Consider the following 70,080-nt stretch of genomic DNA (forward strand, 5'->3'; position numbering starts at 1 on the left):
CAAGCATGGTTGCCTGTTAGCCGTTTGGAAGGCGCTAAATACGTGCTCTCATGTGGTAACATGGGTGGTCTCTTTTCTTAAAAGTGATTTAGTATTTAAGTAAAATATCCTTAAATGAGATCGTTCGGTATTACTAAAAGTATTAAATTTGGTAAACTCTAAGAAAAAGTGGCAGTGCAAGCGAAAGTGATACAGACTTAATATTATAAAATTCAGTAAGCGATTGTCAATTTCTACAATCGTTAAATTATTAAATTATTGAATTTAGCTTGCTCGTCGTGTTCTTAAAGTTTTAACAATAGAACTCTTTCCTTTAGCATTCAATAGTCAGCCGGAGACATCGGGTTAGCCGTAATGTCATATGTCAGCAGGTAGGCGTGGCGCCTCCATTTTGTATATCTAAATTAAGCAATTAGGGACGCGTGTGAAACTCGAGAATCCGATATCTCGGCTGTTTATTGTTCGCGCTCTTGGCTTTTGGCGCCTTCTTGGCTGGCCCTTTGTTCAAAGGAAAAATATTATCTAATAATCTATGATTATTTGCGCGGAACGCATTGCATTTATCAATTAATAGAACAGGGTTTTGAAAAGCGCGAGAGTATACGGCGATGTAAGAGAATGAGTCGCGCTAGCGGCTCATGAATTGTTAACACACACACATATATATATATGGAGAAATTATATTTTAATATAATCAAGTTCTTTTAAATTGACATTATGCGTAAATATGTTTAGAATGTCGCTGTATGTTCTGTTTTATCATTAACATATTGGTTATTATTCTTAAAGTCTACCATAGATTATTTCTTACAGAGAGGGACCGTCTATCCAAAAGACCAGGTTGAGAATCCTCACTCTCATGTTATTGGTCGAATCGATTTCACTAGGATCTAGGAACTTTATTTAGTGGAAATTTTAATTTCTGACGTCACAGATGAAAGCTAAAACAAAAATTGGCATGGGTATGTCGACTACGACTAGAAAAAACAGGTTGAGGACTGTGAGAAACAGAACAATTACGAAGAGGAGAAGGAGAAGTACGATTCGCAAAAAACGCATGCTTCCAACAGCGAAGCGCGGTGGCATGCTGCCGATCATTCCGATTCTCGACGCAGTCGGATTGCTTGTCGGTGGAGCCGCGAGTATAGCAAGAGCCGTAAACGAAAGAAAAGCTGCGCGCGCGGTAGCCGGTGGATCCGGCGTACATCTGGCCCCGTACAACGGCGGACGGGGTCTCTCTCTCAAGCCGTACAGGTACGGCAGAGGTGCTACTGTTGCGAAGAGAGGAAGAAGAAAAAAAACGTCGAGCAGACGTTAAAAATGCCTTTGTGTGCGACTACAAACGTGTAGTTGAATCATCTGGCCAGACGTATGCGCGTTCCTTATTTCAGAGGCGTCTTTATGCGCGACACCCTACCTACGAGTGGCGCGCGTACAAACGAGAGCGGTATCGTGAACTTGGACAACGTGACGGGTCCATGGACTCACTGGGTAGCGTACGCCAAAAGGGGAGATCGCGTCGCGTACTTTGACGGCTTCGGTAATCTCCGACCGCCCATAAAATTGGTGAGATATCTCGGAGTCGACGTCTCGTCGATAGAGTACAATCGACGATCCTATCAAACGTACGATCAGAGTATCTGTGGACAGCTGTGTCTGCGATTTTTAAGTACAATCGACGCGATTACGTTTAAAAACTGACGTCGCGACATACTTCGCCTCAGTATCGCTTCAAACATGTCGTTCACGCTCACGTTGACCGGTAGGAGCAGCGTTCTCCATTCGAGCTACTCACCGGCGTTGGATTTCAGCGACGGTGATTACGAGCTTGGTCTCACGGACTTTGCGACTTACAACACCATACCGAACGTCGATTCTACAAACAATAAATTCTACCACGGCACGGACGGCAAGGAAATTACGATTCCCGAGGGATCGTACGAGATACAGGCAATAGACAAATTTTTAAAACATGCGATGCCGCGACAACGCGACACCGTCGATGGTAATCGTAATGAGAAGAGCGAGAAGAACGATGATTTCTCGATAGCGATTCGTGCCAACTTCAACACTATGAGGAGCGAGATTAAATCAGCGTACACGGTGAACTTTTCAAAACCAAACTCGTTGGGACCGCTTTTCGGATTCTCGCCACACCGCGTACTGCAGCCGCGAAAATGGCACGAGTCCGACTTACCGATCAATATAATCAACCTGAATATTACCCGCATTGAATGTAACGTAACCGCGGGAGCGTACTGCAACGGCGAACGTGTGCACACGATTCACGAGTTTTCGCCGAAAGTGCCACCGGGATATAAGATCACGGAAACGCTCACGCAAGTCATTTACCTGTCGATCATCGTGCGATACGTTACGGATCTCACGATACGCGTCACCAACCAGAACGGTCGACCGCTCGACTTTCGCGGAGAGATCACCATCAAATTGCACGTGCGACTACAACAACGACGGTCATAACGATAACGTAGTATGTTAATACCGAACAAAGCGAGTCGCGTTACAACGATCAGTTTCGGTGCTGGTACGATCCAACAACAACAGCAACAGCAACAGCAACAGAGTTGGTTTAAAGAAAACTTCAAAATCGAAATGAGATAGGTAATCCGCGTAGTTGGCCATTCGGTTGATGCACAGGAAAGGTAAGGATTGATTTGGTTGTAGAATTTGTGAAAGAGGCTTGTAATCGGTGTACAGAGTGAAGTGTCGGGCATATAGGTAATAGAAGAATTTCTGAACAGCCCACACGATCGCCAGGGCTTCCTTATCTATTTGAGTGTATTTTTGTTCTGTAGGTGTTAAGGTTCGACTTGCAAAAGCGATGGGTCTTTCTTTATCATTAGGTAATTTATGGGAGAGCACCGCTCCTAAGCCGGTTTTACTGCCGTCGGTGGAAAGGATTAGAGGTCGTTGGGGGTCATAAGGCATGAGTACCTGGGGTGAAATTAGAATTTCTTTGATTTCCTCGTACGCCCTGTTGGTGGCTGCAGTCCATTCGAATGGTTTTTTAAGCAGCATGTCTCGCAGTGGACGGTCCCGCGTTGACAGGTCCGGAATGAAAGCGTTGTAGTATGAGGCTTTTCCGGTAAACAACTGAAGCTCTTCTGGGGTTGTAGGCTTGGGCGCGTCCTTAATAGCTTAAATATGCTTGTCTGATTTGTGTCTGCCGTTGCCATCAATTTTGTGACCTAAAAATTCCATTAATGAAGAGGCAAAAGTACATTTACTCTTATTTATTCGGAGGCCATGTTCCTTAAGTTGCTCTAAGGTGTTATCAAAGACCTGTAGGAGTTTTTTAAAGTTGTTAGCCATTAGAAGGATATCGTCGTAAAAATTTTTAACATTTGAAGGGTCCTTAAGAATTATTTCCATCCGGCGTTACCATATTGCGGGAATACTGGGGGTACCATAAACTGCTCATGTCGGACAAATCAGTCTGTGTGTAGGAGTATTTAGAGTGAGTACGTGTGCGGCTTTTTCGTCAAGGGTAAGGTGTGAATAAGCATCTGTGATATCGAGGTGACAGAAAATTCGGGCATCTTTGAGTTTACTGAATATAAATTCTATTTTCGGAATGGGGTGTTCGTCGACAATAATTTGTGGGTTTGTAATTTCCCGTTATGCGCAGTTGACCGTTTTTCTTCGCGACGATGTGGGTTGTTGAGGCCCATTCTGAGAAGTCTACACGTTTGTAGAAACCAGAAGCAATTTTTTTGTCTATTTCCTTCGCATATTTATCTTTTAGAGCTAAGGATACGTCTCTCGCTTTGGCAAAGACGGGTGTGGCATTTGGTTTAAAATGAAGGGACATTAAAGGTCCGCTCATGGTGCCTGAAATGTTGCTGAAAATTGATTCGTGTTTGGATAATAATTGGCGCAGTTGTTCCTCTTGTTTATGTGTGAGGCTGGGTGCTGATGGGCTTACCGGTATTTATGGTGTCTGGAGAAGAGAACAAACGTTTAAAATCTAGGACATGAGCAAAACTTGTGATCCATTTGCGTCCGAAGAGTAAATCAAATTGTCCTTTAATAATAAAAAGATTTAAAGTTTGAGACGTATTGTTAATAGTAACGAGAACTTCAAGCCGTCCGATACAGAGAACGCGATGTCCGGTGTAACTGATAAACTGTCTATTTGTCTTTTTTATTGAGAAGTTTGGTTTGATAGAGCACAGCATGTCCAGGCTAATGATGCCGCACGAAGCCCCGGTGTCAATTTCCATTGAAATTTGTTGACCATAAATCGAAACGGTAATTAGATGTTTACGCGAAGAACGAAGGGAGTTAATTGTATCAAGACAGATAGTATCTTCGTTTGCGGATTCGGTTTCTAATACGGGGGCCACTAAACGCGCGTCTGGTAGAGTTTCCTTAGATCTATAAACCCTAGCTAAGTGTCCTTTTTTACCGCATAAATTACAGATAACGTCACGAAAACAACATCGGCTTCTGAGGTGTTGACCACCGCATCCGTTGCATGTTCCAGCTGAGGGAAAATCCTTGGCTCTTTGTTTTGATGGTGCCCCGTCATCTCGGTTATTGGATCCTCTTGATTGGAATGGATGACGTGAGTTGGTGTCGTACTTCGTCCTCGGTGTTCCGTATCCGAGCTTGTGCGTTGTTTCCACAGCTGGCTAATCTAATATTTTCACCACGTTAGTAGTGAGGTGGGTGGCCTCGAGCGTATTGGCAATCTCAAAAGCTTCCGTGAATGTTGTAGGCTTTTTTGCTACGATTTCATCACACATTTCTTGCGATTTCAGGCCATGCAGAAGCTGTTCGATCAGCATTCGATCAAGAAAATCCCCGCATTCACAATGCGCCGCTCTTTGACGGAGGCGAAGAGCAAAAGCTGCAGTAGTCTCCTCGTCTCGTTGAGATAAAAGACGGAATTTGATACTCTCCGCATATTTATTTTTGGCTTGATCGAAATGTGCAATCAATACTGTGCACAATTCCTCGAAAGAAATGTCTTCCGGCAATCGAGAACTTACGAGAAATTTGAGTGCGTTGTTGAGTTCCATTCCCATGTGAACTCGAGCGTAGTTGGCGAATTGGTCCTCCGGAACTTTACTTAATTCTAGGCTCCAGAAGAAACGTTTAAAGTAATCTTCGGCCGATGTGCCTTCCGCTGATCGGAATTCCGTCATGGAAAAAGGTGGTAGACGGCGCACTGTTGGTGTTTCTCCGTTGGCACCTTCAGCATCATTGCTCATATTCGCGATTGAAGCCTGCAAGGCATTTGTCATCATTGAAGACATTGCCTGTAAGAGTTCGGAAGGAACAGTTGTCGGTTGTTGTTGAGCCATCTCGGTGTCTTTTCCGATCCCACTTCTGACACTATTATGTATTCTCTTTATTTCTATTTATACAGTTACAGTTCTTAGCTCGGAGGCTGACGATAGACTGGCTGTTCATCTCGAATCGTAACTGAGCCCGTCCGTCCGTATCGCTCGGGGGACAGGGGGGATGGGTTTTATCTTATATAGAGGGGCGCTGTACGAACTACATATATCAATAAAGTCTAAAAAACGCTATATTTAACAAGACTTGTTGTAGGACTGTTACGCAAAATGTGAGAGAGAGATTAAAAAAAATATTAAAGGAAAGCTAAACCTTCCTGTTTTACCACGCAATGAATCCCGAAAAGTCAGTTTGATATAAAATATGCGAAAAAATTATTTTTATGTGCTCACCTACAAAACATTTATTTACTGCATAGGTTATATCGCTTAGACGCACAAACTTAGACCTTTCCAAGATTCCTGAAACATCAAGGAAAAGAATGGCGTACTTGAAATTACGATTCGAAAGCTAACAAAAAAGAATAGTCTTATTTACGATTTAGCAAAATGTGCACGGATCAGCATGTGCCATTTTGATAAAAATGTTACGAAAAACGAGCAAGATTAGTTCCGGCGTCACAGGATAGATAGCAGTGTTGTACATACATTGTGGGATTTAACGAGTGTTGGTTTACACCTCACAGTCCCAATGTCCGTATTGAATAATTAACTCGGTGTCTCTTTCAAATATAACATATCTTTAATACTGCTTCTTACACACTGATTCTTTCTCTCTTGAGGGCTCTCCGACAAAAGACGTTTTAAACTCAATCGCCTTGACGAACATAGCACATAGAGTTGCCGCAGTTCCCGCTAGTACGCTCGGGAACAAACGCGACATCTACATTCCCTACATCACTCCCCTCCGAGTGTCAACGTCATACTAAATCAAGAGACACGGTAGTGTCTCGCGTCAAGTGTACGAATTCGAACTGTTAGGGATTGCACTTAAATTAATAATTGACAAGAATGTAGTGTAAACGGACCACCAGAGATAGCGTTCGGCGGTACGCTAGTCTCTCCGATCTGAGGCGACGGCGGTATACGTGCGCTAGCGCGTCACGCTTCACACAATGAAGCATGCACGTGTGCTGCGGAGCGCCGAGGAGATCGAGAGGACGAGGGAAAATGTAGTGGGGCGCGATTTGATGCTCCATCCTTTAGAGAAACGCGTGATGGAGAGAGAACGCTATAGGTTAGGCACGGGATCAAAGCGGTATACAATATCGCTCTCGCTCGCACGCGTTTGTTTAGATGGGAGCGTTAAGGACAGACATATATGCTGCTCGAACGCTGGCGTTTCGTCTGTTCTTTCCGCATACACCACGTGCTGTCTGTTCTTTCCGTATACACCGCAAACAATAATATTGTTACGCCCGGTATACGGAGCAGCGTGAAGCTGCCGGCTCGCTCCGGGTTTCGATTCCCGTTGCCAGGGGAACGAAGATGTTTGATTTTGGTTAAATGACAGTTCTGCCCGCGTCTCGTATCGGTGCAGATGTTGTAACGTTTGTTTACTCTTTTATTAAATCGTTCTCGTTAATTTCTATAAAGACGTCTTTCTTTCTTTCGCGGAGTTCAGGCGCCGCGAGTGTGAGTGAGTGAGTGAAAGAGACGCGAACGCGGAGACGTTCGTCGACCCGTTCCTGGCGTAACAATATATTCACGTGCACCGCGCGCCGACATAGCGTTTAAATGTAATGAAGTAAAAGTCATTTAGTAATGACATATTTTGAAAGAAAATATGTTTTCTATTTACTTAAACTAAAATTAAAATTAAAATAATTTTAAAATGTTTAACATAAAATTTATTTTATTACATTTTATTTTTGTATTTAATGTATTAAGATTTAAGATGATTTATCATCAATTTAAAGTAAAATTAATAATTTATATATTAAAATGGCCATGTAATAATACTGACGGTACTGTCTTGAGAAAAACTAAAAAGCAGTACTCACACAAATTCGTTCAACTGTTTCTTGGATTTGTGTGTGTGCTGCTTCGCGATTTTCAATTGTTAAACATGCTACGATTGTTTGTCACTTTTCGTGGTTTTGCGAAGCGAAGCGGATGCGAAGTGATTATTGTAGTGAATTATAGTAGTAACGAAATGGCTCCAATCTTGTGCTCAGAAATTCGAGGACGAATTGTCGGACAGTAGCAGGCGGGAAGATCGGTAGCAGAAATTGCTGCTGATATTCCTTGCTCTGAACCTACTGTACGACGATGGATACGACGATTTACTGAAGACGGGGATCATGCTTTGCATGATCATCGTACAGAAAATCGTCGTCCTCGGATTACTACAGCAGAAGAGGACGAGACCATCGTCGCTCGCGTTGTGGATCGTCTTTTTGGCACCGTCCAAGAGGCGATCAACGCAGCGGAAGTTCCAGTGTCCGCGAGTACCGCCCGGCGACGTTTAAACGAAGCCGGGCTATACTGCTATCGTCCCGCCCACAAAATTCCGTTGACTCCTGGTCATCAAGAGCAACGGATCGCGTTCGCGTTAGAGAATTTAGCGACGAGCCTTGCGGAGTGGGAATCCACGATATGGACCGATGAAAAGGTCTTCGTATCGTGTGATGACCACAGGTCACACGTATGGCGTCCAAAAGAGCAACGGTTGAACCCGAATCACGTTGTGCCTCTCCACAGAAGTGGAAGGAAATCGTGTGCGATGTGGGGATGGGTATCCGGTACTGCAATCGGAGAATTGGTACACATTCCTGAGAGAATGAACTCGACAGTGTATATTCGCATACTGGAAGAAGTTCTTCTTCCTTCAGTACGCGCAATATACCCTGAAGAGGATATGCCAATTATCCGATTAGTGCAGGATAATTCCGCTGTCCATACGTCACGTGAAACACAAGCGTGGTTCCGGGATCATCCCGAGATTCTTTTGATCGACTGGCCAGCTCGTTCGCCCGATTTGAATTTAATAGAGAACGTTTGGGCGCAAATGGTTCAGCGATGGGAACCACGAAGAGATAGGACGATAGCAGCATTGGTCGACCATGCGAAGGAAGTTTGGGAAGGACTTCGGTTCCAACCAGACTTTCTCGCAAACTTGATTGATTCGATTCCTAATCGTCTCAATCAAGTAATCGACCGGTCCGGATACTGGACAGGTTATTGAGATCTTCCTCCGCAGCTTCGCCCACGAACGGCCCTTTTCAGGGCCGACAAATATTTACGATTGATCGGCCTACTCAGGATATCAAATTGTCTTTCTCAAGACATAAAAAATTCAAACTGTCTTTTTCAAGACAACATTAAAAGTTTTACTTGTCTTTTTCAAGACAGCGACCGAAATTATAAATTGTCTTTTTCAAGACAAGATTGAATTTAAAATATTAATTTTATTAATAAAACATATTTTTCAGGGATAAGATTCTAAAAATTTGTTATTTCGGCGCTTCGCGGCTTTGCGGTACATGTGCGCGCACGCCGCCGTCGGCGCAGACCGGAACAACTAGTGTACCGCCGAACGCTATCTCTGGTGGCCCGTGTACGTAGTCGATATACAAAATACAAATACCTTAACTTAACGAGTATGTGAAACGCAATACAATGGTTGTCCTAAACTGAGAACTTAAAGCAAATTTAACGAAATTTTAAGTCCCGGTCTACAACCTTGCCTTAAGAAGACTTAAGCTTTAAGTCGTAAGCGTTAAGTGACGTCATATCCGTTTTTAAGGCATTTCCGCGAAATATTTAAGCTTTAGGAGTTAGATTTAAGCGAATTGCGCAAAACTTAATTGATACGGCCTAAAGCATAAAGCTTAAAGCCGATATACATTTTTAAGCCAATCAACAAAGAGGATAATTGTTGTATGACAATAAAAAAATACATCGTTGTGATCGTTAATCGTGCCCGTTCATGTGTAGATTTGAAAGTGATATATTGCTGATATGAAAGTGATTAGTCGTAGCGATGGAAGACGTAGATACACTAGAAACAATTAATAATGAAGTTCTTATTGCTTTGGTGAAGGAGAATCCAGTGTTATATGATAAAAAACACAGGGATTATAAAAACCAAGAAGTTAAGAAAGATGCGTGAAATATGATACTAGAGGCTTATGGAATCCCATAAAGCACATAAAGCACATAAAGTTGAAATAACGTTACTGAAACGTTGCAATATTGCATGTTGAAATATGAATATTTCCACAACATTGAATCTATATCAATTTTTTTTACATTGATATGTTGATGTTGCTACAACGTTAAAACAACGTATAAATAAATTTGTTATTTTTATTTTATTTTAATTTTTTAATTATTATTATACTTTAATTTTTTTTACTTTGTTATTTAGAATAATTTTATATAAATCTCGTATAGCACATTTTTAGACGTTCTATCCTATGTCGTCCTGAATTTGTATTTTATTGGCGCAGACGCGTTGCGCAGGCTCGTTATTAGCCCTTTTGACGCCAAACCGCCGGCCCGGCCAATGCGTGGCACATGGCAAGCACATTTGAGATGATATTATCCTGTCCACTACTACGGCCACTACGAGAAAAATTAATCACAGGTATTTACATTATACGTTTAAATATTTTACGTTATTGATTTTTGATAATCTTTTTTGTAAAATAGAATATTAAAATAATAACAACTTGTGCATGGTTTATAGTCATCGGTTTTAAGGTTAAGCTTATTATGATATGTGCTTTATACACGTGCTTGTATTAGAGATGTTAGATCAGAAATAATGCGATTATCGATTTCCTTAAATGTCATTTATAATATAGTTTTTATTGGACTTACACAATTTTTTATTTTTACTTGTTTCTTAAATTATATGTTTTTTCCAATAAGCAATAAAAAAGCTACATTTATTGTGGTATTTATATTTTTTTACTTTTCTCATAATAGAGAAAAAATACAATATCTAGTCTGTTGAGAAAAAAGTTCAAAAAATATTCGAATCGACATATAAGACGTTTAATTGTTAAGGAAACGCAGTCAGATTGCATGTTATTATCATATATACCAGAATGCTCTCAGTGTCCTAATGCACAAAATGATGTAACTGTACAGTATGTATGCTATAATAAACTAAGATACAAATACAGGGTGTTTCACCCCATGTGTCGAATATTACGCGAGTAGGTAGGTCTTGGGAAGAGAAATCGAAAAGTCCTATACGGTTTTGCTTAATTTTTATTCGTGAGCGAAATAAAAATTTATGAAAATTTTCGCGAGTGGGAGCGTACCTTTAAGAAAGAGTTAACGTTGCGAGTATAAGCCCGACCCAGGCTGTTTGAAAGACAAGGAGAAACGCGCGAGCAACACGAGACGACGACGCGTAAGGCGGTGATGAGAACGACGCGCGAGCGATACGAGGCGACAATACGCGCGTGAGGCGAGCCGACGATGTGCGACGAAGCGAGGCGAACGACGATGCGCGAGCAAAACGAGGCGACAACGCGTAAGGCGGCGGCAAGAACGACGCGCGAACAAGACGAGGCGACAATGCGCGCGTGAGACGAGCCGACGATGTGTGACGAAGCGAAGCGAACGACGACACGCAAGCGAGAAAAGATACCAATTTTAACGATATTTATAACGTTACGAATTTAAAATTAAATAATTACACGGAGTAAATATAACTATCTTTTCCTCACCATCTATCGAGGTAGATAGTACGGCGCGTTTTTTTTTAGAGTGGTTTCTCCGGTAGGCCTAATCCACTGCAACAACTCAATGCAACAATTGTTCAAAGTGCCTCCCTTGTACCTGTAGGCAAAGTTCGGCTCTCCGAACAATTTGTTGCGTTGCACGTTGTGCCATATCGGGCGTCACTGTATCGAAGGCCGCTATAATTGCAGCACGAACCTTCTCCACAGTACCTTCACGCACGGGTTCGACTTGAGCTTTTATATGGCCCCAAACAAAATAATCCAGCACGTTCAGATCCGGCGAACGTGCTGTTCAGGCAATAAAACCACCGCGACCCATCCAACGCCCCGCGAAATGATTATTTAGTACCTGCTGTGCGTTACGCGAAAAATGCGGCGGAGCACCCCGTCCTGCTGGTATATTAATTGTAACCGGACGTTAAGTGGTAAGTTCTCCAGAAGCGGCAGTAGGAATATAAACACCGGTTCTGGATCACTACGTGTTAGTGTATCCGTGTGACCTATGGCGAGGGGTAATGACGTCACGCGGGGAGGGGGGTGTTAATCGTTCCCTCTCGCTCGCACTCGTTCGCGCCGCCCATCATCTCCTTTCGCTCGCACCCGTTGAACGCATGGAGCGGTTCTGGATCACTACGTGTTAGAGTATCCATGTGACCTAGGGCGAGGGGTGATGATGTCACACGGGGAGAGGGGGGTGTTAACGGTTCTGGGTCCGTGAGACCTAGGGCAAGGGGTAATGACGTCATGCGGGGAGGGGGTGGGTATTTATAAATCACCCCTGTGTCGGCGATTCTAGGAACGAATTGTTTAGAAAATAATAACATCATCGAAACTCTGAAATGCAATATTATTTTTAAAAATGATAAGCGTGTCGTCGCGCAGCGGCATGTTTACGCGGCATCGCGACTTTCAAAGGAGTCGCGATTTTTTCAAAGGAGTCGCGATTTTTTAAAAGGGTCGTGTGGCGTCGCGGCGGCAACGGGCGGCGACGGCGGCGGCAAGCGGCGGATCGCAAGGTATCGCGCCCAGCGTCCCCTCTCGCTCGCACTCGTTCGCGCCCATCGTCTCCTCTCGCTCGCACCCGTTGAACGCACAAGTGTCGCGCGCCCAGCGTTTTCTCTCGCTCGCACTCGTTGAACGCAAAGTATGGCGCGCTCATCGTTCCCTCTCGCTCGCACTCGTTAAGCGCCGCCTATCGTTTATCAACGATTCTTTTATGCGCTTATACGATTCGAATGCGGGTGACGCTGTACACACCCCCCGGGTAATCGCTCCTCCTTATCTTATTTCTTTCTCTCTCAGATACATACGTTACATACGAACAAGGCGGATTCACGAGGTGGACTTACGCCTCACAATTATAAGAAGATGAAGGATGGAATAGAAATAATTAAAAATGTTACATAAAGACTACAAAGTATATATTTTTCTAAATATGCGATACAATATATTTCATTATACTGTTTTCTTACACATTTATTATAATCGCAAGCATTTCACAATCTATAATTTGTTGTTCGTCGAAGGAATCGCTGCTGCGTACAGCGCTCACCGCTTCGGTACGACTTCTTGATGCGGAAGCGATTTTACAAAATTGCTCGTATTTGTCGTCGATCTTCGGTAGGGCTTTGGTGAGTACGTTGAATTTCAAAGCGACGCAATCATCAAAATCCAACATTCGCGTGAACGTAGCCTCGGTCATAGCCATACGTGTGTCGAGAGATTCAAGTCGCACAAGTTTCATTTCATTCATATAGCATATTCGCACTGTGAGCGAACCTATGTTCAAACAGTCGTATGGTTGCTTCGGTCGATCGCGAAGCATATTCTGAATTGTCCATCGATGCTCGCAGAGTTCCTTCCAGGTGTCAAGCAACATCGACAATTCATCTCCTCGATTATCGCCTACGATGATCTCCACAAAACTACGCGGACCAACGTTCACGCCGATCTCGAGATATTTGTATCCCGTGCGGGTCAGCGGGTATCGCCTGCATAGTAAGCGCGTCACGTATCGTTTCGGTGGATCGCTGGAAATTAAATAAGAACAATCGTGAATATTAATATATTAATTTTAAAGTAAATAATTTTTATAATAAAAAATACTTACTCGTGAGATGAGGAGGGTTCATTACCGCAATCAATTCGACGCACTTTGTAGCAATTTCTCTCGGTGTAATACATTGTCGTATTCGTAATCGTAGACGTTGTCGTAATCGTTGCTGCTGTTGCGGCCAAAGCGAAAAATGTACTGATCGCACGATCAGAGGGTACCTCGAGTCGAGGACGGTTGTAAAAATCCCCTCTTTCATTATTTAAAATTTTGCATAGAGTGGGGTAATATAAAACGCAGTTAGACAAATTATCGGAGAGGGTAATTAAGAGAAAGTGATTGGTAGAAGGTAATTGAGAGAGGGTAATTAGGAGAGGGGTAAAATAATCCAAAGGCGCAGAAGTATAAGTATGAAAAAAAAGTTTATTCAAAATTATACATTATCATCATTTTGACGGTTACGCCACCAATTGTACAATTTAAATACATTTTGCACGGCGCAATTTTTGGAATGTCTCCTACAGCGGAAAGTATTCGAATCGTTTAAATCGCTAAGTGATTCAACATGTTCGAAATCATCTTCAATATTTCTGACGATCAGATTGTCCGTGTAGAATTTGTGACCATCGTCATAGTCGCCGTAGTAATCCTCTTCAAGCATATCTCGCAGCCAATCGCGTTTCTCGAGTCCTTTGACGTATACGATGGCGTGATCGTAGCAATCTTCCTCGTTTTGTAGGGCCCTGATGATCTGGCGTTTAGCCTGATTGTACGGAACGTCCCCGTCTTCCCACGCTATACCGTGATGATTTCGTACCAACCAGGTAACGAGGCGTCTGTCGTCTCGCGATACAACACCCCATGGCATAGGCTTTGCAAAGACGTAATGCGCAAGAACGGTACCACCTCGCAGCACCGCCGCTTCCTTCACGATGAAACGTCGTCCGATGGGATATCCTTGGAGATCGACGAACGTTGGCGTGGACATGATGATGATGATGATGATAACGATGCGACTCGATCGGAGGAAATTTCGTTACTGAACACGCGCGAGCGTATTCATCAATCTTTTAATTTAATCCCCCTCTTTTCCAAGTTGTATTACTTTTTTAAATGCTTCGAGACAAAATCCGTCACGCGTTCCTGAAGTCGTTCGCTTCGCGACTTCTTATCCGTTTGCGTGGCTACGTCAACCACTGTGTTTCCCGTGGATGTCACTCGATACGTCATTCCTCTGTTCAATAAGTGATCCGTCGGTCTAGGATCCGTTTGCGTAGCTTTATCTTCCTTCATGCGACTCGCGTTGTCGCACCAACAAGACGGTTGATACTTTGATGGTTTCATGACGACGATAACAATCTCTCTCTCTATCGACGTTACGCATACGACGGAATGGAAGTGAATACGCAACGTTCGTCGATTCACCGCTTTATATACACACGTCGAAGATCATTTCTACGTGATCTTACGTACAACGTTGGTTAACGGATTGTATTGAACCAAACGATCGTGTATGATGAGACAGTAAGCCGTGGTATTTGGCGCTACATTGTCCTTGCATTCAAACTCTAATCTCACGTCCACGGTAGCGGTTTTAACCGACTCGTTTTGACGCGAGCAGTCGATGATGACGAACGGACCGTTGAGCAGAAACGACGTGACGGTGAGATTCGGTTCGAGATACTCATAGCCGTAATATTCTTTGCAAAAACGCGCGTACGCGTCGTAGAGAATCGCGTATCTACGTTTGCCAAAGTCGAGGTTCATATCGTCGTACGGGTAGCACTCTGAATTGAGATAAAGCTTCACGTTGGTCAGTTTGCAATTGTCGAAACGACTGTTGTCTTCAGACATAACGTTTTTTCGACCCGTCTGCAGAGCAAAGATAATGTATCGAGGTTTCTCGAGTTGCGTGGCGGTCTTGATGGCCCATGAGTGTTTGGTCGTGAGTTGCAGTAGCGGAAACTCGTACAGATCCCATGAGCGAAAACCCATACTGACGAATCGGCCGCTCTCCAAGGTGCGCAACATCGCCAATTTCTTTACTTCGTTCAAAAGTACATGAGGCATACGCCATTGTATCTTCAGCAAGTCAACTTTAGGCTCGAGCGCGGAACTGCCCACTAGACAGTTGTTGTCGTTGCGCGCTCGTATAAGAATCAATTCGTGACGAGCATTGATCACGACGCGCCTATAGTCTTCGCAAAATCCTAGCAGCATGTTGAGCGGTACGCAGAAATTGAAGTAACCGTTCGCATTGATCGTGGGACCGAGCCATCCCGCGTTCCGCAGAATCACGCTCCTGTCGGATGAAACGGTCGCGTAATTTTTCAGCGTGCTGGTTACGCCAACGTTTCTGTTACGATCGATCTCCACACCGTCGAGCTCGTATCGTATCTCATCGAACATGAAGGCGATACAGTTGTCCCCAAGGATCACGTCGGCTCCCGCAACCACCTTGCCCTTCGTTAATTTTCCCTCGATGTAGAGAAAACTCTCGTGCGGCAGCGTGTACAGATCTTGTTGCTGTATCGGTATTCTTATCTCATCGCTGTATCCGAACGTCGTATTGGCAAACGGATTGTATGCGTGAGTCTCAATCTTGACGATTCGATCGTCGAAGACCGGTTCGTCTTGGATATTCAGAATGTCGGCCATCGTTTAGATAAAATTATTTCGCACAGCGAATCCGAGCGATCTCAGAAATTCAACGTTTGTTTCGGTTAGTCTTCTTCTTCTTATCCTTCCAACGCTATTTACAGCGATATGTTGTCGCGGTTCAGGCTGTTGAATCGTACCAGTACCGAAACTGATCGTCGTAACGCGTCTCGTTTCGTTCGGTATTAACATGCCACGTTATCGTTGTCGTTGTCGTTGTAGTCGCACGTGCAATCTGATGGTGATCTCCTCTCCGCGAAAGTCGAGCGGTCGTCCGTTTTGGTTGGTGACGCGTATCGTGAGATCCGTAACGTATCGCACGATGATCGGTAGGTAAATGACCTGTGTGGGCGTTTCCGTGATCTTATATCCCGGTGGCACTTTCGGTGAAAATTCATGAATCGTGTGCACGCGTTCACCGTTGCAGTATGCGCCCGCGGTTACGTTACATTCGATGCGAATAATATTCAGATTGATTATATTGATCGGTAAGTCGGACTCGTGCCACTTTCGCGGTTGCAGTACGCGATGCGGTGAGAATCCGAGAAGCGGTCCCAACGAGTTTGGTTTTGAAAAGTTCACTACGTACGCGGATTTGATCTCGCTTTTCATAGTGTTGAAGTTGGCGCGAATCGCTATCGAGAAATCATCATTCTTCTCATTCTTCTCATTCTTCTCGCTCTTCTCATTACGATTTCCATCGACGGTGTCGCGTTGTCGCGGCATCGCGTGTTTCAAAAATTTGTCTATGGCCTGTATCTCGTACGATCCCTCGGGAATCGTAATTTCTTTACCGTCCGTGCCATAGTAAAATTTGTTGTTCGTAGAATCGACGTTCGGTATGGTGTTGTAAGTCGCAAAGTCCGTGAGCCCGAGCTCGTAATCACCGTCACTGAGATCCAACGCCGGTGAGTAGCTCGAATGGAGAACACTGCTCCTACCGGTTAACGTGAGCGTGATCGACATGTTTGAAGTGATACTGAGGCAAAGTGCGTCGCGACGTCAGTTTTTAAACGTAATCGCGTCGATTGTACTTAAAAAACGTAGACACAGCTGTCCGCAGATACTCTGATCGTACGTTTGATAAGATCGTCGATTGTACTCTATCGATGAGACGTTGACTCCGAGATATCGCACCAATTCCACAGGCGGTCGGAGATTACCGAAGCCGTCAAAGTACGCGACGCGATCTCCCCTTTTGGCGTACGCTACCCAGTGAGTCCCCGGACCCGTCACGTTATCCAGGTTCACGATACCGCTCTCGTTTGTACGTGCGCCACTCGTAGGTAGGGCGTCGCGCATAAATACACCTCTGAAATAAGGAACGCGCATACGTCTGGCCAGATGATTTAATTGCACGTTCGTAGTAGCACCCGTGGGCATTTTTAACGTCTTCTCGACGTTTTTTTTTCTTCCTCTCTTCGCAACAGTCGTACCTCTGCCGTACCTGTACGGCTTGAGAGAGAGACCCCGTCCACCGTTGTACGGGGCCAGATGTACGCCGGATCCACCGGCTGCTGCGCGCGCAGCTCTTCTCTCATTTACAGCTCTCGCTATACTCGCAGCTCCACCGACAAGCGATCCGACTGCGCCGAGAATCGGAATAATCGGCAGCATGCCGCCGCGCTTTGCTGTTGGAAGCATGCGTTTTTTGCGAATCGTACTTCTCCGCCTCTTCGTAATCGTTCTGTTTCTCACAGTCCTCAACCTCTTCCTAGTCGTAGTAGACATACCCATGCCAATTTTCGTTTTAGCTTTCATCGCAGCCCACACGGCTGCTGCGGCGGCTCTCTCACGTAAGCCTGAATCTCTCGCTATAACGCGTTTTCCCGCTCTCTTGGCGAGTTCTCTGTCCGCTGCGTGTCTGTCCGTGAGATCGTTGCTTCGCGCGTACGCCAAGTCGTGCTCGCGACACGCTTCGTCCAACGGATTGATGCCTCGATCACCTCTCGCTATGCGTTCCTTCAATCGAGTTCCCGGGCCACAAAATTGATAACCGGGGATGTGCAGTTCGAAGGGAAGGGCGTTTATCGCGCGATTCAACAGACCCTTGCCGCAGCACTTTACTTCCGACGAATCGGTAGACGACGTTGACACTCGCCGCACTCTCGGATTAACGGAGCAGGTCCGTCGATGTGCGTTTCTTGCCAGGGTTGATTGTAATGCTCGAGGCACCTGCGGTAGGTTCGAACCTCCGGATCTTCCGTCAAGTGCGCGGGAAGTTTGTCCCACACGTGATGAATGTAATCACCGCAAACGTGCAGTAACACGTCCTTTGGTATGGTGCTCAACTGTTCCGCGGTTAAGTTCAACACGTCAAGAGGATGTTTCAGCGCGAGATACATATCGATTAATGAGCTATTCGCAGGTTCGCGCGACTATAAATAGGCGCGCGAGCGGTTGTCTCCGTACAGCGGGGACAAGATGCGATTCGTGCGACAACCGCAGACGATACGCGTCGCGAATTGTGACGATAGATTACGATTAATGGATAGTCTCGAGGGAGAGAAAATACGCAGGCACGGTGAGATGCTGCCAAACACCGTGCGCGCGATCGTGTGCGGTCCATCAAACTGCGGTAAAACGAACGTTCTGATCAGTCTGTTGGAAAGTCCGCACGGTTTGCGTTTCGAGAACGTGTACGTGTACTCGAAATCGCTGCAACAGCCCAAGTATCAGTACTTGGAACATCTGCTGACACCGATCGACGAGATAGGCTATTTCACGTTTTCCAACAACAGCGACGTCGTTCCACCGAGTGAGGCACTTCCGCATTCGATTTTCATCTTCGACGATATCGCGTGCGACAAGCAAGACGCCGTGAGGGAGTACTTCGCGATGGGTCGTCACTCGAACGTAGACTGCTTTTATCTGTGTCAGTCGTACGCGAGGATACCCAAGCATCTAATACGCGATAACGCAAATCTGCTGATCCTGTTCAAACAGGATGGAACAAATCTGAAACACGTGTACAACGATCACGTCAACACCGACATGTCGTACGACGAGTTCAGCGTGTTGTGTCGCGAATGCTGGCAACGCGATCACGGTTTCGCGGTGATCGACAAGGACAGTCCGCTCGACAACGGGCGATACAGGCGAGGATTCGACGTGTTCGCGGTACCGTCGAGTTGATTTAACAGGTTGTCGAAATCGCGCGACATCCAGTCATCGAAGACGCTTTGTCGAGAACAGATCGGAGGGAATACAATCGATTGATCGATATGACGGGGAAAGATGACAACCACGACGTGCGCGAGCGTGAAAAGATTACGCGGGAGATCGAGAAGACGAGCGAGGCGATTCGCAGAAAACATCGAGCCATAAAAACCGACACGATCGACGCCGACATTGCGTCGGAGAAGCGTCTCAAGCCCATCGTCGAACCTCTAAAACGGATGGTTGAGACCGTCGAGGAATCCGGTATCGCGGTACCGAAGATGGAGTTAAAATCGGAGCGTTTGACGCCGAAACTGGAGCGACGATTGTGGTCGACATCAAAACCTGAACGGCGTTTAAACGTCACGTTTGACGATTCGTTGTCATCGGCAACGTTGGGTGATACGATTGTAGCTAATCCGTCATTTGGTGATACGACCGTCGATTCATACGTTACGACCGAAAACGCCGAACCTCCGTCGACGCCACGGCCCCGGACATCAACGCCGCGGTCCGGCATATCGACGCCGCGACCTGGCGTATCGACACCGCGACCCAGCGTATCGCTGGCAACGATGTACCTTGAAGCGGCGAGCGGTGACAGAAGAATAAATATCGACGACGTTTTCGGTATATACTTTGACACAAACAAAGTAATGCTCGGAAACAAACACGTTGAATTCGACCATAAGAACGACGATATAATCATCGCTGGTAAGAGATATCCTGGAACGGAAGGTCTGTATGAGTTGATTTTCAAGAAGGTACCCGACGTAACTGCTTACACCGAGGCGGATAAACGTCACTACAAAAGCATACTCGAATCGACGAACGCGCATAAAAAAATTTCAGCGACGACGGTCGCGTCATGGGTAACAGAGGCTCAAAGTATTTGAAGGTGATCGCACCGCTGATGTCGGGCGATTCGGCCAAGAAATCGAGAAGAAAAAGTTCCGGTAAAGGATTACCTCACCTCATGACGTTGAATGATCACGCGATCGACTACGTGCACTGGGACGATCCCAACGAGCTCGTGGATCGTCTTAGATTGCTGGATGCTTCGCGTCGAGCCGGTCACAACGCTCACGACAATGAAATTCTGTCAATTATCGAGGAACTGCGTGAGGCTGGTTTGATTATAAATTAATCGACTGAAGGAATCAAGCGACAGAATCGGCGTGCTGCGGGACGTGATTGATCATGTCTAAATCACGCAAGTCTAACGACACGGGTCCTGAGAGGAGGCGACTTGTCGACGAGTTACACGCCCCGGCGAGAAGAAACTTTCCGCGAAGACGCGTCGTGGTCAAGGGATACGACGATTTGTGGCAGGCTGATATCGTCGAGATGCAACCGTACGCGCGTTTCAACCGAGGTTACCGTTACATTCTCACCGTCATCGACGTACTCGGCAAGTATGCGTGGGCAATACCGCTGAAGAATAAAGGCGGCAGCGAAACGGCTGACGCTTTAGCGGAGTTGATGCGAAAGAGCGGGCGATGTCCGAAAAATTTACAAACCGATATGGGAAAAGAGTTTTACAACACCGACGTACAACGGCTCTTCACGAAACGCGGTGTCAATCATTACTCAACGTACTCGGTGTTAAAGGCGTCAGTAGTTGAGCGATTCAATCGCACACTCAAAAACATTATGTGGAAGATGTTTACGCTCAACGGCAATTACGAGTGGTGCGACGCGCTACCGCGTCTCGTAGACGAGTATAATAGGCGCAAGCATCGAACGATCGGCATGCGGCCCATCGACGTGACACCTGAGATCGCCAAGAAACTTCTTGACACCGTGTACAGCGCGATAAAGATAGCCGCTCCGGCCAAATTCAGGGTCGGTGATAAAGTACGCGTGAGCAAGTTTAAAATGATTTTCGAAAAGGGATACACTCCAAATTGGACCACCGAGGTTTTCACGATCGTCAAGGTGCAGCAAACCAATCCAGCAACCTATCTGCTCGAGGATTATCGCGGTGAGGCGATAGCCGGAGCGTTCTACGAGCATGAGTTGCACCGCGCGACACATCCGGACGTATATCTGGTGGAGAAGGTTCTGCGTAAGAAGGGTGACAAGGTCTACGTGAAATGGTTGGGATTTGATGGATCACACAATTCATGGATCGACAAAAACAGCATCGTTTAATAAAGTTTTTTTATTTTTTACACATGTATATGCGATTCAATGTATTTAAAAATAAAAACTATATACTGCATAGATGTATATCCTTATTATTTTACACATTTATATGCGATTCGATGTATTTAAAATAATAAAATATAAAACTGCATACTACATACTGCATACTACATACTACATACTGCATACTACATACTGCATACTGCGTACATGTGTACTGCGTACATGTGTACTGCATACTGCGTACATGTGTACTGCATACTGCGTACATGTGTACTGTATACTACATACATGTGTACTGTATACATTAACGCAATCTATAATACATTAACGCAATCTATAATACATTTGATACATCTGTAATACATATATAATTATAGAGGTATGCGATAATGACCCCATGGTAAGGTGTTGGTCGAGTCTGGCACGAGATATCGCTTGTCATCATACGGACTCAAAGCGATCTTTGTCTCGGATACGGTGTACACTTGATGCAATTTCGATCTTACGCACGATTGGTCGCGAGTCATAGCAATCTCATTCTCGAGACACTTGACATAATCGTCAAACGTTATAGTTCGCGCCACGACTCCACTCTTTACACCTTTTGCTTTTTTAGTGTCACTTTTACCGTCCACCTTGATCGCGTACATTTTCGCTCTGAGTCCTACAAATTCTGTAACAATCGCACCGTTGCACTCATCCTTCATTAAACCTGGTATTTTTTGTTCGCGAGAGGCATACCGTACGCGTTATCAGGTGGATAGTCGCTCGTGTCGAACCGAGCGATATCACGCTTCATCATCTCGTATACATCGTCACACTGGACGCTGTACACGAGACTATCCGTGTCGGTATACATGACGCTACATTTGTCTCCAAAAGTTGGTAACATGTACTCGTGATGAAACTCGTACAAACACACCTTAGATATGTCGAGTATGGACATACCAACGTATATCGGCTTAGCGAATTTTACCTCGAGTTTACGCAATTCCACAGCCACCAAATTTTCCGCGAATACACTTCTACTGTGAAAATTAGGTTTGGCGATCATCGCTTCCACACCGTACCGACCGTCCCACTGCGAGAGCAATCGAACGTCGACGCGATTTCGTACGTTCTCCATCGTTTTACCAAACACCGCATTGTTCATAAGTTTAAACAAATTTTTCTCGAAATCATTGGTCGCGCGAGTTCGATGTCGCGTGTTGAGCTCGATGTAATCGCGCAACCATGCTGACTGAGTGAATCGCAGCGCGCGGTAAACCTTGATGACGCGAAGACCATGACGCGTGCACAGCTGCAGATTGCGATAGTGTATGATGTATCGCTTCTTATCGTACAGCGTAGCCAAAAGTTTTTATCATGTTTTACCCCGGTGGTTTCTCTCGTGTGGGACAGAACGGCAGATCGGAGTGCATGTCGTGCACGCTTGCAGGATACTCGAGATCCACCTCAAGGATATAACCCGTGGGCGAGTCCACGGCGATCGCGTCTACGTCGAGGTTCGCGAGTTCTTGGTCGTTGGCCCATTCAAAATCCGCGTACGGTAACGGCTGACACATAGCCCAACCGTACAAGTTGTTTACATCGTAATACACGATGTACGACGAAGGTTTCAACGAGTCGTACCCCGACCGCATGTATCTGTTATTAGCTCGCGCGTATCTGTTGGAGCATTGACTGAGACCGCCGCGTATACCGCGTTCGACGAACATCACCATATCGATGTCAGTTAATAGTTCAAAATTAATACGCGTATGCTTGAGCATCGCGTCCCACGTGAAACCGGGCAAGGTGTAATAGTGCGCGGGATCGAGTCCGTAACTTTCGACGCATCTATCGCGAAAATTTTCAAATACGTCAGCCAATAACAATACATCGGTTTTGAGGTACAGATCGCTGTACTCGCCTAAAGTTCGAATAGAGAATTGCTGCCATACGGTCTCGGCGTGCGCGTAATCTGTCTCACTCACCGTGTCACCGGTCAGCGAGCTGAAGAACGATTCGCGCGACGGTAGGCTCGACTCATTTAATCTTTCAACGCTGTCGACGTACTCGTACGGAAATATACCTTTTCGTGTCAAGAGATTGAAATTTTCCTCTGAAAGTTTTGCAAATTCACCGCGCAAGATTCGCATTTTATCTTTAATGAGTAAAGACGATAATTTGTCAAGGCTAGCGTTCAAAAATTTGTACGAATCTATAAAGCGCAATTTTATCGCAGTTCGCAAGTCCTGTCCCTTAGCTGTATCGTTTACATGTTTTGTAAAAGAAATGTATTTTTCCTTCGTTATCGGCAACAAATCGACTTTACCCTCATACGCCGTGGTGATTTCCTTTATGACAAAGTGTGCGTCGTAGCCTGACAAATTATGAAACACGACGGGGATGTAACGCGTGTCGCGGTATTGCAAGTTACATTTTGAGTGCGCGGGACCTCTATACCGACCGGTCATATGGCAATGATCGCGCACACGCTTCTCGTCCACCGCAAACGGACTTTCACACACGTGGCATACTGTCGCGTTCTCATGCTCCTCGCGCTGCATATTCGACAAAGTCTCCATCGGGATGGTTTTCAATATTATAATTTTTACGCGATGAGCCAGTTTCACTAACTGCTCAACGAACCACTCGATGCAATCGAGTCCGCGATGATATTCATATCTTGACAGCGACTCGTCGAACGAGCATCGCACGTAGTATCCCACGCTGAATACTTCATGACGTTGGTAGTTAAACGTCGTTTGCTCCGGCGACGATGGTGGATCGATCTTTCGCAACACGCACTCCAGATCGGCGTATACGATGAATGGTACGCGTTCCTTGTTGTAATGATTGGAAAAGCTGAGCCATTTGTCATCCTCGCTAGGTAGTCGTATAGCGCAGTTGTTTAAAGTTCCACAATCCACGATATGAATCTTAAATTTCTCGCTCGAATTAAAGTAATGAAGACACCTAAAATAAAATATTTTTTAATATATTAAAAAAAAAATCAAATGAAATATTCAAAATTATACGTACCGATCACAAATATATTTACGATGCTCGCGTCCGCTTAGTTGTGAGCTGATGAGACGTGACAGATCACTGATACATGCAAAGTGTCCTACTTCCTGTTTATCGTTGTCGTCGTCGCGTTGTACGTACAATAAATTTACATGTTTCTCTTTCTTCTCGTTAGTGAGGTGTACAGGTAGAACGTTAATTTCTTTTCCACATCTCTCAGTGGCGTACACATTGATCGAGATATCGTTTAATCGTTCGAGTCTCGCAACGTCTTTAAGAGTCGCGGGAAACTGTACACCCTCGACGTTCAACACCGTTGTGTAATGCGGGTACGACGATTCCCGATTCACGTTCTGCTTCGCGGGATACAGAGCCGCCACTACCGACCACGCGAGACACTTATCGTCCATCGACTTTACACATATCACTGCTTTTTTAGCGGCTAACTTCCGTGGCAATGTAACGTAGCATCCCACGCGCATCGGATTGTACTTATTTACGTTGATTATCAAATTCAAAATTCGCGACAACGCCCATCCGCTGTCACGCTCCTGAAACTCCTCGAGAGAAGCCAGCGTGGGTTCGACAACGTGTAGCCGGTACCACTCGCGCACATCCGTTTCTTGAAAAATCTCACAGTTTTTCGTGGTTATACTTTTGTTGGCGCGTTTATCCCCAGCCGTAAACTCACCGTTGAACGCAGTATTCACTTTTACACAATTGTTTTTAAGCACGATGTCTCGTATGCGCTCGTATACCACGTTACCGGCATCCTCCAGGAATCGCAGCGGCTCGATATAGTTTGTGTTTATCACCACACCCGTTGCGATACGACTTTTGAACGCGGTCTCGATCTCACGCCAATCGAGTTCATTAGTCGTTTTGTCACCATCACCGTCGGCAGCACTAGTGCTCGCGTACTCACCACCCTGGTGCACGTAACGTTCGTATAAATGTTTCTTGGCACCCAGGAGTCGCGCGATACTCGCCACCGTGGATTGCGCGCACCCGACGGATACGCGCGCTCGCTTAGCGCGGCTACGTTCCTCGAGCTGATTTACTAGCTCGTCACATCTTTCAGCCCAAGTGAAAAATTCTACCAAGGTAGTCACGGTGTTAGCCTGCAGCAGGAGTTGACGCTCTTCTTCTTCGAGGAAACTTCGATCCATTTTTATGTTTATCATACGTCTCGCGCACTCAAAAGTTGAAAGACAACAACAGTAGCAATAAGTACGACAAAGACAACGATATTAACGATAAATACGGCATTAACAATAAATACAACAAAACAACAACATTAGCGATAAATACAACAAAAACAACGACATAAGCAAGACAACATTAGCAATAAATACAAAAAAACCTACATTAGCAATTAACGCGAATGTAGAATCGAAGTACATTGCTCGTTCACGCAGTTGTGCACACCGGGCACATATCACACGAGATTATAACAAACGTTGCAGCTTTGCAATTCGAGCACCACGTACCGTAGAGACTGTCATAAGATCCTACAACGTGTTTGCGAATCTTGAAGATGGGGTCATATAAATCGTATTGCATCGATATCAAACAAGAAGCGCACACGTTGTATCCTCGCTCGTCACCGTAATAAAAATATATAGCGCAAAATTTCGTACGCGGAGTAATCGCGCTTAAATTCTGCAAATTGATCGTTTTCCGCGTAGTATTTTCAACCATTTCATCATCGTCGGTGTTGCAAGCACTATCCTCCGACAAGGGATGAATCTCGATTTCTTCATCAACTTCGATTTCATCATCAACTTCTATTTCTTCATCAACTTCGATTTCTTCGTTGTTCATTTCATACATAGTCGTCGATCGCTCAATCACTAATGAGATTCACGCATTGTGACAAAAGAGGTATAACGAATGCATTATATCCTACCCCTACTACCAATTAATCATGTGATTTCATTTCTTACCCTCTCTCAAATTATATTGAGTCATTTGCTAATATTAAAAACCGTTAGTAAAAACCGTTAGCTTATCTCTTTCAGATAAAAATTCGGTTACCCTCGTCTAAAATTATTTTAAAAAACTTTTACTTCTCGGAATTTAAAACGTTGACTTATTTCTTTCCGACAAAAGAAATGTACACCCATCGAATAGCAACTACCCTCTGTTTTGCAGAGTCTTTGCGTTTAGCCGCACAGCCTTTGATCTCTGCATAGTCTATTTTATAAATGAGGGTTGAAGCGAGTGCACATATGTTTACGAGGGCAAAGTGAGTGAGAACGAGAATGATAATTTTTATCTCTATAAACATGAAAACAATTTGGCTCAAGATGAATCCTTCAACCGTCGAGCAGTCAGTTCCTTGCAACCACTCATCAGTAATTGATCGTCATCGTTTGTCACCAAAAATTGTAAGTATATATTCTTATATATTCTTAAATATTTTTTAAAACCATTTTAATACATAAAAATTTATAATTTTATACTTTTTTAAATTTTTTAATTTATTTTTTCAGATGATTTCCAACATCGACGTAAGACAGCTGTCCACTTGGCCGATTGAGGTACGCGTGGTACGCGTACAATCACCTACAATGTTTTGGGTGAAATTAATCAACGATGAAGCAGCTCATAAGGAAATGCTGGAACGAATGGCCTTACGCATGAGATTTGCAGCATCTCAACTGATACTGTCACCGAATGAAATAATAATAGGAACTCTCGTTGCCATCCGCGAAGGTTCAAAATGGCAAAGAGGGATCATCGAGTACGTCGGTGCTACTTCGATTACTGTAAATCTTCGCGACTGGGCTCGCACAACTGAAAGAATGCCGCATGAATGTTTACGACTAGAGAGCCAATTCCATGAAATGAGGTGGCAAGCAATACCATGTGTTTTAAATGGAATCTTGCCTCTGCGAGCTCAGGTATGGACGGAGCAGGAGGTTGTGCACGCAAAAATCATCATGGAAAAAACGCAGGGATGGATCATTATCAATGATGTTCTCAGTGACAATGCTGCACTTGTTTCATATCTCAGAGGCGGGCAAACGGAAAACGTGCCTATGATAGATGTATCTACATTATTTATACAAATAGGTATTGCAAAAAAATTTAAATGGGATAAAACGCCGACTGAATCAGTTGCATCGCAAACACAGTGAAAAACAATATCGTTATGTGCGGTGTGTAAAAAGGGTGTTAAAAGGACCTTAGGTTCGTTCATATGTATATCCGCTTCTAATCATGAGCGCATTTACGAACACACTTATGGAAACGGGGTGGGGAATAGAAACGCAGCACATATTTTTTCTCACTGTTCACTTGTCAGTCGGAGAGTGTAGACTGCAGTTTTTTTGCTTTTTATTGTTTTGCTTTTTATTGTTTTGCTTTTTATTGTTTTGTGCTCTTGTTGTTTTTTTTTTTGTGCTCCTATTTTTCCAAAGCTCCTGTTATTTTTTTCTAATTTACCATCATGAGTTGTCGAGATTACTTAATCCGTGTATGTTCGAGAGCTGAGTGTAAAATGCATCACGAAATCCGGCGGTGCACAAAGGCATCGTGCTTAGCCGGTCGGTCATGCAAATTCGTCCACCTCACGCAAGATGAGGTGGACGATATTAACAACCTTGTGCGACCAATGACGATGAGGATATACCACGAATTAAAACGCATCGCATTTTTATTACGAGAAACGTACCCGAAGGAAGCACAACCGCATACATGTACAAAATTATTAATCGGAGAATGCATATGGGACTGCATCTCATGCAAAAATAACAAATTTCAAAGTAAGTTTTTTCTATTTTTAAAAATATTTTTTTTTTTAAAAACTATTTTTATAAATTTTTTTTTATAATTTTTTAATTTTATAATTTTTATTTACAGAAGATCAAATGCCTAGATGCAATTTTTGCATGGTGCCGCATATTACGGCAATACAAGGTCTTGTGTGTGAGCACACATATTGCACACTGTGCATCAATGAACTGCCGTTCTATTTATTCGGCCCTATACCGGCATATCGTTGCATAGTGTGCAAAGAGTTTAAACTAAGAAGAAATTTATGTAAGTACATATTTTTATTGTTTTTTATTTTTTACACATCTTTTTAATAAAACATTTTTTGTTTCAGATCACAATTAAAAAAAAAAAATGTCAATTAGTTGTAAGTTTTAGTTGTAAGTTTTAGTTGTAAGTTTTAGTTGTAAGTTTTCATTGTACGTTTTTTTAGTTTTTAGTTTTTTTTTAATTTTATAAACATTTTTTTAGTTTTAACTTCTTTTTGTTTTTAATTATATATGTAATTTTGATATTTTATATGCAAAAATTTTTTAGTTTGTAAGTTTTAGTTATTTTTATATGTTTTTAATTTGATATGTTAAGAAAAAATAATTTTAGTTTTATGAAAAAATAAATTTTATATTTTTAAAATTATAAGTTTAGTTTTTTAATTATATGTACCTAAAAGAAAAAAATAATTTTATTTTTCAAAAATAAATTTTAATTTTTTATTAATTAAAAAAATGCATTTATTCTTTTAAAAACATCAAAATCTAATTATCGCAAAAATATTAAACTTATATACTAAAACGTGGTGGATACATTAACTTATATACTAAAAACGCAAATGTTATCTTATACTATGTCATATTATAATTATCTTAAATTATAAAACGCAATATACTACAATAGCGTAAAATCAAAAAAGCAGTGAAAAACATAAAAACGTGAAAAACATCAAAAACGTGAAAAACAACAAAAACGTGAAAAACATCAAAAAGCAATAAACATAACTGTCAAAAAAACATTAGCCTTAATCTTAGAGTAACTGTTCATATTCGTCTACGCACCGACATACCGGACACACCACTATTAAAACGTCATCGTTTTGGAAAGGTCCCTTACATTTTAATGCACAGGTGCTGCAAAATATGTGCCCACAATTTGCTGCACCAAATGTGTCCCTCACTATTGTCTCGCAGCACACCACACAATCTAACACGTCTTGGTGCCCGATATGCCGGCGCTGACAATTTTCACGCGAACATTGACCATTCTTATAGTCTCCACAAATGTTCGTATTTTGTAGAGTACGCCCAATCTCATATCTTAACTGATCCGTCATCACGCCAGTGGTTTCGTAACGAGCTTGTGCTACGCTCGTTACATGGAGATATCTGCACTTCGCGATTGTACACTTGGTATTTTGGTATTTAAAACAATACCTATAATTATGTACAAACTTGCAGATTGGATTATTACAACATCCTTTTTTGAAATTGACACACATCTGCTGCTTTGCTAAAAATAAAAAATTAAAAGAATAATATACAATACATTTATAAATACTATTAAAGTACTTACGTTGTTGTCCAAAATAAGACATTTTTTTCTTTTTAATTTCTGCTTTTTTCCTTACAAAATTCTACTTTCTTTCTCACAAATTTCTACTTCCTTCCTCAAAAAACTTCTTCCTAACTGAAATACTCGTACGAGACTGAAGCATGGTCATGCAATATAAAGGATCCAGTGACGAAAAAAGACGCAAAAGATTTTCATCACATAGGCATGTGTATCTAGCGATAACATCTTGAAACGATTTCTAACGGGTGTGAGTGAGAGCGTGAAAGAGTGAGAGCGTGAACGACACTTAAACGCAATACCGAATGGCAAGAATGAATACGAGAAAAAAAGATTTTTTAACGCACAGGCATGTAGAACATTATGCATCTTGAAACGAATCTTGAAACGAATCTTGAAAGAACATGAGATTTTTTTTTTTTACCACAGGTATAAAAAGAATCGCATCTAGCGAAACCCATGCATGCTACACATCTTGAAGTGATTGCTAACAAGGGATGTGAGTGAGAGCGCGATAGAGTGTGAGTGAGAGCGATAATTGAACAAGAGACTAAGTGAAAAGAAATGCAAACAATACAAGGTGTTTTCAAAAAATTTTACTAAAAAGTTTTCCATTTTTATCATTTTTTTATTAATTATATTTTTAAATTATACATTTTCATGTTATTGCATTTATCGCAGCTTTTTTTAACATTTTACTACTTATTTTTAAATTATATTATTCTATACCAGTTATTCTTTATACAATAGTTACATTTTATCTACAAAAATCCTAGCGATGTACAAATATTAAAAGTCAAGGAATGGTAAGAGCTAAATCCTAGCAGTGTACAATCTGAAAACTCAAGGAACAGCACGAGCTCTCATTAATTTTCTTCCCATACATTGCGAATGTTGGTGGATAAAATAAATCTTACAGAAACACTAAAGACTATTATCAGAATTAAAGACACAAAAGCACCCGGATTTTATATTTTTAATTCTCATACTAATCTTTAGTGTTTCTGTAAGATTTATTTTATCCACTAACATTAACATTTAAACTGTATGGAAAAATAATGAGAGCTCGTGCTCCTAGAGCTCAGATTTTTACATATTTTTAGTCTCTAATACATGATTTGTATAAAATCTTATATACTACGCTAGAATACATACGCATGACAATATACATTAGCGATTTTACATAAATGAATGAATGAATGATTAATATAACGATGGTGATACAGATGATCATGACAGTGATGGCAATGATGACAATGATGATTATGATGATTATAGTGATGATGATTATAGTGATGATGATTATGGTGATGATTATGATGAAGGCGCCGGTGACGTTGGCTTCACGCTTTTTGTAATTTGATGAAAGTGACGGCTTCACACCAAAAATAATTCTTCTGTAATAGAAAAAATTTTTTTAATAATATTATACATAAATAACAAATTTTTTTTTATTTTGTTTTTAATACTTACCAATTATAGATTCCATAATTCGTGGAGCTCCTTTATCTTTGTCCAAGGAATTATTTTCCGCATGAGCAGCAATTGATAAAAACGACATGAGCATAAAAAAAAACATGAGCATAAAAAAACAACATGAGCTATGATGACAAACGACGACGATGATGACAGTGACGATGACGACAAAAGCAGTGGTGACGACAAAGGCAGTGGTGATGACAAAGGTACTGGTGACATTTATGGATTGCATGACTGACACATATCTGAGTTTATAATAATTGCCAATGAATTATTACACTTATCGCAGTTGAAGACTTGTTCAATCAGAAGAACTTCATATGTTTCGGTGCGGTGACATCTCACCATTTTAAAGTCTTCATGCGCTAATAACTGTTCATCCATAAAGCATGGTATACAGTAAAATAGATAATCGTTAGTATAATAAAAAAAGATGCGGCAGTGCATTGTCTGATTGGTGATTTCGGTGGTGACTTCAGTTATTGCAACATCATCACCGATTTCACTAAACATCTGATCGAACATTTGTTGCATCTCCGTCATAAAATCTCCTTCAGACGCTGATTCTTCTTCATTTTCTTCCTCAGGATTTTCTCTATTTTCCTCTTCCACCTCACCCATATGATTTTGCACGAGCCCCTCCAAAACTTCATTAGCGTTATTGTCATCATTAGCGTTATTGTCATCATTAGCGTTATTGTCATCGTTGTCATCATTCAAAAAGTTAAAGAAGCGTAAAGGTCTGAAGTCGTCCTCACTAATATCTTCATCCAGTCCTTCCGAAATTCTTTCTTTCCCCATTTTTCAAAAATATTCTTTTTTTCACTGTCAATTGAAACTAAACTGTCCGAACGTTTAAATCGTACTGGCCTCTCGGCACAAAACTTCCTTGCAACGTCGCAACGTCGCAACATCTTCAAAAATTTTCTTATCGTTAAAATAAGAAGAGGAATAAACACTTGAGCCCTGAGCCTACACAGTTATGTATCTTCATAGTTTACAGTTTTGTTTAATATTATATTTCAAAGCGAGATACTCCGCAAAAGGATCACGCGAGTCGTAGTCAATGGTGACAAACGCGTGAATAAGAGCGAGCGAACAAATACTTATTTGAGGGTGAAAGAATGAGAGAGTTACACTTAAGGAATTTAAAGATAACGGAGGAGCAATAGAATGAGTGAGGTTGCATGCTTTCTAGATCACAGCGTGATCCGTTGCAACGGATCAACATGAATATTATTTAAAAAATCTATTTAAAAAATCTATTTAAAAATCTATTTAAAAATCTTTAGTTGGAGGATGATACTTGCACGCTTAACGAGTGCGAGCGAGAGGAACGATGGGGCGCATGATACTTTGCTTTCAACGGGTGCGAGCGAAAGGGAACGCTGGGCGCGCGACACTTGTGCGTTCAACGGGTGCGAGCGAGAGGGAACGATGAGCGCGCCATACTTTGCGTTCAACGAGTGCGAGCGAGAGAAAACGCTGGGCGCGCGACACTTGTGCGTTCAACGGTGCGAGCGAGAGGGAACGATGAGCGCGCCATACTTTGCGTTCAACGAGTGCGAGCGAGAGAAAACGCTGGGCGCGCGACACTTGTGCGTTCAACGGGTGCGAGTGAGAGGAGATTTTGTCTCGAAGCATTTAAAAAAGTAATACAATTTGGAAAAGAGGGGGGATTAAATTAAATACAATTTGGAAAAGAGGGGATTAAATTAAAGATTGATGAACACGCTCGCGCGTGTTCAGTAACGAAATTTCCTCCGATCGAGTCGCATCGTTATCGAGGGGACGCTGTGCGCGATACCTTGCGATCCACCGCTTGCCGCCGCCGCGCTTATCATTTTTTAAAAATAATATCGCATTTCAGTGTTTCGATGTTGTGCATTTCAGTGTTTCGATGTTATTATTTTCTAAACAATTCGTTCCTAGAATCGCCGACACAGGGGCGATTTATAAAATACCCACCCCCTCCCCGTATGACGTCATTGCCCCTTGCCCTAGGTCTCACGGACCCAGAACCGTTAACACCCCCTCTCCCCGCGTGACATCATCACCCCTCGCCCTAGGTCACATGGATACTCTAACACGTAGTGATCCAGAACCGCTCCATGCGTTCAACGAGTGCGAGCGAGAGGAGATGATGGGCGGCGCGAACGAGTGCGAGCGAGAGGGAACGATTAACACCCCCCTCCCCGCGTGACGTCATTACCCCTCGCCATAGGTCACACGTATAAACTAACACGAGGTGATCCAGAACCGGTGTTTATATTCCTACTAGCGGCGGAAGATCATTTTCTAAGAAATGTGCGTAGCGCTCTCCGTTTAGACGAGGAGGTAAAAAATACGGCCCGATCTAAAAGTAACAAATAACAATATTATAAGTTTTGGTTGCATATAAATGACGAGTAAAAAGAACTGTGTGAACAAAATATAAAGAGTGGATACAATTAATGTGTAATAAAGAACATAAGTCCTGCCACGCCATACTAAAATAATGAACTATAAGTGAATGTATGGCGAGAAATATGATTACTCAACAGCGGCTGTGCGCTTACATACGTAGGCTGCTGTGCGCTTACTAACGTAGGCGGCTCTGTGCGCTTACAATTGTAGGCGGCTTGTGCGCTTACATACGTAGACTGCTGTGCGATTACAATCGTAAACGGCTGTGCGCTTACATACTTAGGCTGCTGTGCGCCAAAAAATATAGGCTGCATTTTTGTCAAAGAGTATAGGCCGCATTTGCGCTAAAGAATATAGGCTGCAGTTGCGCCCAAGAATATATACTTTATTTGCGCCAAAGAATATAAGCTACTTCTGTGCTAAAACATAGGCTATTTCCGTGCCAAAGATTATACGTTGTATCTGCACCAAAGAACATAGTCTGCTTTTGTGCCAAAAAATATAAACCGTTGTGTGCCTGCACAAAACGATTGCTTTGTTGTTTATAAATACAAATTAGTAACTTAAATAACATGTTTTCAAAACAAAACAAAAGTTATTTTACAACTTAAAGAAAAAGATGAAATTACTCGGGGAGATTGGTTAAGTGATGTCCATATGGATCATTTTAACAATCTGATAGAAAACCATTTAGATTATATACCTGTTTCAACGTGGCGGATACAATTACCACAAACAATAAATCCTGTCTCTCCGAACAAAAAACATATACAAATATTATATAGTCAACAACATTGGGTATGTAGTTATTACAATGCAAAACGTATATTTATTTATGATTCATTAAATTTAAACAATGTACATGAAGATCATTTAATAATGTTATCAAGGTTGTTTCCAACATATAGTTTTCAAAAAAAGAATTCAATTATATTTCCTTCTGTTCAGAAACAACCAAATAGTGACGATTGCGGTGTTTTTGCCATAGCTTTCGCCGTTTCGTTATTATTCAATATAAAACCCGAGAAAGTAAAGTATGATTGGAGTAAAATGCGTTTGCATTTATTAAAAATTTTTGAATCTAATGTGATAGAGCATTTTCCACAAGATTTGCAATGTGGCGTAATACAGAAAGTGTTACCATTAGCTGTAGTAAGAGCAAAAGAGTTAGACGCAACAAAGAAACGTATAAAACGACAATATGATAAGAAGCAATTACAAAAATTAAATAATATTAATAAAAATAAACAATGTCAGCAAGAAGACAATGTACATGATAATGACCAAGTGAATTATGCGCAAAATTTAAAGAGATGTGCTATAAAACGCTGTCAAAATTATGAAGATGAAAAAAATAAAGGTGCTAAAAAGCGGCGTAAATATAAAGAAGATTCGGTAAATAATATTGTTAAACAGAGAAAACCATGTGAACATAATAAGAGAAAAAATAAACGTGCTAAACAGAAAGAAGACTGTGAAAATAGTAACGAATATAAGCTTGCTAAACGGAGAGAAAATTATGCACGGAAAAAAGAAATTTATCGCATAAAAAACAATGTTTATACATAAAAAATAAAGAAAAAGAACATTTACGAAAACGAATATTTTATTTTTTCAATTCAGAGCATGTGCAAAAGACAAAAACGTTCTACAGGTTGCACTCAGAGCGTAAGTGGCTTTATAATAAGCAATACTACCAGAAACAAAAATTAGAGTCCACAGTTGCAGTGGAAAATAGTAATCCTGTCAAAAATATATTTAAAAAATATGCAGAATTTAGATCCACAAAAAATTTAAGAACTCATAATTCTTTTGAGACATATGTGATACATATTTTATACAAACAAGGTATTACTAATAGTAATAAATCTTATATTGATAAAAGATTGAAAGCAGAACAAATTGTTCGGTGGTGTTTCAATATTAGAGATAATTTTGTTCGTAATATGTATAAAATATTAGCTAAACTCAAAAATAGATCTGAAACATGTTTGTCTGTTGCTGCAGAATGTATTACAGTTGATGACAAAATAAGTGCATTTTGTGGTATATCTAGACATACAGCTTCGTCTGAAAATTATTTCGTTGATTCGACGTATTGTGATATTAATTCATCCAAAGTTAATGTAACGGAACCTTTAATGTTAAATACGAGAGGACAAATTGTTAATACGTTACCTTTGGTAGAAGCTCGAGCAAAAAAATCGTGGTTATGCGGTACTTTATGTAAAGTTAATGATCCGCTTCTAATCGAACGATATCAAAAATTGTTAGAAGCTATAAATAAGTGTACTTTGAGGAAAATTCCAGAACTAATACAAAGAATTCACGATTGCACTGTAACAATTTTTGATAAAAATTTAGAAAATTCTAAAAAGGGTCACGCACATAGCTGTTACATTAATTTAAATCTTTGTAAAGCTATGTTTATTCCAGTTCAATTATTATCACCGCATTTCCCAAAAGTGAGATATATTAGACGTTTGCTTTACCAACTTTATAGCTCTTATCAAAAACGTTACAGTTGGACGAAGCATTAACTTGTGGTGAAGTTGATAAACTAAAAAAATTATAAGTTCAGCACAAGAAAAAGCAGATATGTACAAGCATCAGCAAACTGATATAATCATGAGCGATGATGATATTATTTTTAAATATCAAAATGCGTTTAAAGCTTTGAATAAACGTTTTCTTGATACACCACGATATATTTGTATATCGTGTGAAAGACTTTGTTACAAGAAAAATATTTCTAAAGTTAATAATAAAGTTCAAACACGTAGAAGTAATCCAATTTGGAACGATTTAATGGCATATGTAGATCAACAAAAAATTAATCCTGAATACATATGTCATTAATGTGATAAGAAATTTCGTAGCGAACTGTTGCCTGTTTATTGTATTCTAAATAATTTATTCGCAAATGATGTACCGGAGTGTATATCTTCTCTTAACGAATTTGAGAAAATACTTATACAGAGAGCTAAAGCTTTTCAGACTGTGGTTAAAATGGGAACAGTTTTTCATAAAGTTATTCCGAAAAGACAAAAAATACAAAAGGTTAAAGGTTCAACTTTTTATTTACCACTACCTCTAGAAGAAACTTTTAATAAATTATGTGCAAAAACTGATCCGATTAATTTAAATTCCGAATTGTGTATTTTAGTTCGAAGTATTCCAACTAAGTCAAAAGTTATTTGGGAAGATTTAGTAAATTTAAGAAAAATATATCAAGCTTTAAAATGGCTGACAGAACGTAACTTTTTATATTCTGGCATCGTATTTCCTAATACTCATAATCAATTGAATTTAGAAAATTTTAATAATGTAAAATTTTATGTTGAAGAAACAGAAAATTATACAAAAGCTTCATTTAATGAAGAATGTAAATTGTTAAATGATTTAAATTTACGAACGCAAGAAATAAAAAATTGTCTAGAAAATAAATTACTTCAGCACATGGCTATGTTAACTCAAGAAGATGACAGTGACAGTTACTACGAGCAATATACTATATATCCATTATATGAAAAAAAAGAAAATAAAACTGCTACTGCTTTTCATCAAATGTTAAAAATTCAAAATGTTCCTTTGGATAATCGTGAAAAGAATTTGGATTTGATATGTTTTCCAGATTTATATCCATTCGGTAAAAATGGTCAATATGATGAAGAAAGGCCGATCAAACTTCAAGAGCATGAATATATTAAATGTCGTTTGACGTCTAAGTATCCACAATTTAGATTGAATCAACAGTACTTATTTTATTTGTTACATAGGGCAAATATTCGTCAGTTAAATCGTAGAATTTATCCTAAAATGAATATAATTGATTCACGAAGCCGTTATGCGGCTGCTGAATATTTAGAAGCTATGTCGAAAGAATTGTTGGAGTTTAATTTAAATATTCTCCGCACTTCGAAATACAGAGCGTTATTGGCGTCGACCAAGAAGCAATTTAGATTATATGACACGACATTATGGACCTGCAACATGGTTCTTAACGTTAAGTCCTAGTTAATGGTTATGGGACGATTTAGGTGAATATATTCGCGAAGTTAATGGATGGCAAAATTGTTCATTGAGTACCAGTGTACTTGTTGCTAAAGATCCTATATCAACATCCAGATTTTTGGATAATAAATTTCGAACGATGATAGATTTTATTTGTTCGAAAGATTTTCCGATCGGAGAAGTAACGCACTATTTTTGGCGACGAGAAAATCAAAGTAGAGGTATACAACATTTCCATTTATTAATTTGGATAAAAAATGCGCCAATTTTTGAAGAATCTTCTGTAGAAGAAGTTTCAAAACTTATTTTACAATACATTAGTTGCAAGAAGCTAGATAAAAATATTGCACCATTATTGTACAGTCGTGTTGATAAGCATCAACGACACAGACAATGATTACTGTCTACGTTCAAAAAAAGTAGGACGAAAAGTTATTCGTAGGTGTCGTTTCGGATTTCCACAACCTGTTAGTAAAATATTGTATATGAGAAATGTTGCAACTGCAATAGCAGGTAGAAAGCAATTGAAACATAAAAGTAGATTGTATGATCTTCCTCGAACGAAAGATGAAGTTGATATTAATGATTATAATCCCATGCTCCTTACTGCATGGGAAGGAAATATGGATATACAATTTATTGGTGAAAAGTCGACATTATTAACATGGTATATTACTAAGTAAATAAAGCAGGGAAAAGTGAATTGTCTGACTTTAATCTTGAGAATTGTAAAAATAGTAAAAGTTAATCATTGGCCAGTGTTCTTTGGAATTATGGTTTACGATCCTTAACTAATAGGGAATGTGGAGCTCTTGAAGCTGCAGATACATTATTAAGCATTCCTTTATATGGAACCGATCGTAATACAACTATTAAATGGTTGACCGTTAATCGTATACGACAAAAAAAGTTAAAAAGTCGTAAAGAGATTGAAGCTCTTGATAATGAATCCACAGATTTATTTTGTCCAGCTTTAGTAGATGATTATTATCCACAAAGTGTGGAAGAAATGGAATCTATGTCTCTTTACGAGTTCGCCCAATGGTATGATATCACGACAATCGAGCCAAAGAATAATATACCTAAATATTATAAAATAGATAGTAAACATTTTCTTAAACGACGACGATGTGCATGTCTTATTAATCACTATAAATACAATGTTGAAACACAGCCCAAAAATTATTTCTTTTCTTTACTTCTTATGCTTAAACCATGGCGAAATTTAAACGATCTTAAAGATAATTTTGACACTTATGCGGAAGCATTTAAAAGAGCAAAATTACATTTTACAGAGGCATTGCAATATCACGAAAAGGTACAAGAATTGCAAAAAGCATTTGAAAATGCAAAACAGTTGGTTCAGCAAACTGATGAAGAATTACAACAAAAGAATGTGTCTCAGGATGATCCTGATAATCCGATTGGTATTCAAAATATAGAAGCTAGTGAAGCGATGCATGATTTTAGAGATCTTGGTGAGAAAATAGATAATATCGATGTTTCAGAAATGATAGTAAAATTAAATGCGGATTAACTATTTAATAGAGTCATTGATACGGTAAAATCGAAAGATTCGATATTACGTTTATATGTTAGTGGAGAAGGTGGAACTGGAAAAAGTTTCTTAATTAAAACGATTAAATGTTGGATTAAGCATAATCTCAACAAAGATACCGCTTTAGCAGCACCTACTGGTATAGCAGCGTTTAACATTGATGGTTTGACTCTTCACAGATTACTTCAATTACCTGTTGAACATGGTCAGACTTCAAAGTATAAACCATTGTCAAATCATGTATTAAAAGTTTTACGAACTGAACTTAAAGAAGTTGTTCTCTTTGTAATTGATGAAGTGTCAATGATATCAAATTTGATTTTAATGTATATACATTTTCGATTGACAGAAATCTTTGATACAAATGACGTTGAAGATGGTTGGTTCGGTAAAAAGCACATTTTTTTATTTGGCGATTTACTTCAATTGCCTCCTGTACGTGAAGATTGTATTTTTGCACAATTATCAAATGATAAAATTAACAAATGCATTGGTTCTTTAACTGCTATTAATTTGTGGTCTACGTTATTTCATTATGATGAATTGACGATTAATATGCGTCAGCGAGAAGACGATACATATAGGCAATTGTTGTCGAGAATTCGTATTGGTACATTGACAATGACTGATCGTGTCGTACTTGAAAATAGAAAAATAATTTTTAAAGGTGAGTCTTTGGAATCCAGATTAAAGGAATTATGTGATTTTATTAGTAATTGTTCATCGGACGCTGTTTGTTTACCACCTGCACGTCATATGTGTGACGCTCTCAATACAGCTATGTTAAGTCGCATTGATTCGAGGGAGATATTACTAATTGTTGAAGATACAATTGACTGTACTTCATATTTAAAAAAAAAAAGTATTAAAAGTGTTATCGAATAATGACGATGATAATTCCAAAACTGCTGGACTTTCAAAAGAAATTGTAAGTAAAATTGGAGCAAAAGTTATGATAGGGCGAAATATCGATGCTACTTTGGGTCTGGTGAACGGTACAATAGCTACAGTAGTTTCAGTTGTACAAGATATATCTACTGATTGTGTGGAAAAAATTAAATTGCTTTTACCTTCAAGGTTAGAATAATTGATAGAAAAAGTAAACGTAAAATTTGAAGTGGTGGATAAAGCATTTGTTGTAAGAAAACAATTTCTACTGTGTCTGAGTTATGAAATAACTATTCATAAAAGTCAAGGATTGAGTTTACAGACTGCTGTAATTGATATAGGCAATTCTATATTTAATTTTGGTCAATCTTATGTTGCATTGTCTCGAGTAACAACTGTGAAAGGATTGCATTTGATTAACTTTGATCCTTCCAAAGTGACAGCTCACGAAAAAGCTATTGACGAATACAATCGACTAAGGTATAAGTACAAACCAGAGGCAGAAATAATTACTATGCAAAAGGAACGTCGTACCAAAGTGAAAGATATTCTATGGATACAATCTAATAAACTAGTTGAAGCTGTTCAAGAAAATGGTCAGCAAAATCAAACGTTACAAATAAATACTACTTGGGTTTTACGTAGTTTTCAAAATACAGAAAATGTTGCATGTTATGCTAATACGGTTATACAATGTCTATTTCATTTAAGTCCTATTAGAAAGCAACTGCTTAATTGTGATAAATCAAATATTCTACATATGTTAATGCATCGGTATGAATATGGAATGAGTAATTTAAATACATATGATGTTCGACAAGATTTAGGAGAATCGTTTACGATGAATATAAAACTAGATGGAATCAATTTTTTAACAACTTTGTGTACAAGGTACGAGTGTATAAGAGAATCAGTAGAGCATGAAGTAACTTCTACTACTCGGTGTGTTACGTGTCAATATACAAAAACAGTTTGTTTTAATAATTTATTTATTTCAATACCTATTATTAATTTTAACAAACACAGCTATAATCTACAAGATTTATTTAATGTTACATACTCTCAGTGGTATCAAACTGATAACGGGTTTTGCGATAATTGTACAGGAAATAGTGTACTGTTTAAAAAAGAATTAACATTGACAAAAGATATAATTATTATTCATTTTGCAATATTTTCGTTAAAAGACGATAAAGTTGTAAAAGCAATACGTAGTTGTAATATATCTCATAATCCAACGGCTACAGTAATAATAGCTGAAAAATCATATAAAGTTATGAATGCCATATTTCATTATGGTTCAAGTATTGAAGAAGGAAATTATAGAAGTATTTGTAGACAGTCTAATAGTTGGATTGAAATAGATAATGCGCGAATTAAAAAAAGACAATGGCCCAGAGGTGCTAAAGATCTTTATATACTTTTTTTACAAAAAATTGATAAAAAATAAATTTATTTAACATTGCATGCATGGACCAATAAGTTATTTAATTAATTAAAAAAATAAAATAAAATTAATTAATAGTTAGTTTAAGACATTTATAAAAATTTTGCTAAAAAAAAAAAGAATCTCAATAGCTCTGAATAAGAAACCTTGCGTAATGATTAAACAATGATGGGATGAGAAAATATTAATATCTTTGAATAGGAAATTTTGCGAAATGATTAAAATATTGGTTACTGTACACAGATAGAAGGCTGCTGTGCGCCGACAAAAGGCTGCTGAGCGCCAGAGAACAATATTTTTATAAAAACGTTAGAGGTGTCAAATGTAACATTGCAACGGAGAGACGAAATGTATTAATTTGGTGCGTCTCACGAGAATGGGCGTTGGTTGGGGCCCATTCTATCTATTATATATGTCAAACAATTTTTCGAAAAAAATCACTCAAGAGGCACGGTCAATAATATACAAGCTTTTAACGGAACCTATTTAGAAAGCGATCGGTTGGACTGTTAAACTACAAAATGAATGAAATCTCTCAAAAATTACCTTTTTTTAAAAAAAGATATAAAAAAGCGCCAAGTATAAGCGCGCGAAAAGCATTCTCGACAAACTTTTTAAGTAAAATCGAGACTTCCATAAAAAGATTCCACGAAAACCAAAACTCCCTCAAACAAAGATTTCCCAAAAAAGAACCCTACCAAAGAACTCCCTAAACCAAAACTCCTCCCAAAAAGACTTCTCTAAAAAATAATTCCTAAAAAAGACTCCTACAAAAGACTACAAAAAAGACTCCTCCAATCAAAATAGAACATAAAATGTGTACATTAATATCAAATACTCTCTATAAAACTAATGAGATCAAATAATTGCGCCAAGAACCTAAAAAAGCTAGAAAATTTTAAAAGTTATAAACCCATGTACAACCGTACACACGTAGACCTAGGTTCGCCCCGATAATAAAACGTTAACATTACAAACTCATGTGAAACAGTACAAACGTAGATCTAGGTTCGCCCCATTATGATATAACATGGTAATGTAAAGAAAAAAAAAAAAAAAACTTAGCGTTGCAAAAGCAAATCATTATTTACATAAATTTTCGTAAAATGCCATTATATTCAAAATTAATATGACAATAAATAATTTGCAATAAAATTTAAACATATAAACCTGTTTAATTTACATAAAAGATGCTGTAATGCCAATGTTATAGTAATTTCATTGCTATGTTTTTTTACATCACTAATTTTTAAATTACGCACAAATAAATTTGATACGATTTGTGGCACTTCAATGAGTTTTGCAACATGTAGAAAACCACCCAGAGATATAACATCGCAAATAGCATTTAAATAATATTTATATACTGTAGTAAATTCTTCTATATTGGCAACGATTGTTACTTCATACGCTTCTCCAATGTGATTAAAATCAAAGATTCTCCTAATTTGCCAGAATTTTTCCCAAAACAATTTTTGTAGCTTCCGCCTAACATTGGCGGTTACGGTCTAATCCAGGGTTAAGCATGGTTAAAGGATCGGGGGACTTTTCAAGTTCATTCTTATTATCAGCAGGAGCAGTCGGTTTTCGGTTCTTTCCTCCTTTGCCTAGGTGCAATAAAAAAGTTGTGTGGCGAGTCCCATATTACCCAGTAAATGTATTGACCATCCCACGTAGAACAGTATGTAATGTATAAACCGTGGACAATAGTATCCAACATTAATTTTAATATTCTACAGCAAAGGTATATTCCCATTAATCCGGCGCTAATGTTTCCGAAAATAAGCATTTTATTCCAAAATTTTTCTCAAGCGGATCTAGCGATTTCTTCTATAGAAGCCTTGTCTATTAAATTTGAAAAGGATCCTCCTTGTAAGAGGGTGGATTCGCCTATTTTGCCTCTTGCTATTGTGTTTAAAAGGGCAGGACGCTCTGCAGGAAACATTATATGATTTTTAATTCTTCGAAATCGTTCTGAGTGTAAATTCAACTAGTGGCGAGAGCGCCAGGGCTAATATATTTCCATGTTAATTTTGTTAACGGTTTAATAATAGCTGGTAGCACGGATTTATACCATGCGTCTTCCAAACGGTACATGGCAGGAGCTAAAGGATTACAAGTAATTTGAGTTCCTTGTTGCAGTAGGATATGTGTTTGTGGCGTCAAAAAATAAGTATCATTACCTCGTTGGACGGGCAATTGATCATAACATTCCGAGTGTAACGTGCTAACGTGACTTCTACAGGTACACATTTTATAATATGCACCACCTCTCCGGCTGAAAAAGCCATATATCCTGGGCCTTTCATAAAATGATATGCAAAAATATCAGGTGATTTAAAAGCAATTGATTAAGAATTTTTTTGCATTAATCGAAGTTCAAGTCGACATTGTTCTAGTAAATGTTTGATATAAAAGATCAAACATTTGGTGCACGTGTCTTTCCACATAAACAAATTTTGAGTTAACATATGTAAACAAGTCATAATTTGCAGTAACTCTATTCAAAAAATATGTTCGTTAGAGTAGTTAAATAGATGACGAGTTTAGGATGTTCGGTTCTAGTGAATGTATATCCACAGGTCATATATTCGCCGATGGTTGTAAGTGCGAATACTACGTCCCTTTCAGCAATGGTATATAACACCTGTGGTGGATCTGAATTGTTATCAATTATTCTTTCGGCAATTCCCCTATATAAGCGACTGTATTGGCTGAGTTTACAAATGTCGGCCGGTTGAGGGTCCCAGAATGTTTGACCACCTTCTATATCGATGCAATGAGATTTTTTAAGAGCACACACCACTCCTGACCTCAATATTACTTGGTTTGTATTTGGTCGTACGTCGGCTGCGTAATTTTGTAAAGTAATTTTAATAGTGCCCAGCACTTTAACATCTGACCAAGTGCCATAAAGATCGGACTATGAAGATCCTGCGCATTCTCCCTCGCTATCTACGTTTCCAGCTAATATTATCGGACGGCTGACTGTAGAGTTCGTTCTTATCCCCGTAATTAAAGTTCTGCTGATAATGAGTGATCCGTCATTTTGCATGCGCTTACATAAGTCTCGCGATACTTCATGGATGTACAAAAATTTGCCATTTCGCACATCACTCGTATGTGAGAACATGCCGCATCTCCTTACTGTGCGGTCTATTTCCACTTTACACTGTATTCTACAGTTTTAAAATCATCTATTTGCAATAGTTGTAGGTATATGTATGTATTTACATGGTATATCACACTCTTTGACATCAATCAAGGAAAGCGTCGTCAGATTGGCAGCAGGAACCACATCGTATTTATTATGGTCCTCGTTTTGCAAATTATTGTGCTTAGGATCGCTAAGATTAACCCAAGCGTTTGTCCCATCTGAAATAGTGTAAAAAATTCACATGTATCTACTATATATGTATGTATTTTTATTTATTTATTTATTATATTTGTTTTGCTGTGTTGCTCCTTTATATATATATATAAATTTTTTATATATATTTTTTTTTATTTTTATTTTTATTTTATTTATATATTTTTCTCCCTTTTTTATTACTCTTTCTAATTAGGTTTGATATACGAGACTCTCAGTCGATTTGGATGCACCACCTGTGTTTTTCTTTTTAATTTTTACATTATTTTTATTCAATATTTCGAGCATGTGGTCCGATGTATTGATCTCCAAATTTTCCCGGCTTAGGGCCTTTTAATAAAAATACATAATCTCCTGGTTTAAATGTGCGAGAATTTACTTTTTTGTCATAATACATTTTAGATTTATTCTTTGCTTCAATTACATTTTCACGGGCGTTAAATTGCAGAGTGTCTAGTTGTGTGACTAGATTGATTAAATATCGATCATACGTCATTAATTTTTTTTCGGGTCCAAGAGGTTCATTAGATGGTATTCTTGCTATTCTTCCAAAAACTAATTGCGTGGTGTATGTTCACGGTGGTTTCCGTACGCAAGTGTGGTATTTGCGGATCGCGTGGCATGAGGCGGAACGAAAAGGAGAGAGGACTGGGAGCTCACGCTTCTCTTTCGCTCAGCGACCCGTGAGTGTAAGAAAGCATGAGTGAACGTAAGGGAATATAGCGACTCGCTCTCTCTTGCACGCGTTCGTGTTTATACGGGTACGAGAGTATCGCGATACCTATTAATTCTAGCAGCTTTTGACATTTCGACTTTTAACATCGAAATTAAATACTCATGTTACTTATATTTAAATATATATTTTTACATTACGTATAATTTAATTTTGAGATAATTTTCATCTGTCTTAAGAAAAAATTGTCTTTCTCAAGACAGAAAACGAAAATTATCTTAAAATTAAATTATACGTAATGTAAAAATATATATTTAAAATATAAGTAACATGAGTATTTAATTTCGATTGTTAAAAGTCGCGAAATGTCTTAAAGTATACGCTAGAATTAATAGCGTACTCTCGCGATATACTTCTATTCTTGTCTACCCGTATAAACACGAAGGCAAGAGAGAGAGCGAAAGTGCGCCTATATAATTCCTTAGCGTTTACTCATGCTTTCTCTCTACCTCACGGGTCGCGAGCGAGAGAAGAGCTGAGAACGCCCCCACCAAATTTTCCCCGTCCTCGCCCTTTGGCGTTCCGCGCCTCACGTACGCGATCCGCGGTGAGGCCTCACGCACACTACCCCACCTCACGCACGGGAGCCGCCGTCGCCGCAGTGCGACAGGCCATTATTGCCGGTGACTGTACACTGGTATTGTAATTGAACATTGCGAGGCTAATCCACTTATCCCATTGTTTCTGTTCGTTGGCATATTGTTTCAGATATTCGCCCAAAGCGTGATGTGATCTTTTCAGAGATCCATTCAATTGCGGGTGGAATAATGTAGTTCGAAATTTCCGTATTTTAAATATTTTCGCTACCTTTTTAATTAAATTGCCAATAAAATTTCTTCCTTGATCGGTGAGTATGGCTTTAGGTGCTCCCAGTACACAGACAAAATGATTTATGAATGCTTCTGCTATAGTTTCTGATCTTTGGTCGGGTAATGCTATCCCCATGCAATATTTAGTTAATTGATCCTGGAACGTTAATATGTATTCATTGCCTCGTTCAGTGATAGGTAAAGGACCTACGATATCCATAGCTACCTTGTCGAAAGAAGATCCTGGCGTGTCGGTCATTATCATAGGTTGTTTTGTTTTTACTCGGACTAATTTCTTTAATTGGCATTGCAGGCATTGTTGTATGTATTTTTGAACGTCACTTTTTAGATTTTCCCAATAATATTTATGCTTTATTCTGTTATAAGTTTTAGTGACTCCTCGATGTCTTCTCATAAGAGAACAATGAGTTTCACTTATTATAACAGTGCGTAAATCTTTCGGAGGATATTTAATTAGGCCATTACAAATTATTACTTTTACTGGATATTCGATAAAAATTAGTTGAATCGCCTTTTTAACATCACCCCATGGAACTGTATTAACAAACTCTATTTTGGCGATACTGAACGTCTCAATTTTTAATTCATTTATTAATCCTTTTAAATTTTTTAAGGCTATTGTAATATTTTGTAATGTTAAAGTTGGTCCTTCACACAATCCTTTTTTAAAGGCTCGTCTACACGACATGGCGTAAGACGACGCAGAGCGCGACGCAGGCGTAAGAAGACTGTTTGTGGTCGTAGCAACGCAGCGTAAGGCTGCCGTTACATGGAGCGTAACTTGCGTGATGGCGTATTCTGCGTACCTATCGTCAACCAATCACGTCTTGCTTGTTACTTTTCGCGCTTTACGCCCAAAATTCATACGCCAAAGTTTGCACAAACTGCGTAACAACGTGTCTGTGCATGTATTAGTGAAAAACGTAACTGTCAGTAAAGAATAGACTCTGTTCAAAGATATATTTTAATTAAAAAAAAAAAAAAAATGAATAAAGACGAAATAAGAGTAAGTAAAAAGTAGTTTTTTTAATTTATTAATTTATCTTAAACACTATCGCTTATATTAATATTTTTGGTTATGCTGCTTGCATTTTTTTATACTGTTTGCTTTTTTTCTTTTTCAATGCTGCATGTTTGAACACTTTCAGCATAAATGTGGATATTGTGGATGGATTTTTCGGTTTTTTACTAATTTTCTTGAGCATGATTGTTTTAAACATTACATTGAAGGTGAAGACAAAATTTTTGTTGATGAGAACTATGTTGTAACATTATGTACGTTTTTCTTCTTTTATTTATTATTTATATATAATTGTCTTATAATAATTAAATATATATTTTTTAATAATTAAATATCTATATTTAATAATTACAGATGGAGCAAAGGCCACAGAAAGCCCGGCAAATGATAGTTTGGATGAACTTTTAATTGGTGCAGTGAAGACTAGAAAAGCGCTGTACGATTTTAGATTACCTGCAGCAACCAGAACTAATTTACGAAAAAACTCTTTATGGAAAGAAGTTTCTAATCTTTTAGGAGATATTGTACAAATATTTAATACACATTATGTGTAGATATTTCATATGTTACAAATGTATTATTAATTTAATAATTGAATTTTTAGGAGCTCTTAATCCCGAAAAGCAAAAGCTCGTTGGAAATATTTGAGGGACAATTATCTGAAAGCACGCAAAAATGAAAAGCTACATTCCTAGTGGGTCAGACTCTGCAGCTGTTAACGTAAAAAACGAAATTTAGATTTTATGACATGATGGCGTTTTTAAGCGATGTTTTGAAAACACGGCAGTAAGTTCTTTTTTATATATAAACTTTTATATCTTTGTTGTAATGTTAAAATGTTAATGATAAGATTTTTTTTCAGGACTGTGAGTTTATTGTCAGATTTGACAAACGTGAATTATGAAACGCCACATGAAGAAAATGCAGATCTTTTTCAATCACGTATTACGATTCAGGAATCATTTCAGGAATCAATGTTAAGTCCAACTGTTCAAGAAATTTCCACAAGCAGCAGTTCTTCACAAAATATCAATGAGACATCTAAAATACCAGTTAAAAATACAAGTAGATACTTAACTAAATATATTTACATTACTATTACATTACTAAATATAATACAATAAAAGTTTTGCACATAGTAAAATACGTGTCGCTAACAAAAACATTACTTAACATTCTTTTAGAACGATTCCGCCGAGCCGAGCCAAATAATGATGAACCCGAATGGCCGAACCGAGAATCGAAAAGTAAATCTTTCTGATTTATTCCATTACAAAATGTCTAATATATTATTTGAAAATTATTTTCACAGCGATCATTGTATTATATACATTTTATACAAATAATTATGTTTCAGAAAATAAAAGTGAAGGGCAGTTAGAAGCAGCTCTTTTAAAAGCCCTGGAAGTGCTACCACCTGCACAGACCATTGATCCGCCAAACACTTTCTTGTTACATTTGGGAGAGATGATGCAGAAGTTGCCTCTTCTCGAGAGAATGCGGGTAGAAATAGATATTTTTAAATTGGTTGCGGATAAATTAGAAAGTTGCAGTAACTACTAGTACTAAGTAAAAAGTTTTGCATTTATTATTATGACGTATATAGTATTAAGTTTATTACTGTTTATATTTTTATTATACCTTTATTAAACGTTCGTTCAATATTTTCGTTTCTAATGTTTCTTCTTTTGAACATCCGGGTTGGCAAACAAAAAGACTTTTTTCCATTTGTTGAATATACTCGTTGCATGTAGAATAACTAAAATAAAAGATTTTTAATTTAGAAATATTGCTTACTTGTTTAAAACAGAGTTAATATTAAACTTGAAATTATTCATACTGAGTGTTTAACGCTTTTTCTTTAGCTTGAAGAAGGCCTTGACTTGGTATAAGATCCCCAATACCGAGAGAAATTCCTCTCTCAAAATTAAAATAATTTGTTATTCTGGTTAAACGCCACATGGCTGTAATAGCAACATCCTCACCCCAGTCACGTAATAAAACGTAAAATAATAATAATAATAATTTAATAATAATAATAATAATTTAATAATTAAATTAGAAATAATTTATCGCTAGCAAAACTAATGCTTCTGCTCTAGCTTCTTCAGTTTGCGTCGCTGCTATAAATAATAACATAGTGATATTACAGTGATAATATAGTGATAATATAGTGATGTATAAGAAATTAATAAAATACTCACAAAAGTAACGTAAAACTCGATTAAAAGTTATTTTGCAATACTTTTTCCCAATGCCAGGGCAATGCTCCTGCGTTCTCAAAATATGTAGCAAAGTAATTTCGAATTTGATAAGCAGAATTATCTTTGTTCCTTAAAACAAATGGACGAGTGTTGTCTTGCAAAACGCCATTTACAATTTGATTCTCAGTAGTAACATGCGTATAACGTCTGTAGTGATTTGACAATTTGTTTTCGTTTAAAATAATAAAGTTATGTAAGCAAACAGTTGCCTGAATAATTTTCCTCTGCTGTGAAGACGGATGCTATTATGGCTCGACGATAGATTCGCCATTTCGCTGCCAATATACCGAATGCACTTTCAATTACTCTCCGTGCTCGACTGAGACGATAGTTGAATACCTGTATAAATATAAATATTAATAAGTACATAAATATTTAAAAATACAATAATACATGCATGTAAGAGTTTAAAATATCTGTTTTTCACGTCTTTAATACCTTTTTTTGACGGTTTAAATGTTTGCTTCGTGGATATGGCCGCATCATATAATTTGTTAGAGCAAATGCTTCATCCGCAACTAGTACAAATGGTATTGTTGGACCAGATATTTCAATTGATTTCGGCTCTGGTAAATTAAGATCTTTGTTTCCAAATCGCTGACCGAAAATTGAATTTGAAAAGATTCCGCCATCGCTCTGTCGTCCTTCTGCACCGATATCTACTAGTGTAAAACAATAATCAGCATCACAAACCGCTAATAAATTAATGCTGTGATGTCCTTTGTAGTTGTAAAAAGTTGAGCCACTGTGAGGAGGTGACTGAAATAAAAAACAATTAAATTATTTACATATTATACAATAACTATAAATATTAAGTATATTATATTTAAACTCACCTGAATTTGTACGTGTTTCCCGTCTATCGCACCTATACAGTGTGGAAAATTCCACTTTATTGCAAAATTATTTGCAATTTTCAGCCAGTTTTCTTCTTTTACATCAGGAAAAACTAATTTCTGTAAAGTGTTCCACAATTCTTCGCACGTCTCCGAAATAATTTTTGATACTGTGCATACTGCGACTCGAAAAGAATAAGATATCGAAGTCATACTATCACCAGATGCTAGGTAACGTAGGCATATTAGAAGCCTAGTACGACTTGATATTGGATCTTGAATACAATATTGTTTTTCTATGTGTGGTCCAACAATACTAAGTAATAACTCAAAGGTTTCTGGATACATTCTACAATAATTGTAGAACATTTCAGAATCATTAAATGTCATTTCTTTGACCAGATTATCGCTGGAACCTTGTAAAAATCTTTGTCTCACTGTAAAAATTGGGCGTACCCATGTTCTGCGAGAATGTTTTTATTTTTTTAATAACTTCCATAATGTTATTAAAATTATTAATTGACGTCTGTCAACTTGTTTATAACATATTTCCTTTCTGCACATTCTCAATCGTTTCCATATTAAAAATAATATCGTGCTGGATATTACTAAATCCATTGTTGATATTGAAGTACGCTTCGTATACCTGTTAAAATGTACCAAATTAATATTGTATCAGTAACGTTGATAACAAAGAGCAATTTAAGAGATTACTCACCTTGAATGGCAACGCTACCGCTTAAAGAATTTTCTATCGGCACTTCGCCATGTTCGCTCTCTTCGATGAGATAATAAACACTGCTCACACATTCCGTTCACATACACAACTGTACAGAATTCTTCTTTTACATGGAGCGTATTTTGCGCACGCGTAACTTTATGGGACCCAGTCAAAATATTCTTTAACATTTCTCTAACAGAAACTCTAAGCAGCTATTGGCTGTAATAATTCCGCCGCATACGCTTTATAGACAAAGTACTGTAAAAGATTTACTACTAGCAGCGCTGTGGCGGGTCGCTTAGCGCCGTCTGGTAGAAAGCGCCAAAGCTCTTAGAGCTAATGTATATAGATGAACGCACATGGGCAGCACGATCGCTCAACGGGCAGCCGGCTTCAAACGGCCGTCGGCTCAGTGAGTCGTTCAGTAGCGCGTAGAGGAAACGGATCGGAGATAGGACCAATAAAGTAAGACCTGACACACTTTTAAAACGTTCCTTTATTCTTCCTGAGCGGCTTCCAGGGGATTCTCACTAGAAAAGAGAACTTCCTCTTACAGTACGCTCCATGTAAAAGTAGGGTCTTAAAACAGCGCAACGTATTTTAAAAGTTACCAGATACGTAGGCTACGCTTAACGCACGTTACGCTCCATGTAACGACAGCCTAACGGCGCAATGGAAATAAATTATTTTTATTTCTTGCGCTTACGCTCACGTTACGCCGGCTATGGCGGCTATCATAAGTTACGTGGTCACGTGTTTTTTGTGCATATAAGTATTTTCAAATATTTTCTTTGTGCTTGCATTACCGACTTTTTATCCTGAATAATAAAATAGATTTTAAAAATATGATTGAAGAAAATTGCGAAAGTGAAATATATGGGGAAACTGATTACGGAATAAGCAACAATGTGACAGAAGAACGTGCAATGTACATCCGTACATTTATTCAAATTGTATATGCGAATGCGGAATTTTATATTAAAAAATGTAAGGAATATAGTAAGAATCATGATAAATCTCTCACATGGGCATGCATAGGAAAAAAGAATGACTCCAGCACTTACTGGTAAGTAAATTTTAGTCATGCTTATAGGTTAGAAACTTGTTTTATTGCTAATATGAAAATATTTATTTTAGGACTGAAAGCAGAAAAACTATTTTATCGTCTACGTGAAAAGTTTGGAAAGGAAAGAAAGAAGATCAGAATGTCATTACCAAAATCAGGAGCAGGAACTGAAACGTCTACCTATCAATCCAATTGGATCTTTTATAACGACCTTCTATTCCTTACGGATCATATTATAGCTCGACAGTACGTACATACATGCATGGTAATTCAATTTAATCTAAAGTTACATGATACTATAAAGTTGTAACGCGGTAATTTTATCGGTGGAAAGCTTGCCGGGAACCGGGGTACGAGTAAGAAGTGAGACGTGATTAAACGTGAAAAAGAAGTAAACGATACTTTATTATAAACTTAAAGATAAATGGTAACACAAAATAAACCTGTAACACAAAGTAAATCTAATGCTAAAGTTACGCAAAAAACAAACAAAATACTACTAGTCGCTCGGTGGAACGGTACACGGCCAGCCTCTATTACGCTAGTTGCCGAAGTGACGGATCGATCGGCGCTACGTTCCGTGGGTGAAGGTACACGGCCGCGAGCCGGCTGCGCGTGGTCCAAAATGGGCCCCGTGTCCGGAGGGAATTACGCGGTCGTGAGGCGGCGGCGCAGCGTGTAGTGCAAGCCCTCCGGGCCGTATCGTTCGGGCAGAACGGCGCGGTCACGAGTCGGCGACGTGGTGTGTACAATAAGTTCTCCGAGTCGTGTCGTTCGGACAGGAATACGCGGTCGCGAGTCGGCGGTACGATGTACAAGGTAGGCCGCTCAGGCCGTGACGGTCGGACAGGTTTCGCAGTCGCGAGTCGGCGGCGCAAAGTACAGGATGGGCCGTTCGGACTGTGGCGAGGGAGGTCCGAGAGCGCCCGGACGAAGAAAGGCTCGGGAGCGCCCGAGTCTCGGAGGTAACGGTATCGAAGGCCGGGTGAGCCCGGTCGAGGACAGGCTCGGGAGCGCCCGAGTCCTGGAGGTAACGGTATCGAAGGCCTAGTGAGCCCGGTCGAAGACAGGCTCGGGAGCGCCCGAGTCCTGGAGGTAGCGGTATCGAAGGCCGGGTGAGCCCGGTCGAGGACAGGCTCGGGAGCGCCCGAGTCCTGGAGGTAGCGGTATTGAAGGCCGGGTGAGCCCGGTCGAGGACAGGCTCGGGAGCGCCCGAGTCCTGGGGGTAACAGTATCGAAGGCCGAGTGAGCCCGGTCGAGGACAGGCTCGGGAGCGCCCGAGTCCTGGAGGTAGCGGTATCGAAGGCCGGGTGAGCCCGGTCGAGGACAGGCTCGGGAGCGCCCGAGTCCTGGAGGTAGCGGTATCGAAGGCCGGGTGAGCTCGGTCGAGGACAGGCTCGAGAGCGCCCGAGTCCTGGAGGTAACGGTATCGAAGGCCGGGTGAGCCCGGTCGAGGAAGGCTTGGGAGCGCCCAAGACCTGGAGGGTCGGATGCTGGAGTGCTCTCCAGTGAGGAAAAGGTGCCTCGTCTGCGCTCGAGGCAGCTTTTATACCCGTGGGCCCGAGAGTGGGGGACCTCCCACTCCCGAGCGGTCGGTGGCGGTGCGCGGTGTGGGCGATTGGGCGGCCCATGTTACGCGTTACGGTGATCCGCGCTACGCGCCGCGGGCGGCTGGTCGGCCCGCGTGACTTCACTCTATGGTCGGGACCGCGCAATATCTCGGGCGAAACGATGGTGGTCGCGGCGCGGGTCTACATGGTTTAATTCAGGGTCTAGGGCCACAAAGTGATACATAATTTTTCACAGCACAACTTCAAATTTTCAATGGTGTGCTGTTCGCTCTCATTCTATAACTGTTCAATCTCAATCACCTGTTGTTCAAAATAAACTAGAATATAAAAATTTAGCCACATCATCTTTAAATAAATCAAATTCTTCTGTTTGCATTTCTTTGTCTACTATTCCATTGAACAAGCAATCTCAACTTTCACCTGTTGAATTAAACTTAGATCACAATTTGTATTACTTTTCTCCTACTTCCAGTAAGTTTAATACATTTTTTTTTTAATTAAAAATTATTAAATAAAAGAATCTAGATTAATCATGTTAAATACACAAATTTTACTTCTATTTGTTAAATTATTATACATATTATTTTATATCATATAATATAATTTCACTAAAAACGATTATTTATTGTTGTATGGGTATAGATGTAGAAATAACTAATACAGATGGAACTAGTACATCATGTAAGTCAGAAGGAGAGCAATATACAAGTGAGGAATCAAAAAGTTCTTCACCAGCAATTTGGAAAACTATGGCAGCTTCTATTAAGCCGACCAAAACAGTGCCTCCAACGGATCCTATTAAGAAGAGGAAACGAGATTCTGAGAAGACAAGTGACATGCTTTCTCATTCATCAAAAAATGTTTCATTACTAGCTGCATCTCTAAGTTCAGCTCTTGAAAGATTTGGACAATCTCAACCACTGCAGCCAGCACCTCGTCATAATATATATTCAGATGTAGAAACAATGTTAGGTCCCATAGCGGTTGCGCTTAGCAAAGTAGATGGGAAAGAACAAGTGTCATGTGTCATGGATATGTTGGCAGTTGTTAAAAGATATATTAAGTAACTTTCATGATGTTATGAATATAAAGTTCGTCTTCTGTGATTAAATCTATTTGACGCTACAAAGCTTTAAAATGTTTGATTGACCAATTAAAATAATTTTACAAATAAAATAAATAAAAGAAATACTTTAAACCGTTTGTAATTTTAAGTAGACTATTGCATAAATGAGCGTTGATTTAATGCAATAATAATCTAATACAATTTTATTTTTAAATGCTAAAGGAACAAACCAAGATTAAAATATATATTTAATTTAATTTAAATTTAAATAATTTATTTTTTAAAAAGTGTAATAAAATGTTTTTTATGCATGTTAATTTTTTAATATTTGTATTTGTATTTGTAATTATATTATTTGTGTTAATATAATTCAAAGTTTAATTATATTAAGAAAGACTGATTTTTTATTATTCGCGTATTGAGAAATAATACTTGTCTAGAAAATTTTGTCTTTGATGTACCTTTAATATCCCAATTATTCAATATTTTTCAATGTAGAAATTATAGATTTAGTAGGCATATTGTTTTTATACAAAGAGTTCAATTTATTAATAAAAATAATGATAAAAGACTTCTTATACACGATTTTTATTAATTACCTTTACAATTAAACCTTAACAAACATGTTATAATTATATACAGGGTGTCCCACCGTTAGTGTGCCAACGCTCGTAGGGGGGTAGATCTCGTCAAGCTGAGCATAAAAGTCCTTATCCACTTTGCGTTTTTTCAAATCATATTCGAGATATGAATTTTTAAAAATTTGTATAATACAGCGTATGAGTTTTACGTTCTATAAGAAAATAGCACGGCCTACTCAATCACGCATGGGCCGACGCTCGGTTGTAAAAGTGCCGGCTCGGCTGTCTCGCCGCTAATAATATTACAATTTTGGTTGCTAAGCAATCACCCAATTGTAATATTAATTAGCAGCAAGACAGCCGAGCCGGCACAACTGACGTCGACCAGGCCGTGCTATTCTTATAAAACGTAAAACTCATACGCTGTATTATACAAATTTTAAAAATTCATATCTCGAATATGATTTAAAAAAACAAAGTGGATAGGCATGTCAGCTTAACTGAATCTACCCCCGTGCAGCGTTGTCCTAACGGTGACATGTATACAGTGTCCCAGTTGATATAAAATAGTTTTTAGTTGAAGGTTGGGCTTCAAAAAATAAGTAGAAAAGTCCTATACGGTTTTGTAAGTTAGGCGTTAATAACCGAGAAAATAACATGTAAAGATTTGACGCCCCCCGTGCGAGTAAGAACGCGCCGCTGAAAGCTACCGAGACGCTGGAAGTACGGTCCATCCCACGCGACTTTACAAAAATCATAGATTGGGCGGTTCGGTTCTTAGGCGAGTCGGAGGACGGTGCGCGGGTAAGGGAAGCGACGACGCATGGTGAGAGAAGAGGTTTGGCCGTTCGAAATCACAGCTTACGCTATTATCGCGTTAATGTATACTATCTATTCAAGCATCGAGCAATGCGCGAAGGAAATTGTAGAGTTTATTTTCTATTCGTGTTCGCGATTATTTACTTGATTTAATGTCTTTATTATTATAACTTTAATAGATAAGCAACCTGATGAATAAAGTATTATTTTTTAATTGTTTCGACTATGAAAATTTTATTATTGCGGTATGAAAACGCTATCGTTTCCACACCACCTTGCGAGATAGATAGCTTGGCGCGTTTTTTTTTGTGGTGTCCCCAATAGGCCTAATCCACTGTTAAAAATTAATGCATCAGCTGTTCGAAATGATTGCCCTGTTCTTGTATGCATAGCTGTGCTCTCTGGATGATTTGCCGAGTAGCGCGATATGCCATGTTCGGCGTAATGGTATTGAAAGCCGCTATGATGTTTTCGCGTACCTCCTCTACATTACGATCGCGCACATTCTCCACTCGATTTTTTATGTATCCCCACACAAAATAATCGAGGACGTTAAGATCTGGAGATCTTGCTGGCCACGAAATTGGACCATTTCGGCCTATCCACCGGTCCGGAAAGTGTCGATCCAAGACCATTCGCGCGCGACGTGAATAATACGGTGGTGCTCCGTCGTGCTGGAAAATCATCGTTTGCCGCATTTGTAGAAGAAGCTCCTCTAACAAAATTAGAAGATAATTTTTCAAAAATTGCGCGTATCTTTCCCCATCGAGGCGCGGAGACAAAAAGTATGGACCAATCTGCAAATTAATAATACAAATATTTAAAATTTGGTTTTTTATTATAATTTTTATGTAAGAAAAATACTTACTACTCTATTGCCAATTACTCCTGCCTAGACGTTTAACTTCCATCTAAATTGGAAGGCACACTGACGGACGGCGTGTGAATTTTAGTGTTGCCACATAATGAAATTTTTAGAATTAAAAATTCCATTTGGAGTAAAATTTGCCTCGTCGCTCCATAAAATATGGTCAGGAAACGTCTCATCTTGACGACATTGAGCTAGGAAGACTGCCAACATACATTATTAATTATTATTAATTGAGAAATTAAATTAATTATAAGTATCAGTTATAACAAAGTATACATACATATGTACTCGTTAGACAAATGTATGTATACGCGTTCTCAACGTATTTAGAGTCAAGCAGGTCGACTAAATGTTGTCGCGTCGATTGTGTACGTACATAACGTTTACATCGATCTGCTTGTCTAACAAGATTAAACGTTTTTTTCAAATTTATTGAAAACGATCAAGTTGCTTGCAACATTCACGATTCTGATAATAAAACAACGAATTGCTCGAATTAGATTTAACAAAAGAGTTTGCGCGTCGATCGTTTTATTCGCTTTTTCATGTATTTTGTCAAAACAATGAGTTTTAAGAAATGAAAAAATATAAATACCTTGACAAAAGATTGCGCGTTGCATCTGGTCCCGTGGAGAAGATGTTGCACCGTTGGTAGTGAAACGGATGCAATCCATCCTCGTATCACGCGGTGCACTAATTGTCTTGATACACCCACATTTTCAGCCACGCGCCGCACACTATTCGTCGGATCATTTTCGAACTCGTTTAGAATTGCTTCCTCACGATTAATGTTCCGACGAACACCGCGATCAAATTGCACTAACTGTTGTCTCTGCACACTGACAAAACCCGTATTTCGCGCACGCCGAACGCATCTTAAAATTGTCCCAACCGTTGGATGGGCTCGGTTGGGAAATCTTTCGCGATAAATACGGGCTGCTTCTAACGCGTTTTCGTGAGCCATCCCGTAACAGATTAACATATTTGTGTACTCACTAGCTGTATACCGCATTTTTCAATATAAAATTGAAAGCACTTAATGTCTCGCAACACGTTCGTACAAAGAAGCACTCGACTGTTAAAAGAAACAACAATTTAAAGTCTATCACACCACGCGTTGACTCCTCCTACCCCCACCCCACAATTGTCGCGCGGCGTTTCACCCCCGTTCTCTCCCTAAGGCCCACCCGCTCTCACCTGCCGCGCCCGACTTATTATGTGCTCCGCGCCAATTCGTCAAAATTCAGTAATTTCTTACTCGGTAACGGTTACGAATTTCACTAAATGATATCTGACTTTTCGATTTGTATTTCCGATATCTATCTACAGTTACCGGGAAGGAAACCTTATTTCAAACACCCTGTATATTATACATACATATAAATTAAATTAATGTGTAATGATTACTATATGTATTTAATATATACAGTTTGTTTTAAAATATTTGAATATAATAATTGTAACCTTAAGATAAAAAACAAATATATATATATATATATATATATATATATATATATATATATATATATATATATATATATATTGTGACGTGGCGGCTTTGGCTGCTTCGTCGCAGCTCCCCGCGGCCGTCACAAACGCAGCGGCGTTGGACGAACCGCAATAGCGTAGAAAGCGGAGGGGGGCGCGGGAATCTCCGGAGGGTTCGTGTTTGGTTTTGAGGCGGTAATTAACGATCGCGATGCTAGATTTTGTTGTTACCGTATGTTGCCGAGATTGCCGACTGTCCTTGCCGCGAGAGGAGCGGGCCATAGGCGGGGGCGCCAACTTCCGGAAGAGGGGGTGACCGGATACGGGCCCGGGATGGGAGGCCACCCATCCCGAGAACCGTGGAGGAGGCTTGTCGCCTGCACGTTTCCACGCCGAAAACCACCTGCGGGAGAATTGTTGCGACAACGGACTATCCGAAACCCGCGCCAACCGGCTAGTACCGATAGGGCTCTGTGAGGGCAGCGGCTTACGCGGGAAATCGGCAACGTAGCGCGGTAAAATCCGCGAAGCGCGAGAGTGGGGATACGCCGGGCCTCGTGCCGAAAATTCGCGCGGTCCTTGCTCTCTTCCGTGTAGACCGGCGTACTAAGCGGGCGATAGGCGAGACACCCCGAGCGATAGAGAGGCTTAGCGACCGAGCGAGATCGAGAGTGAGCGAGAGAGCCGGCGGGAGCGAGCGAGGACGAGACCGAGGGGAGATCGCAAGAAGCCCAGGCGAAATTTCATCGGTGAGATCCTCCACCCGCACTGCGGAATTGTTATATTGTACGGCCCTCTGCCTCCCGGGGAGACCGACCCGGCTTTGGACGATACCCGGCCACGTAGAACGGGCACGCGGGCCCGTTAGTTTTTGGTGGATCTTTGTCGCGAGGCAAGAACGTAACGTTAGAGGGTGGCCGTCGACGGGCGTTCAAAGGCCGGTGTCTGGACCCCGCGAGAAACACCGGGACGGTTTGCGCGCGCTAAGAGATTCTAGCAGTTGTAAAGCATTCGTAGGTCGGGTCCGCACGGAGAGCCCTCGGCTGCGACCGAGGCCGGGAAAAATCTACCGCGATTTCGTTAACGACCGGCGAGCTTTCGCGCATATTCTTTCGTGTCGTGGTGTTCCGTGGAGGCCCGTCGCGTGCAGGGAAAACGCGTGGCCGGCAACCAAAATAGTCAGGGCCGACGCGAGAGACTGGGAGAACAAGGTTCACGGGGGACCCTTGTGACAATCTAATAGAGGTTCGAACTAAAACCGCGATTTAGGTGATCGTACCCGGATCGAGCCCGCGTACGAGTATGATAATTTTGTTACTTTTTCTTGTTTGTTACTCGTCATATTTGTCTCGTTCCGTTGCGTGTTAATAAACGGACTGAAAATTGTATTCGCATTGTTCGCGTACTTATTCTTTTGTGCTGCCGTTTCCGTTGGTCCGAGAAGTTCCGTCTGTGATATCCCGCCTCTCTCCGTTCGGATGAGCTAGCCCCCGCGCGCGACGGCGGTTCGAGTTCGGTATTGATTGTTGAGGAACGGATAACCGATCCGGGATACAAATCGGCGCGGCTGAGCCCGTGCCTGGCGCCCAAAATTGTCTTCGTGTGAGATCCCGCCGTCCCGCGCCGGAATACGGCCGAGGCACCGCGACCCCTCCTTCCTCCCTACCCCTCGTGTCACGACGGTACGCGGATTTTCCGTCCGCGCACAGTCATTCCTTTTTGTTCGCGACACTCTCTCTCTCAGACGAGAGAGCATAACGTGACAATATATACATATATATGTTACATTAAATAATTTAAAATAATCAGTATATTTTATAAATTTTATATAAATTTTTGAAACTTGTATTAGTTACTTACATATTTGTTGTCTATTTTTTCATTTCGAAGTTCCAAGTTGTTTGGAATATGTTGTATTATATTGTCATTTATATTTTGATTTATTTCATTAAGTGCTGGTTCTTGAAGAATGATTGCTTCGCCACTGGTGTCTGAATGAAATGAAAGCAATTATGCAGATTAGCCATAATAATATAATTTTTTTATAAATAATTAAATATAATAAAAATAGAAATACAAATATTTACCAGTAGTGGCTATAATTTTAATGTCGCAATTTTCATCAGATGTACAAACAACTGATGTATCAGTATAAATCTATGGTACATATATAAAGAATTAAAATAAGTTTTTTTATTTTATAAAAAAATTAAAATGCAAATATTTATGACTAAGATAAAAAAATAATTTAGAATACCTTATTATTCAATTCCGCTTTATATTTTAAATTAAAAAGAATTCTTTCTCCAATTAAAGGAATTAATACATCAATTGTGTCTTTGTCCAAGTAAGGAAATACTTTCTCCGTAATTTTTTGATCTTTAATGCAAACAACAAGATAAAAATTAATATATTATACTTTTACAAAAAAGATTTGTATACTAACCTTTGAATGCTTGAACAACTTCCGCAATCAAGCCCCAACTTTTCAAACGCTTTGTCACCGCGTCGTCTGATGCACTTATATTATCTTCATTAATCATTTTTTTGTAATAATTACAAATGATCTGTACCAAATTTTTTAACAATTTCAAGTAACCAAAACAAGCGTTACTAAGTAATCCGTATTGGTCACATCACGGAATCGTGATGTCACATTCGTTTTTGTTACTGGTTTCATAACGTTGCACTAACAAATTTTTAAAGCCCATAACAAATATTATCAACAAATTTGATTTATGTTGCAAACCATATATGATTTGTAAAAATAACAAATCAAAAGAAATGATTTGCAATATGAACTTAATAATTCGTGTTTTTAGCAAATCATTAAGTAACAAATGCATTTTGTTACGGTGATCAAAATATTTTTCTCAGTGAGAGAGAGAGAGGAGGAGGGAAAGAGAGAGAGGAGAGAGAGAGAGAGAGAGAGAGAGAGAGAGAGGCCCAGGAGACATATTTTCGGTGAGGTTTTTCACCCGCATTGCGGCATTATTACTGTTGTGAAGCCTTCCGCTTCCCGGGGAAAACAATCGCGTGTTCAGACGATACCTGGCCACATTAACCGGGCATCCGGGCCCGATAACTGATTTGTGGAAACCTGCCGCGAGGCGAGAACTTAGCGTTAGCGAGTAGATACAATCGGGCGTCTGAACACCGTCGGCCGGACCCCGCGGGGAACCTGGGTTAAGAGTTCAATCGCGTAAAACTATTGTGGCGTTCGAGAATATTTAGTGTTACACGCCCGCACGGGAGCCCTCGGCAGCGACCGAGTTTGGGGCAGAAATCTCAACTTCTTGTTAGCGACGGGCGACCGTACGTGTAGATTCTTTTGTGTTGCGACGTCCCGCGAAAACACCGCGTGTACGGGAGACACGTGGCCGGCACCACAACATTCAGAGCCAGTGCGTGAATTGTTCGAAAGCGAGATTCAGATAACGCGATTGCTCGCGGTTTCGTGTGTTGTACTGATTGATCCCGGGTCGAGGGGATCGTACGAAAACTAACACCGGTACTTTTTCCGTTCTTTTCTTTTTGTTATGTTAATTTTTTTGTCTACCGTAATAAACGGTCTAATTATTCATTCTATTGATGGTATCGCGTAAAAGTTCTTTGGTGCCGTCTTTCCGTTTGTTCGCGAATTCCGTCCGTTATACCCAGCCCTTCTCCGTTCGGTGAAGCTAGCTCCCGCTCGTGACGGCAGTCTGGATTAATATACATTTTTCTCTGATAAACTATTGCTTTGCGAAAAGTATCGGAACGGCAGGGCCCGTGCCTGTCGCCCAAAAACCATATCGTTGTGTGATCACGCCGTCCCGCGCCGGGATACGGCCGAAGAACTGCGACCCTTCCTCCCCTCCTATTCCTCGTGTCACGGCGGCGCGCGGATTGTCTATCCGCGCCCGGCCTTTTTGCTCGCGACTTTTCTCCGCAAGGAGGAGAAAATATAACGTGACAGTATATATAGTGTAAATAAAATTAAAAAAAGTAAAATATTACTAAGTAAGGCTAAAACAAGAGCACGTCTATAAATTCTTTTTATTAAAAACCTTACAACAATAATTTAATCAGAAATGGTATCAGAATCTCTGGAAAAAAAAGAAAATTTGCAACAAGTGAGAGCACTGAAGCAGCTGCGGCGCACTCGCGAATCCTCGAGAGCGTTTACGCGAACACCAGAATTAAACAGAGGATGGAGCGGACGCGTCTCGAGGAGATGACTCTCGCCGATCTCAAGGCGGAAGCTGCGAGGTATGGTCTTCCTGCCTAGGCGAACAGGCGACGTGAGCATCAATTGTGAGAATGATATTAGCGCACGTCGAGAAAACAAGATCGCAGGAGGAAACGACAGCGGAGATCGCTGGTTCATCAAGGAGCGAAACAGCGTGGGTTCTGGCGAATTCTCTCGTAACGGTGGAAGATCCCTTAGAGGATAAGCTGCGCCAGCTCATGTCGGGAGTGACGGCTGAAATGGCCAGGAGTCAAAGAGAAATGTACGAGCGGCAGCAAAAGAACAACGCCCAGTAACGGCAGGAGCTGCTGTGGACGCAGGAAAAATTGATGGAAAGACAGGAGCAAATGTTTCTGCGACTCCTACAAATGGTCGGCGAGCGGAGTCAACCCACGAAACCGACGGCCGGAACGTCGACTCAGAGACGGAGAACAGCGACCGTCGAGCCGACGGAGACGTTGATGCGCACGGCATCGGGAGATACAGCGTCCTCAGAACGCAACAGACGGTAGAAGTATCAGTGAAATGGACCGCTACCCAGACCTGAACTTGAAGGGACTGACTCGGAGGACGTGAAAACGTGGTTTGCGCGGGTAGAAAAGGTCGCTGCTGTCTAAGGTGCTTCGGATCGCACAACGCTGCTGGTCGCCTCCAGCCGGCTAACCGGAGCGGCCAAGCGGTGGTATGAGCTGCAAAAAGGAGCGGCTATAGAATCGTGGACCGCCCTGAAAGCCGAGATGGCCAAGATGTTTTATAAAAGATCCTTTTTATAAAACCATGCTAAAGATAAAAAGAAAGCGGTGGGCACAAGGGCGAGAGACATTCGGGCAATATACGGTGAACAAATTAATTTTAATGCATCCGCTCAAGTTGTCGCCGGAGAATGAAATAGCCCTGCTCATCAGGAAAATAATCTCTCCGTCGCTACGAGCAACAGCCCTGTCGCTCCGGAGTAAAACGGTGGAGAACTTTCTGGAGCAAATAAGGGTCATTACGGAAGGACTGGAGGAGACCGCAAGACCTGGACCGACGGCCGGGCCGTCGGTCAGTAGGACAGGCCAAAACGGCCGCGAGCAGACCAGGAGATCCACCAGCGAATGTCGAAATTGTGGGCACCGCGGACACACTCTGTACGAGTGTCGCGCGGATCCGGTGTGTTTTTACTGCCGGAAAACCGGACATCGCCTGGCCGACTGCCCAGCGAAAAGACGGGGAAACTCAGACCGAGACCGACCATCCCCCGCTGATCTGTCTAGAGGGCCTGGCCGAGCCGCGACGGTGGCGGCTTGCTCCACGCAACCGGAAAGAGAGGAGGCCCGGACGATGGACGTGGCGGCGGCAATCAGCGACGCGCCGGCGGTTATGCGGGTCGTAAGTCCTACGGTAACAATAAATCAAATCGCCGATCGAGTATGCCGTCGGTCCGCGCTAGTGGACATCGGGAGTCCCGTATCGTTAATTAGCGAGAGTATTTATCGCGACGAGATAGAGCCGGAAAAAATAAAGGTATCACCCGCTACAGTGCGACTAAAAAATTTGAATAGGCAGCCGTTAGAATTATTGGGGCAAGTGGAAGTTGAAATAAATATTATGTCGTTAGGGGCCGGAAAATATCGGGCAAAATTTATAATCATCACGGACGGATCAGGCGACCAAACGATGATACTCGGTAGCGATTTTTTAGAAACAAACAGCCTAGTTCTGTTATTCGACCCGACGTGGGAAATAGACGCGGCGAGCGCGACCTTGTTTGATCAATTACCGTTTTGTATAGTCAACTAAAGTCATGAGTATTAAAGTTTTTTATTGCATGCTAAAATGTATGATAGTATACTAAATACAAAATTTAAATAGGTTATAGAAAAATCTCTTGAACGATTGTGTACTTGACAGCAATACGTCGAACGTGGTGTTATTCCAAAAAATTATTTTTTAACAAATCAGACTGCAGAAAGACTTTGCGTAACTATAAAGTAAACGCTTGATTTAATACAGTATTTGACATTAAATATTGGTTTTAATTATGTTTTGACTGGACGTTTGAATCAAGATTCACTCGAGGTTAGCTTTTAGTGTTCCTGCGATATCTAACAAATATTAAATAATAATGCTAAATGATACTAAAGACTTTTTCATTTATTAATACCGTAGAAATTAAAATTTACTGTAATTAGAACATGTTATATCTGTTACTTTTAAATTTCATATATTTATGCTACTATTTTGTTTTATTTTTCTGCATGTATTGAGATTTTTTGAAACAGTGAGACATGCAGCAGGATCAAATGATCACCTAGGAACACCTACTTTTTTTCAAATTAATAAAATGTTACGTCAAAGAATGGAAATTTTAAATGGGTTCATTCACCGTTACTCGGATGCTTAGGAAAAGGCACTAGAGTAGGTAAGGAGGAGGAAATGGCTTGGAGAGTGTGACGTAATAGCCGATCCTTGCGTGGCGCGTATTTGGAGGGCCACGCGTAAACGCACTAGGAATGGGTTCGAGTCGGCTGAGTGGAGGAACTAGTGCGTTGTATTTGTTCTTTTTTAGGGAAAGAAATTTAATTCTTATTCCCTGGGATAGAACCTGAGGTGGTTTTCGCAACAAGGATACCAGGGTTAAAATAAATAACTGATTCAGAAATTCCAGTAATAAAATGCGTAATTTTAATCTTAATTAGAATACAAATTTTGAATAAAAAAATAGATTAAATGAATTTAAAGAGATTATGATATAAAAGAAAGAAAAGAGGACTTAATAGAAGATATAATTTAAACATTTTTTAAAAATAAAAGAAAAAAGATGAAAGAAAATGAATTAAGAATAAAATAATTAAAAAAACTAACAATAATAATAATGGATGGAGAACATTATTCTAGGTTTATTTCTATAATTTCCGTTATCCGGGCCGTCGACCTCGGGAATACCCTGTCGATCAACCTGATCGGAGCCAGGAAGGGATGTTCCACTCCGGGATAGTAGATGAGGATATTATGGTCAGGAGTCGCCCTCCTGGCTTCCCTCCTGATCTCCTCAGGATCAAAGGAATCGGGGCCTATTGTATAAGCCCTTTCTGAGACGGGATCCGTCCACGGAGTGCAGGTGCTCCGGAGGAGTTTGAGGAGAGGGTCTACGACTTCTCTCAGTTCCTCTTGCTCCTCCAGGAACTCTACGCTTGGGGCGGGGGAAGGGGAACGCTCCGGGCTGTCAGGCTCATGCCAAGAGATGGTTTCATCTTCAGCAAAAGAGCCGACCTCCTCGGGTTCCCTAGGGTAAGGAGTCGGTGACCGGACGGGAGAAGAGCATGCCCAAGGAGCAACTCCAGGAGAAGATCCGGACGAGTTCAAAGAAACGTCCGGAGTATAGGAGGGAGTAGTGGGGCGGAACAGCTCCGGCTCAGGTTGAGGGGGCGAGGTCGATCTCGGACGCGACGGCGATGGTGTTCGCCCCGGAGTATTCTCTTCCGTTTCAAGGTCTTCGAGGTTATTCGGCGAATTGGGAGGTACGGAAGGCAGAGGAGACCACGATCGCTCTCTTCTGACTCTCGAAGGTTCTGGTGTGAGCTCCCTTGGCGCTGCCGCGAATAAGAATTGGATAAAGAAACTTCTGACCAATTCTCGTAATTCGCGGATCTTCCGATTTCTTCGGGCGCGGCTTTTCTTTATTGACCGAAGGTTCCTTGATTCCACTAAAAGGAGTTGATTTGATTTTTAATTTAACAAAATGATTTCTGTGGGAGAAATGTCAGGGCAACACGTCGCATCGCTCCTTCCGGATCCCCCTTTACGTCACCTCAAAGATTCTTTCGGTTCCTCCGACAGGATGGGCCCTTACTCGAGCTAAGGTTTCGATAGTCACCATTTACTGGCGGCATATCGCAACCCCTGACACGAGGAGGCCCATTAACCGAGTCGAGTTACCGGAGAACCTAAGGGACTTTTGAGAGATGCCAATTTCGGAGAACGCAAACGGCACCCTGGCAAAACCCGCGTCGTTCATTTTCAAAGATATGAATTTTAAAATCTTAGTGGAACCATTTCAAACGGACGGAAGAGAAAAGGTAGAATAAATGATGAAACTTACTTCTTGCTGTCTTCGATTAGTCTTGGACGAGTCCTCGACAACTTCTTTATTTAACTTTCCTTGTGGACACAATGGAGTCACTTGTCACAACTCGAAGGCTATAGCTTGATATGAATATGCGTAAATTCAGAGACTGAATGAGAGCGAGTCCCGCAGGAACACGCGGTTTAATAACCTCGGAAAAGGGGTGGGCTAGCGCCGGATTTCCATTTTTGAGAAAGTCAGTGCTCTGATTTGGCGGCCATGTCCCTCCACTTTTCCTTTTTCTTAATTATTGGTTACTCCGATCTCATCCCTTCTCTGATTTTCTTAAGCTCTAGTTTTCGTCCTTAGCTTTTTTAATTAGTGATGAGGAGTTCCCGATATCTATTGGCTCGAGAGAAAAACTCGGTTGTACGAAACTCCGCCCGCATGGCTTCCCCTTCCAACCTTCCAGAATATTGTCATTAACAGTCGGGGAAAAATTCCTAAGGACCCCCCTTTTCGTTATCACCGGGTCGCGTTTGTTTATGGGATCCGGTCGCGTGTCATATTCTTATGACTGCGGAGCTTTCACCCTCTTTATTTACGTTTCGTAGTCGCGGTCTCAAGTGCTTCACTTATCGCCAGATATTTGATATCGATTCCAAATTGTTTTAGGTTCCTTCTAATATTCTTTAAAGAGTTTTCTGTTTATATTTCCCGTTGGTATCTATGCTGTGATTGTTCTAAGTTTCATTTAAGCATCCGGCGATAAGAATTTCAGAGTGTAAATTATTTCTTCTGAAAGCTTGGAAGTTCTCTCTCGTCACCAAATAGTCACGGTTTACTCCTTTTATCTAATTTATTGAACGCGTGTCGGAAAAAAGGAGATGTGGAGTCCGAGGACGTAACACCCCCCGACTTAGACAAATGTTGGGGTGTAATTCGCAACATTTGCATAAACAGGAATATCTCCGTTTTTCCGACACCTCTTAATTTTAGAATTTTACATTTTTTTTTTCTTTTTGGCATTTCCACTAGGGGTTATTTTTGTACATATATATATGAGTGCAATATTTTTCTAATTTTAATTTTTGAGTTCAATATATATATACAGGTCCCAGTTGATATAAAAAAGTTCTTAGCTGTAGGTTGGGCTTCGAAAAATAAGTAGAAAAGTCCTATACGGTTTTGTAAGTTAGGCGTAAATAACCGAGAAAATAACATGTAAAGATTTGACGCCCCCCGTGCGAGTAAGAACGCGCCGCTGAAAGCTACCGAGACGCTGGAAGTACGGCCCATCCCACGCGACTTTACAAAAATCATAGATTGGGCGGTTCGGTTCTTAGGCGAGTCGGAGGACGGTGCGCGGGTAAGGGAAGCGACGACGCATGGTGAGGGAAGAGGTTTGGCCGTCCGAAATCACAGCTTACGCTATTATCGCGTTAATGTATATTATCTATTCAAGCATCGAGCAATGCGCGAAGGAAATTGTAGGGTTTATTTTCTATTCGTGTTCGCGATTATTTACTTGATTTAATGTCTTTATTATTATAACTTTAATAGATAAGCAACCTGATGAATAAAGTATTATTTTTTAATTGTTTTGACTATGGAAATTCTATTATTGCGGTATGAAAACGCTATCGTTTCCACACCACCTCGCGAGGTAGATAGCTTGGCGCGTTTTTTTAGTGGTGTCCCAATAGGCCTAATCCACTGTTAAAAATTAGTGCATTAGCTGCTCAAAATGGTTGCCCTGTTGTTGAATGCATAATCGTGCTCTTTGAATAATTTGACGAGTAGCGCGATGTGCTACGTTCGGCGTAATTGTATTGAAGGCCGCTATGATGTTTTCGCGTACCTCTTCTACATTACGATCGCGCACATTTTCCACTCGATTTTTTATGTATCCCCACACAAAATAATCGAGGACGTTAAGATCTGGAGATCTTGCTGGCCACGAAATTGGACCATTTCGGCCTATCCACCGATCCGGAAAGTGTCGATCCAAGACCATTCGCGCGTGACGTGAATAATGCGGTGGTGCTCCGTCGTGCTGGAAAATCATCGTTTGCTGCATTTTGTAAAGAAGCTCCTTCTAACAAAATTGGAAGATGATTTTCCAAAAATTGCGCGTATCTTTCCCCATCGAGGCGCGGAGGCAAAAAGTACGGACCAATCTGCAAATTAATAATACAAATATTTAAAATTTGGTTTTTTATTATAATTTTTATGTAAGAAAAATACTTACTACTCTATTGCCAATTATTCCTGCCCAGACGTTTAACTTCCATCTAAATTGGAAGGCACACTGACGAACGGCGTGTGGATTTTGATGTTGCCACATAATGAAATTTTTAGAATTAAAAATTCCATTTGGAGTAAAAATTGCCTCGTCGCTCCATAAAATATTGTCAGGAAACGTCTCATCTTGACGACATTGAGCTAAAAAGATTGTCAACATACATTATTAATTACTATTAATTGAGAAATTAAATTAATTATAAGTATCAGTTATAACAAAGTATACATACATATGTACACGTTAGACAAATGTATGTATACGCGTTCTCAACGTATTTAGAGTCAAGCAGGTCGACTAAATGTTGTCGCGTCGATTGTGTACGTACATAACGTTTACATCGACCTGCTTGTCTAACAAGATTAAATGTTTTTTTCAAATTTAATGAAAACGATCAAATTGCTTGCAAGATTCACGATTCTGATAATAAAACAACGATTGCTCAAATTAGATTTAACAAGAGTTTGCGCGTCGATCGTTTATTCGCTTTTCATGTATTTTGTCAAAACAATGAGTTTTAAGAAATGGCTCAAATACCTTGACAAAAGATTGCGCGTTGCATCTGGTCCCGTGGGAGAAGATGTTGCACCCGTTGGTAGTGAAACGGATGCAATCCATCCTCTCGTATCACGCGGTGCACTAATTGTCTTGATACACCCACATTCAGCCACGCCCGCACACTATTCGTCGGATCATTTTCGAACTCGTTTAAATTCCTCACGATTAATGTTCCGAACGAACCGCGATCAATGCCTCGCTGTTGTCTCTGCACACTGACAAAACCCGTATTTCGCGCACGCCGAACGCATCTTAAAATTGTCCCCAGCCGTTGGATGGGCTCGGTTGGGAAATCTTTCGCGATAAATACGGGCTGCTTCTTTGCGTTTTTCGTGAGCCATCCCGTAACAGATTAACATATCTACATGTACTTACTAGCTGTATACCACATTTTCAATATCAAAATTAAAAGCACTTAATGTCTCATAACACGTTCGTACAAAGAAGCACTCGACTGTTAAAAGAAACAACAATTAAAAGTTATAAATATTGCTTGTGCTGCTTTTTAAC

General features: G+C 40.3%; 1 protein-coding gene and 1 pseudogene across 1 annotated transcript; one reads left to right on the top strand and one right to left on the bottom strand.

Annotated features, from left to right (window-relative positions):
- The first annotated feature begins 26,150 nt into the window (after positions 1-26,150).
- Positions 26,151-27,202, top strand: LOC139112983 (uncharacterized). Its single transcript, XM_070673897.1, has 2 exons — positions 26,151-26,449; positions 26,555-27,202. The coding sequence occupies exons 1-2, from the start codon at positions 26,324-26,326 to the stop codon at positions 27,200-27,202; spliced, it is 774 nt and encodes a 257-aa protein (XP_070529998.1). The 5' UTR covers positions 26,151-26,323.
- Positions 27,203-49,372: 22,170 nt separating this feature from the next.
- LOC139112984 (uncharacterized) lies at positions 49,373-50,653 on the bottom strand (annotated as a pseudogene).
- Positions 50,654-70,080: the final 19,427 nt, after the last annotated feature.

This window comes from Cardiocondyla obscurior, unplaced genomic scaffold, assembly GCF_019399895.1.
Source record: "Cardiocondyla obscurior isolate alpha-2009 unplaced genomic scaffold, Cobs3.1 scaffold79_0_72279, whole genome shotgun sequence".
In the NCBI taxonomy this organism is placed as follows: Eukaryota; Metazoa; Arthropoda; class Insecta; order Hymenoptera; family Formicidae; genus Cardiocondyla; species Cardiocondyla obscurior.

Coding starts and splice junctions, on each gene's coding strand:
- LOC139112983 (XM_070673897.1), top strand. CDS start 26,324: ATGATAATTTTTATCTCTATAAACATGAAAACAATTTGGCTCAAGATG. Junction 26,450..26,554: donor ATCGTTTGTCACCAAAAATT/GTAAGTATATAT, acceptor TTATTTTTTCAG/ATGATTTCCAACATCGACGT.